At 36.3% G+C, this 63,632-nt stretch overlaps 2 protein-coding genes and 1 pseudogene across 2 annotated transcripts; 1 reads left to right on the top strand and 2 right to left on the bottom strand.

Moving 5' to 3' along the window:
* Positions 1-12,944: 12,944 nt before the first annotated feature.
* LOC149814231 (putative 2-carboxy-D-arabinitol-1-phosphatase) lies at positions 12,945-32,553 on the top strand. The gene is made up of 7 exons (XM_089988502.1): positions 12,945-13,115; positions 30,685-30,805; positions 30,964-31,063; positions 31,153-31,292; positions 31,402-31,481; positions 32,165-32,227; positions 32,326-32,553. Exons 1-7 carry the CDS (start codon positions 13,078-13,080, stop codon positions 32,447-32,449), a joined length of 666 nt encoding a protein of 221 aa, XP_089844628.1. The 5' UTR covers positions 12,945-13,077; the 3' UTR covers positions 32,450-32,553.
* Positions 32,554-33,807: 1,254 nt separating this feature from the next.
* On the bottom strand, positions 33,808-40,880 carry LOC149814230 (putative protein phosphatase 2C 5). The gene is made up of 11 exons (XM_089988501.1): positions 40,357-40,880; positions 38,913-39,041; positions 38,693-38,795; positions 38,426-38,536; positions 36,355-36,434; positions 36,199-36,252; positions 34,937-35,053; positions 34,800-34,854; positions 34,690-34,722; positions 34,537-34,583; positions 33,808-34,060 (listed from the first exon to the last, which is right to left on the bottom strand). Exons 1-11 carry the CDS (start codon positions 40,758-40,760, stop codon positions 33,919-33,921), a joined length of 1,275 nt encoding a protein of 424 aa, XP_089844627.1. The 5' UTR covers positions 40,761-40,880; the 3' UTR covers positions 33,808-33,918.
* Positions 40,881-57,527: 16,647 nt separating this feature from the next.
* Positions 57,528-58,259, bottom strand: LOC149814229 (fasciclin-like arabinogalactan protein 13 pseudogene; annotated as a pseudogene).
* Positions 58,260-63,632: the final 5,373 nt, after the last annotated feature.

Genomic DNA, 63,632 nt, shown 5'->3' with positions numbered 1-63,632 from the left:
TAAAAGTTCCATTTTTTTATATTAAAAACACATTTTTTGTCATTTTTTTGAAAGCGAGAGCACCTGATGCAAGAGCGAGGGTGACACATAACTGGGTCACCGGATCCAGTTAGATTCATTTTACGGTTTGAATTATTTATTTTGTATGAAAATATTAGATCCATATTTATTTAGGAAGCTTAATTATCAACTTTAAAGAACTTATCGTATTTAATGTTTATCAAATAGAAAAGCTAGACCTATTAAGATTCGAATTTCTCTTCTATAAATAGATGATAGATTTAGAGATTTGTCAGTTTAGACGGAATATTGAAATTGATTTTAATTTACTGTTATTTCTTTCATTTTCAAACATTTTCGTGCTATTTTCTTCAATTTCATTCATTTCATATTTAATTCTTAATTTCTAACTATTTTCGTGTCATTTTCTTTAATTTGTTGCTGCTTCTCACAGTTAATTATGAATTTGGGAAGCTTTTTCCTACAAATCCGGTTTTGGGGTTTACATCAGTTTCTCATAAAGTTTCAAAAGCATGAAATAAGCAAAGCCAAGCATTGGCTAGGTCTCTGTTCACGAGGGCAGTTTCTTCATGTAAATAAATAAATAAAAAATGGCCCAACCATGAAGATCGTAAAAGCTTCCACTGACTATGCTTCAACCAATTTTATGAAAAGCAGAAAAAGGATCAGGTGATCGGGTCGATCACCTGATGGGCTAATGTTTAACCGACCTCACCAATAATGTCCTTTGAACTGTAATATCTGATGAGGAATGGCATTCCTTTGTCCTTTGCCCAATCTGCAGCACTTTGGCAATATCTTTTTGTCATATGGTCACAAGAAGAGCTTTGACTTGGCTTAACGACAAGAGCATCCCTTGTCACCGATAACTTGTTTCAGTAAGATAAGAAACCGCGTGGTTGGTAGGAGCTGTCAGTGCAAGTCTTCCTGTGATGGGACGTTGTAGGTTCAAAACCCCAGTGATACTATTGAATAATCAGCTTGCCTTAAAAGAAAAAAGAAGATGGAGTTTACTGTTAGGCTCGGTGAACCTGTCAAGGGTGTTAATAGGGATTCTTTTCAGATGGGATCAGGTCAGAGCCAGCTCGTTTGGATGCCGTTGATCTCAAGATGAACGGCATCCAAACTAGTACGAATGAGATGCCCATCACTTTGATGGGGCCCAATTTCTTCCTGATGACGTTGGTGCTTTGAATGAACGGTATCAAAATGGTTTAAAATTAACGACTCACAATGAGCCGTTCATTTTTTAGATAAACGACATCAAAGATGCCACTAACAGTGTTACCGTCAAGGGTACAACTGACGTGATCCTCTCTCCATTTTTTTTCCCCTCATTTTCTTATGCGAAGAAATCTGAGATCAGAGAGACCTGGCCGTGCTAGTTTTAGCCTACCCTACCTGCAGTTGCCGACGCCTTGTAGCTCGCAAATAAAGGGTTTTGACTTAACTAAATCCACCAACTCTTACGCGGATCAATCATATAAGTTGCATCTCTTTTTTTTTTTGTCCGTTTTAATGGAAACCAAGATACATTAATTGTCGCTGAGTCTTTGGTCAAGGCCTTCTAAGATTCATTGACTTCACCACATCCACTAGTTATTGAACATGGACCATGGTTTGCCGAGTCAGGCCTTAATCGGACTGGACATCATATTAATTAGATTTCATAAATTCTTGTTTGAAATGGACAAACCGGGTTCCACTCATCCCCTAATGTCGTATTCCCTCATAATCTCATGATGCAAGTTGGTTTGATCCGATCTGACCTGTAGATGAATTCAACATGGTTGATTTAATAGAAATCAACTCTTGAATAATCTTTTCAAAAAAAAAAAAAACGTGTAAAAACAAAAACAAAAACAAAAACATGTGCATTTAAATTACAATATTTTTGCTTTTTCTCCATCCATTTTTTGAATTACCAAAAAAATCTACAAGCAGGTTGGATTCTGATGATTCTAAGTGTTGATCTTCACTATGAAGATCTATATTGCACTGGTTCAGCCTGCCATATATGTGGTCATCATGCCAGCAGCATAAAACTCTGAGATTATGACATATGCTGGGTGTCAGCTTGTGCAGGGAGGAGATACCAATGAGAATCAAACCTTCATCACCTGTCTAATGGCCAGGGTCCCACCCGACTGCACCCCACCCCCCTTGAGTTGAGTTTACCAAAAACTTGCATCATTGAGACATCAGTAAGGGGCATGATGATATGGATGACTTTGGGGATGATTAGAACCTAACTTTGATATGGGTTTGACTTCTCTTAACACCAAGTAGAGCTTGGAGTGCACAACTAGCTAAGCTAGCTCAAGCTCGGCTTGGCTCGAACTCGTTCGGGTAATTAAGTAGATGACCTGAGCTTGAAGAAAAGTTCAGGCTCATTAAACATAAACAAGCCAAGCTTTGAAACTCGATTAAGCTTGGTTAGTGCAGTTGTATAATGACAAGTTTTACCATATGTATAATTTTTGTTGCATAAAAAAAAAACTCAAAAGTTGACTTTACACAAGTCGTTAGGGCATCAGGCATTTGTGTGCGAGGAGTGGAGTTTAAATCCCTCCTTCGACACCAGTTAAAAATGTAAAAAAAAAATCAACTCAACTCAAGCCGAGCTTGAACATACACTTTTTTTAAAGAGCTGAGCTTTTTGAGCCCAAGCTAGGCTTGAGCCCGGCTCGTGTGCACCCCTAAATGAAGCCTTTGATAGGTGAAGGATGACAGATAAAATGATCTCGTTGGGACACATGTTGCATTCTATAATCAAATCACTAGTTTTCATTCTGACAGTTCCACGCGGATTGGCCAAAAATATCCCATAATTTTTTTTTTCAATGTGCTGTTTGGACGCACTCATTTATATTGAAATGTGGAATAAGTTGGAAATTTGCATTACAAATGAGAATGAAAATATCTCAGCTTATCTCACTTTTCTAGATAAGTGGGTGCATCCAAACATCCCCCAACTGGTAGACTTAACATTGTGCATGTGGCAACTAATTTGTTGCCTCATGTTGTATTTTGGAAAGAGGTCATTGTTTATGCAGTGGCTCTGCATGCTTATCATGTAGCTCCGCGGCTGATGACTACCAATGTCAAATATGTTCACTTTTGAAAATCAAATTTCTAAAAATGCCAAGATGGGTGGATGTCAGGCAGATAGCTGCATATAATATGTTGACTTTTGAAAATCAAATTTCTAAAACTGCCAAGATGGGTGGATGTCAGGCAGGTCGCTGCACATAATGTGTTCACTTATGAAAATCTATTAAATTGTTTACCCTTTTTTTTCCACTGGTACACATCAAGGGTAATTAGAGAAAAACTCTTCCCAAAAGGAAGCTAGATATAGTGAAGTCTCTTCAAGCATCGCTCTCTGAGTTACTTTATTATCTTTACCTCTCATTATTATTTTAAAATGGTATACCTTACCTTTTGGCTTAGGGTCCACACGGCATGAAAGTGATTCACATATATGATACTTATGGTCTTACTGGAGTGTTATCTTGGTCAAGTTCTCTTCGGAGGCACTGATATGAAGCCAACAAAGCATCTATCACAACAATTGGAGTGTGAAATGAAGAAAAGCTATGCAAAATGACAGAACGAATCCACTTTTCTTCAAGAATAAAACATAGCCCACGAATGGGTGATGTATAAGGACATTTATATCTAGGAGCCTGCTAATGAAGGGGCTGACTGGGCCAGCCTATTAGGAAAACCCCAGCCCACCCATTAGGCCCGCGTGCCTAAGCAGGTAGGGCAGAGCTGAATATATATATATATATATATATATATATATATATATATATATATATATATATATATATATGGAAAACTGGAATATGTAAACCAATATGAACTGAGATTTTCATAGTTTTTTTTTATAAATCTAACCCTGTTTTTTTTATAAATCTAACCCTGCAGATGCATTCAGTGTGGTCCATTTGCTTGGAATCGACTATTGGATCATCAGAATCAAATCAAGAACTGTACTGATTTCGTATGCTTGAATATTTACAAAAATTTTAAACTGTTGATTCTTAAGCCTTAAAAGATCATTCTTATACATCATAATTGAATGATCTAAGAATCTATTTCTACAAAACCAAACATCTAAATTGCATCTGTACAGTGAAAATTTAGAAAAAAAATACCTATAAAAATCTTGGTTCATACCAGTTTACATATTCTGAGTTACCCATGTATATATTATTTATTTATTTATATATATACATAAAAGTACACACACACACACATATATATAGGTGCCTCGCTTCTTCACTCAACCATGAAAAATATAAAGCCTTTGAAAATTTACATGCAGAGGACTAACATATGTTGAATTTGTGTTTAGGGGCCTCTATCTTCAAATATGTATGATAAACCACTACCTTTTTAATAAATTGCTTATATAAGAAGTTCCAAGTACCATTTTTTCCATCCAAGATTTATGATTCAAGTATTGATTTATAGTAAACCAATCATGCTGAACACGTCTATCCAGTTGAAATTTTGAAAAAAAAAATACTGAAAATCCAATAACATGTTTCATTTGGCACCATGCCCTTTAGCAGGTTACTATTTCTCTTTGGAAAGGTAGGCATTTGTATTAAATATTTAAAAACTGTGATAGCTATATATTATTTTGTTTTTTTATGACAGTTTCTTTTACGAAACAGGTAATCTCCATGTGGTATTTGAGGTTGTAAATCAGCAGTGAACATACTATCAAATGTGTGCATATATAAATCTTTCAAAATACTAAATTTTCTCCTTAAGGATGACTGCCTGAGTTACTTTTTATATCACCTTACTCTAATTAACTCTTTAAAATGACACTTTATTAAGTGTTTTTCTTTTTTCCAATTATTAAATGTTACATTTGTAGTTTCTCATTTTTCGCAACTATAATGAAGGGAAATAAGTAATTTAAGAGGGTAAAAGTAACACAGGCAGTCCAGTTGCAGATGAGGACAAAAGTAACCTAAGCCTGTCGCTGAATACTGAATACAAATTGATTTAAAAAATTTGTTCATTGTTTCTTTAAAAACAAAAATAGAAAATAAAAAATTTGTTTGTTGCACGAGAGATGTTTAACTATTAATTTATAACCGGGTTTGTATGAAATACCAGACTCGACCTCCGATACCTGAGTGTGAGCATAAAAATGATCTCGATTATTATTCCGGTTGATCTAATCTCGATCCTAATAATATGTAGGCTGGGTTTGGGTCATATTTTTATCAGATATTGAACCCAACTCAGATGGACCCAAGTAGAGGTTTGAGATTTGTTCTTTTGACCCAACAAATCTGAACCTAATAGTTAATTGGGTTTGGGTATATCTTGAGTCCGATAATCAACTCGTTGACAACACTAACTTTTATTTTCTCATGTGAAATGGAAAAACCACCTCCAAACTCGTTTGACAACACGATAATCAACTGCGTTGGACTTTTTTTTTTAAAAAAGTCCAGCTGGGGTTAGGCGGACCCCTACCAGAACAACAGCCGCCCCATGCGGCAGAGGGATTCGATCATGTGACTTCAGCTTATCACAGGATGCCGCTTACCACATGGTATACAACCTCGGTGGTGACTGCACTGGACTTATGCATGTGAACATACATTCACTTCTTTTTGTCTTTTTTGAAAGGCAAGCTGCGGTTAGGCAGACCCCTACCACTTATACAACCATACCATTTGGTTTTGAACATGCAACGCCCAAGCACAAGGTGACGTGCACTGTCAGCTCCTACCAGACAAGCAAAACCCAATGACGGTGTAAAACTACAGTATACCCCTCTCCTAGGGATGAACTTAAATGAAATTGGAAAATTTGTTATTATTATTTTTTTTGAAAGGCAAGCTAGGGTTAGGCAGACCCCACCAGTTATTATGCAAGGTACCACTGAGGTTTTGAACCTGCAACTTCCCACCACAGGGAGACGTGCACTGACAGCTCCTACCAACTACGTGGTTGGTAGACAAATTGTTATTTTTGTTAGTAGACAAACATACAAAACTTAAATTTTCAAAATCAATTCATGGAAATGTCATGACATGAAAGTTGTTTGGGAGCCAATATCAGTTAATGAAAATGTAAAAATCACTTGAAATCTAAGATGAGCTCTCAAACATCTTGTGGAATTGTTTTTGCAACACATGGAAACCTTGTCTCCATCCCAACACAAGGCTCCCAAACATAGCCTAAATTAAGAAAGAAGTTGAAGACACTTTCTTGCAAGTGATTAAACAAATTTGGTCGATTTTCTTGAGCATCACCGATCGAGTCAGGTTGATTTTCTTGATCAAAATGCTTTTGCGACTCTTTTCAGTTTTTCAAGTGAAGAATAAGTCCCACCAACAAATGTAAGCCATATATATGAGATTTGTGATGCAGTTCATATTACCGAGACCATATAGTAGGTGTAACATTTGGTACTATAATGAAGAAATTATTGAAATGGAAATCATATATAGATGTAAGCTACATCGAGTGAAATTTGATTACATAAATATATTCAACATGATTTGTTTGCTAGGAATAAGAACACCATTTTTTGAGTCATCAAGTTTTAATATATTGTGGGCCGGTAAATTTTTATGTATTTGAAAAATCTATTTACATGTTATAATCGCATGATTTAAATTCTATTTCCTACAACAAACCATATAGTTCACATCTGTAGGGTTGATTTACAAAAAGTCCAAAAATATTATATGAAAGGTGATTTCTAAGCTAACCATGCATGCAGATCATCACATTAATTTGTAAGGTTTGATCTACCAAAAGTTGAAAAAAAATGATTTCTACTTAATAGTTTCATACCTTCATTAATTTCAAATATTAACCAATATACTAGTGCTTAAATAAATATGGATTATAGGTCAAGTCCATGTCATTAATCTCATTTTTAAAAAATTCTAGGCAAAAGGAATATTTTGGAGTTTTAGGAAAATCTAAAGAAAATATCAATATAAAAGAAAAAATACATATAAAAGTGTACAAGATATTTTCTTGATATATAGGGGTTGACACCAGACCCGGTAGCCCACGGGCTGTCAGGTACCTGGTACTATACGGGTTGGGCTCGGGCTGCATTTTGCAGCCTAGGCCCGGCCCAATTATATTATAATCGGGCCTGATTAGAGCTGGACCCATGTACAAAATGCAGAAGCCCAACAGGCCCCACCTGTTAGGGTTGAGCTTAAAGAGCCCAGCCCGACCCCAACCTGAGCCCGATTATAACTAGGTTGGATTGGTTGGGTCCTAATCGACCTGGGCTGGCTGACACGATGTCCAACCCTATATTTATATTTTCATTTAAAAATAATGTTATTTTCAAAATATTAGCCATATTTATAACATAGGATCTAGGCATGGGCATCATGTGGGGGGCAGAATAAAAAAATTTATATATATATATATATATATATATATATATATATATATATATATATATATATATAGAGAGAGAGAGAGAGAGAGAGAGAGAGAGAGAGAGAGAGAGAGAGAGAGAGACTAATGAAGGTAAGGAACTAATGAGTAGAAATCACTTCTTGATAAAAAAATTCAAATTTTTGTAGATCAAATGTTAGGGATGTGATCTACATGGTTTGTTTAGTAGGAATCTTGTTTTGAATCACTATGACAAGTAATTAGTCTTTTAAAGGCGCCCAAAAATCAATGGCTCACAATGTAACAAAAATTTGAGTTAGCAAACAAACCATGTTGAAGACTTTTAGATTGAGTCTATACAACTTACACCTATGATTTCTAACTAATTAGTTTCTTACCTTCAGTAGTATCAAATATATATATATATATATAGTATTATTAAAGGCACAAAATTATTGAGCAGAAAATCATATATAGATTCAGGCTTTCATTGACTCAATCTGACCATATAGATGTATTCAACATAGTTTGTATCAAACGTTAATTTATCAGCAATCTATTATGAAAAAAAAAACTTTGTAAACCAAAGACCAGGGCCTGATTCTGCTCGACCAGACTCGCTTAGTGGTCAGAACCAGGCCTGACCTGATCTGAGCTGGCTGAGCAAAAGGCAAAATAGACGGATAGGGGCTGGCAACGGCTTGGCCTGTTTCCTGGACGGTCCAAATGACACATTAGTAGGTAGGACTGGTGAATGAGCTGAACGATTCAAGCTCGGCCTGTTCGGACTCAGCTCGTTAAGGGTGCACCCCTTCTCGGACTTAGCTCATGAGTTTGTTGCGAGCTGATCTGGCTCATTTTTTTTTTAAATATTTGTAAGAGTTTTTACATGTATAAGACCTATATAATATGTATAATATATAATATTATATAAAAATTATGTATAAAATATATAATATATAAAACGAACTCATACAAACCGAACCCAGCTGGGCAGAACTTCCCCTGTTCGTACTCGGCTTGTATAACTTGCAGTGCCAAGCCGAACCATGAGCTGCTCTTCTGATTTCCTAGCCCTATTAGTAGGTTGCAACCTGGACAAATCTGCCTGTTCAAAGGCTGGACATAGTTGAGGCTCCAAACCTCAGCTCGGACCTGGAGTTGGACAGGTGAAGCAGATCAAGACCTGGTTTTACGGGTTATTGTAAAACTGTCAGAGTAGTAGTTTTATGCATTAATCCCCAAGAAAAACAAATGCAAGTATTTTTAAAGAAATCTCATAACTAGGGTAAAAACGGGTTAGGTCTCTGGTGCGGTTTACATCACAAACCCCCATCAAAATGGAGTTGGAAAAAAGGTTCTTACAGAAGATCTTTATATGATCGGGATGTAAATTAGGAAAACGAACCTTGATCCAATCATGTAGATCCAAAGTCTCACCAAAATATGGAAAAGGCCGGGTTTCTTGGTTGATCTGTATCCCCAAAAATTTGTTGCGCCCGGTGGAAGGTTCAACTGGATCAGACCCACTTTCCTTACCATTTCTAGGTAGGACTGCAAACAGATCAGATACAGGTCGGATATTGTTATATCCACATTCAAATCCCAAATGTACAATGCAGTTTTGAATTCAAATCAGGATCTAAATCATATTTGATATGGTAGGATTGGTTCTAGATCCAAAATATATACAATAATACTGCATCCGGTAACCCATAAATTAAAAATTAAGCTCCTTGCATATAAATAATGAAAATGATTTAAATTTCAATCTAGATCTGAATTGGATCCGACTTACAATACTGATCTGAATCTGAAAGAAATACGACTGAACATTCTCAATCCGATTCAAATCTACATTCTGATCTTATTATAAGAATAATCCAAATCTATAAATAATTGTTTTGTGTTCAAATCATATATATATATATATGATCCATTTGCAGCCCCACTTCTATGTAGGGATGACAGTGGACCAGAGTGGGGGTGGGGGACAAGGTTTCCACCCTTACTCCGTCTCAAAATTCTGTCTTTTATCCCGAATTTCATCCTTGCATGGGTTTTGATTTTAACCTCCATCCCTGTTTCATGTCTTCTATCCCCGATCCAAATGGGGGCAAGGCGGGATCCCGTTTCCTCTTAGTACACTGTCATCCTTAAAAAAGAAAGAAAGAAAGGTTTACTAAGAGATGGGGGTAGGCGGAGCAAAGCAGGATTGGGAAAGCGTAAGTTCATCCCACACGGGTTTTGATTTTAACCTCCAATCCTCATTTCATGTCCTCCATTCTCTATCCAAACGGGATGAGGTGGGGCCTCATTTCCCCATCCCTCTTTCTATGTTAGGCATGCAAGACCTAATTCAGTCATAAAAGGAGAATCTCGTGTGTGCAGAATTAACAAGTGAGATGTGCAGTGGTGATGGAATATAAAGTCACCTAAAATAATATTATTCGAAGGTTGTCACATGATTTATAAGTCACATGGACGGAAGCAGATCAGGTCATGCTGAACATGGGCGTTTTTGCTCATGCTGAACATCGTGTCCATTCTATTTGCATTTTAAAAAGATCAAAAGTCAATAAAACCACGTGGCATTCATTCAAAATGCAAACAGGATGTCGGCACGAGCAAAAACGCTCATCTTCAGCATGACCTGATCTGTTTCCCACATGGACATGCTTAAAAGGACACAAGTTATGTTTTCTTTTTTTCGCAATTTTTTATTAATAATATATAAGGGTCATCTGCATCGGGTGAAATCACATGGCACTTTGTGATCAGGCCTTGGGCCCCACCCTGTCCCCGAGATGGTGGGTGATCAGGTGCTGAACGCACAAATATTTGTGAAATCATCTTTTCAAGGGATTCGGTGGTTTACGGATATTCTCACTGAGGGGGTGACAGGGCCCTTGTGACACGATGTAATCTGGACCTTTTTCTGCCTCGTACCCACATGAAGCACCCCAGGAATGATTCTTGATTTTTGTTTTTTGTTTTTTTTAAAAAAAAAAAAAAATCATTCCTGGTGCTTCATGGAATGATTTTGGTACACTCATTTTTACTTTGTTCAATCCGATGAGAACAAGAGAAAAACAAATCCCCCACTAAGCCTCCTTGTCTGTAGACTCAATGCTTTTCCTCCCAAACCTCCCCTTGTCAGTTAACTGTCTCTTCTAATCTCTAACCTCTCCTGCCATACTTTTGTTATACAAACGCAACACAGCCTCCCCTGCTCTTTCCTTCAAGTGGGGTGCAGGGATTTCCTCTTCAATCAATCTCAACCTCAAGCGTTTGAGGTTGTTGGTGTGCTTCTTTCTTGAAGTTTTGGTTTTCAGAATGGGTGGTCGGCTGCTGGTTCAAGTTGGGGCACCAGAGTTTAGGTGGTGGATTAATGACACGGCCCAACAGATCCCTCGTTGTATCCACAAGTATCGAAGATGGCCTTCCTCTCCTTCTTCGACCAAGCTTACATGCTATGCTCAGTACACCCCTCCTGCTTCATCTTCATCTTCTGCATCAGTTAAGGCTACATCAAAAGATGGTAATGTCCCTTCCTCTATCGCCCTTAGTGGGCGTGTTGATGAACCAACTTATCCAGAAAACTGTAGTGAATTTGAGATGTTGCACTGTGGATAGCAATTGCAATGTCTCGGTTTAAAACAGGTTTATGGATAAGTGGGTGCATTCTATAACACCCCCTAATAGATTTTTTTTTTTTCAGTTTACTTGTCGATTTTGTGGATTCATAGTGCATAGGCTTGAACTTAAATTGTACTTATAAATGTAAGCATACCAATCAACACATTGCCTGGTGTGGGGAAATTGGTTTTGTAACTGTCGCAAGATTTCGGAGTTCAGTAAGTTGTGGATGGAGTTGTCTTTGAGGGAACTAACTTGGGGTAACATTTGGTAATGGCGCCATTACGTACAAACGCCTCTGGATTTCCATGGTTCGGGTTGTTTTGATCCAATCTGACCTCATGGATGGATTCAGCATGTTCAAAATAGTGGGAACCGGCTTTTTGGATCATGTTTTTTCGATGAAAAAAACAGGATTTTATGACCAGGAAAGTATTGCACATTGTAGCCCGTTGATTTTTCAAGCCTTCATGATCTAAGACCCAATTCCCACTAAGAAAAACATGTAGATTACATCTGTAAGGTCAGTCTCATGAAAAACAACCAAAAAATTTTAAAAAAATTAATTGTTTGTAGTCATGTCGCCATTACCAAATGTTATCCCAACTAACTCTGCACCATTTATAAAATATAAGTTTTTTTCCGTTCTGGGAGGGAGTTGGGACTTGGGAGGGAGGGAGGGAGGGGAACTTGTTTACTCGCTATCATGATCATTATGATAGATGAAGATGCATATTAATGACGCTGTTAATGTAATGAGGATCTGTTACCATTTCTATTTGTAGGAATTGCTATTGTTAATCCGTCCTGCTATTCTAGCACCTGAGTGTGTCAGCTGTCGTTGCATCTTCATATATGATGTGAATTGGTCCTCTTAGAATCTCAACATCAATTGCTTATTCAATATCTGGCAGAAAGCAGCATTTCCTTTTCTCCACACATAATGTATCACCTAACTTCCTGTGCTATCTGGGGCAGAAAACAGCGGGGATGGTGCCATCCTGTGTTTATGGAACCACCCCATTGGTTTACAGAGTTGCTGGTGCTGAAATGGTGCACACCTTAACTCTGCATATAGTTGTATCATAGGATAATGTTTCAGAAATTTTCATATTTGCGTCATTTAGTGACTGTCAATAGGATGGAGAAATTGGTTGAACGCTACATCACACAGATTAGTGGACATATAACTTTCCTTCCAATTATTTCTTTTCCTAGATAAGTCTTTTACGTGTGAAGATTTTCCATTCTGACATAATTGAAGATCATCCATCTCTTGATTGATTGCCTCAATCCTTTGAGGATTTTTTTTATGGTGCCCTTCAACATCTTTAGTCATTATCTACAATCTTGTTCAGTAATACTTGGTATTGAAATGTGATATTTGTATAGTTCAATTGTTAAAAGGTAGGATCTTTCAAATAGATAGTTTAAGGGCATTAAACTAGTAGTGTTTAATGATCTGTTAATTTTGTTAACTCATATCACTACACTTTATATTCTATGGATTCCGACTACTGCCCTGGCACTCCAAAACATTTGGTACTTAAACTTGATAACCTTAACAAATATTTAGCACCTGTATGCGTAAGTTGGGATGATTTCTGAGTCTGTTTCTGCAGAAAGCTGTGAATAATTCGAATAGTTGTCTGGAATTTTAGATCTTGTTCCTTGAGATATACTCTCCATGAAACGATTTTTTATCTTCTGTTAATAGTCTAATATGGCTTATATCCATTGTCTTTTTGTCATATTCTTGGTGTATATATGAGCACATGCACTGTGCATACTGTAAACCTTTTCTAATCTTGTGACATCACATGACTTCTAACACAGGTGCTTTAAATGTTGTCATATCTCAAGACCCAGATGAACTTGCCAGTGCATCAGAAGCTGTTGATGAACATGTTTCAATCACTGGTAGTGCATATGATTTCAAAGGTGCAACAACATCACTTGTCTCTGGACCTTTGCCTACCTCAAAAAAGGTGACTCTTGTGAGGCATGGACTTAGCTCCTGGAATGCAGAAAGCAGATTTCAGGTGTGAGAGCAGTCACATCACCCAGAATCTTGTTTAACTAGATTAAGCCATGGCACATTAGTCATTGTTTTGTTCAATTTTCTGCATTCCCTGCCATAGTTTTTATCTGTTCTGTTTCTGCTTCTTGTGCTTTTATTTTGTCAAGTGATAAAGAAACATCTTCAGACTTTCTCTGTTACATTTTCTGTAAAAATGAATTAAATCTTATGTATGCATAAATGAACTTACAGAGAAGAAATACTGCAATATTAGAAAGAACAGAAAACATGAAAATCATATAGTATCTGCATAAAGTATAAACAGATAATGGGAATATTCTGCTATAGTCAAATTTGAATAAACTTGTTTCTTGACTTCCCACTAATTTGGACTCAGATGTTATTGATGAGAAACGTGAATGTTCTTTGATTTATTGTAGAGTTTGTGCCCTTGAATGGTTTAGAAAATATTGAACTGAATGCATAACAATGTGTTGAATAAAATGTGGTAGGCCACACTTCCAATTGTAAGTGTGAATCACACCTGAAAAGGTAGTTGTTTTTTCTTTGATATAATATTCATAAGATATTTCCATAGTATTTTTGTTTGTAAAAGGTGCCTATATAACTTGAATATATAAAAATGCACAACAAAGTAGGTCCTCTCTCTCTCTCTCAACAAAACAGGGTTTCTCTTTCTCTCTAGTCTGAGTGTGAAATCATTCTCCAATGTGCTTGTCTTGAGGTTATGAAATGGGCAAAGTAATACAAGGGAGTGTCTCTTATGAGCATACAAGAACACAATAGCAAATGACACAAGGACCTCTTATGGGCCAAAACAAGATTACAATCGCATAAACCACTTATGGGCCAAACACACATAAAGGATCTTATTAAGAGAATGCTTGAGAACAAGCTTAACATACAAGAGGGGTTACACCCCCTATTTATACACAAAAGGAAGCAAAAAAAGAGCCATTGTGAATTGCTCCAAACAACTAGAAATGTAGCTTTTGGGAGAACTTTCCAATGGCTCTTTTTTGCTTCCTTTTGTGTATAAATAAGGGGTGTAATTCCTCTTGTAAGAACTATAATGCCCTTGATAAAAAGAATAAATTACAAAAATAATAAAAACCTAAAGTGCCCCTAATGAACACAACTAATTACATAAGGAAAAATGACTAAAATACTCCTAATGGGTTTTACTTATTACGTCAATATATATATATATATATATATATATATATATAATCACCAAAAGTTTGTCAAGCAAAAAATAAAACTGGGGAGAAGGAAGAGCTTTCGTAAAGAAGTCGGTCAACTGAAATTCCGATGCTACATAGGGCAGGATGATGGTCTTCTTCAGATACTCTTCACGAACATAGTGACAGTCCATTTCAATATGTTTGGTGCGTTCATGAAACATGTGATTGCCGGTTATGTAGATGACGCTTTTATTATCACAACATAACCTTGAGGGTGAGTGCATATGCACTCCCATGTCTTCAAATAATCTTCTCAACCACACAATTTCAAATGTTATGGTGGCCATGGCACAATACTTAGTTTCAGTGGATGACGACACCTTCTGCTGCTTCTTGCATTTCCAAGACACCAATGAGTCACCTAAAAACACACAGAAACATGTAGTTGAGCGTCTATTATTAGGATTTCATCACCAATCAGAGTTAGTATAAACAATTAATTTGTCTGGGGAGGAGGAAGACAAAAAAATCTCTTTAGAAACAAAATTTTATAAATATCTAATGATACACATAACGACACTCATGTGCACAGTAGTAGGGGAGTGCTGGAATTGATTGGCAGTATGGACTGCGTGTGAGATATCAGGTCTGGTAATGGTTAGGTATGTGAGGGCCCCAATCATTTGGCAGTAAGGAGTAGGTTCATCTAGTGGTTTGCCATCATCTATCTTTATTTTTGCATTTATCACTTCAGGAGTGTCCACCTTTTTCTCATCTGTAATGTCAGACCTGTCTATGATGTCATAAGTAAATGTGGATTGAGTTATAAAATAGCTACGAGTTAAATATGCAACTTCAATCCTTAAAAAATATCTAAAAAAGCTTAAATTAGTCATTTCAAAGCTTTGTTTTAAAACATTTTTAATAAAACTAACTCTCTGTTTGTCTCCTCCGGTGATGATTATGTCGTCAAAATAGAGAAGGAGGATAACAATACCTGCATCAGTTCTCTTAATAAACATAATAGTGTCAGTATAATAGGAAGTAAAGCCAAATTTAACCATAAAAGAACTAAAACAATCATATCAGGCTTTAGACGCTTGCTTCAAACCATAAAGGGTTTTCTTTAAGTGAAGCACATTTCCAACATAAACCTTATATCCATGTGGTGGGTCCATATAAACTTCTTCATTCAATTCTCCATTTGATAAATGGGCCAACATCTAATGGCAACTACAATTATAAGAGTTGTAACGAAAGTCATCTTAGCTACTGGAGAAAAAGTTTCATCATAATCTATTCCATATTCCTGAGAGTAACCCTTGACCACTAATCTAGCCTTATGTCTCTCTAAAGTTCCATCACTCTTAGTTTTAATTTTAAACACCTATTTGCAACCTATTGTCTTCTTTTCATGAGAAAGACTCCTTATATCCCAGGTCTTTGGTCTTTGATTTTTCTAAGGCTTGTATTTCATTATTCATAGCACTCATCAATTCAGGATAAGTTTTGGTTAGACAAACTTTATATTGAGGGGCGAAGTTTTCATCGGATACAAATCTATTTGGAGGTCTATGTATTCTAGTTGATTTCCTAAGAGTGCTTGGTTATATGCTAGAATATTGTTCTAAGGCATTTGAAGGTCTATCACCCGTTCTTCTTTCATATTAGATAATTGAAGGTTCACCATTAATGTCAATAGACTCACCATACTCGATATTGGATTGAGGTTCATCATTAACAACATCATTGTTGTTTAATATATCACTGTTACTTTTAGGAAGTAATTCAAGAAAAAAGTAATCATTATTTTCTTTAATAGGCACATCTAAACCAAAGAAACTTTCTTGCTCTATAAAGGTAACATTCCTTGATATATAGAGTTTATTATTTTTAAAGTCACAATATCTAAATCCTTTTTGGGTTTCTCCATAACTAAGAAAAACACAAGAAATGACTCTTGGTGAAAGTTTGTCATTTCTATTTGTAAGGACAAAATATTTACATCCAAAAGTCCTTAGCCTGAAATAGTCAGTGGTAGTTTTATAGAGTTTCTTATAGAGAGAAATATTTTGAAGTTTGGTTGAAGGAAGTCTGTTTATGAGGTAAACTAAAGTGAGCGCAACTTCATCCCAAAAGTGTTTTGGAACATTTTTAGATATAAGCAGGGTTCTAGTGGTTTCCATTATATGCCTATGTTTTCTTTCGGCCAAACCATTTTGCTGAGGCATGTTTGCACAAGATCTTTGATGTAAAATGTTGTGATTCTCCAAATAATTTTTAAAATCTTTTGACATATACTCTCTCGCTGAATCAAACCGAAGTATACAAATATTGGTTTTAAAAAGATTCTTGACAAGGTTGTGAAATGTTTTGAAAGTTTCAAAAACTTCATATTTGTGCCTAAGAAAGAATATCTAAGTAAAATGTGAATATTCATCCACAAATATCACATAATAAGTAAATCCTCCTTTAGAGGCAATAGGAGCAAGACCCCAAACATCTGAGTGTATTAATTCAAGCAGTTTGTACATTGGATTTTTTTATTACAAAATTTTCTCAAATGAAATACATTGGACAATTTAGAAATGCTAGGATGACCTAGTCTTTGATGCCATAGAAAAATATCCAAATTTTATACATTGAAGCAAAAAAATTCTTTAGGAATGATCAACCGATCAATGTAGTAGAGATCTCCTTCTCTATGTCCTTCCCTAATCTGCTTATCAGACTGGAGATCCCATATAAAACATTGGTCAGATGTGAAGGATGTAAGGAAACGGCTTTGAATATATTAGGTTCAATAATGAACCAATACACATGCACATGAAGTGCGAATATACCGACTAAAGGGGAAAACACAAGCACATAATGTGCTAACACATAAACCCACGAAGGGCAAAAATGCCTATAAGGCATAAGTTGATATTATTGAAAAGAGAAAGGGTGTAACACCCATTACATGGAGCAAAAGCTCCTCCAAAGGAGTGCTTTAATTACAAGGGGGAGACCCCTATTTATAACAAGAGAGGAGTCACATAGAGGGCTCCCAAAGGAGTCGTTGGGAGCCCCCAACGGTCACATTTGTGACCGTTGGGGGCTCCCCAACGACTCTTTGGGGAGCCTCCCTAGGTGGCGCAAACCACAAAAATGAATAAAATAAAAAAATAAAAATAAAAATAAAATTACAAACATATTCCAAATGGAATATGCGTAAAAAGGGGAAATGACTAAACTACCCTTATGCCTAATAATAGAGAAATATATATTTTATATATATAATTAGGAAAATACATATGCATATATACCATATATGTATATGTATCATCCTTTATATATATAAAATATATATAAGATTACAAAGATTGAATGATACATTTTAACACCCCCCCCCTCAAACTTTGCGTGGGGGAACGAAAAGATTGAAGAATGCAAGAGGAAGAATCTCAAGGCTTCAAGAGCCTTCAGTCTAAATGCCATTGAAATTTGCAAATGTCTTCCTCCAAAGTCTTTAACGATGATCACCTTTCATGATCTATCCAAGGTACTTCTTTTCCTCTCATCTTCAAGATCTTGTGGAACAAAACAAGAAGAGGTCCAAGTAAAAGATATCTTTGCACTTAAATCAAGTGAAATATTCCAAATAAGATGAATTAACCAAACAAAAAAAAAACATATCATATAATTCATCCAAAAGTAATGGTGCAAAAAGATATTCTATGCATAATTCATCACAGGATTTGATGGAACAAGATAATTACTCATGTATGCAGAATGATTTTAGAAAACCATTTTTTCATAATCATATACCATGTTGAAGAGGAAGCGGAAACAAATTACAAGAATGCATAATGCATTCATAAAGTCCAACATTGGACAAACACAACCTCATAACGAGGAATAATATAATGGTCCACAAGGGACACCACAAGAAGCCTACGAAGAGGCATAAGTTGCACATAATTTATTGAATGAGGGCAAAAAGGCTATAATATGCATATAATATCATGAAATGAATCAACACCTAAAAGAGTCATTAATGATCATGCTCCAATCACACTTTAGTCAAGTAATATTATATGAACCGATAAGATAGAAAGACAAGTGTTATTGATTTTAGCAAGTCCTTTGAAAGCGATTTCAAGAGGGAAATGCTCAAAAGAGTGTATAAAACACAAGAGTTCAAAAGGTTTTAAGTTCACTTAAGAGGCAAAAAAATGAGAGTTATTTGAGTAGAGAACCTTACACATTTAGGAACATCTCACTCAAATGATTGCAATTACAAAAACTCATTTTGCATATCAAGTATAAAAGGTGACCAAAAAATCAATTTGATTTTAAAATTTACATATTAATGATATGATTCACTTGTATCTTTAAAAGACAAAATATGAATGAAATTTCACAAATTTCAACAATAATTCATCCATTACAAGCAACTACCTCATTAGTCCTCCAAAACCCACAAATCAAGTGTATAAGCTACTAGATCAAGAACATAAATATAATGCCATTAAAGGCAAAGGACACACACAACGGTGTGTAAAAGAACATCTTGTCTACATGTAATAATACTTGAAATGAGTGCATCAACGATAAAAACAAGAGAATACTTGCCAACATAGACCAAAAGCATCTCTTGTCTACGTAAAAATACACTCAAAACCAAGTATGTTCAGCTATTAGATCAAGAGTATCAAGCCAACCATGGGCTAAAACACAATACATCTCTTGTCTACATAAAATGACACTTGAAATGAGTGAAAAAAGCCAACCATGGGCATACATCTCAACGACTAGAACAAGGACACAAATGCCAACATGGACTAAAATCACACACCATGGTGTGAATCAACGTGCCTTGTCTACATATAATAACACTCAAAACAAATGTGTTCAGCTACTAGACCAAGAGAATAAAGCCAACAAAGGGCTACCAACACACAATGGTGTAATAATATGTCTTGTCTACATATGATGACACTTAAATAAGAGGTATAAGAGGAGAAAACTTTTGAGGCAATAAAACTTATAAGTAAAACTTTGAACAATATTTTGAAAATAAATATATGCACAAAAGCATGTAAAAGTATCTTTAACAAGATACTATAATCGATGAAACAATATAAATGTAAGAACATACACACACCAAGAACACTTGGAACACTTGTGCACAAAAGCACAAGACATGAAATCACAAATGTGTAAATGCACTCATAAGATTTATAAGAAATAAAAGGTTGGGCAATCATCCCCAACACCCTTGAATTAAATATACCTTAAAACATTTAAGGTTCTAAGACACCATATATCCATCACATTTATATATAAATAAGAGCATCCATAAGATCAATGGTCAAAAGAAAACGAGTGACACACTCATAATTAGAGATCATATAACAAATCATTCTAGAGTCCCAAGGTGCCCATAACTCACCTCAACAACCATCTTTAATATGGTAATTGGACAATCTAAAATGACATAACACAAGGTGCCCTTAACTCACCTCAACAACCATCTCTAATATATCAATAAGGCCATACAAAAAGGATTGATGCATCATATAACTTGTGATGGATAAAAATAAATGTCATAAAAAGGCAATGAGCACTTAGGGAAATCATTTTCCAAATATGTGATTTTACAAAGAGGGCCGATTCAAAGGTCCAACATAATTAATCACAACAATATGCCTTATAATAATTTTGCATAAATACGAAATTATGTTCAATCATGATCATTATCAAAAGACTTAATAAACACAACATGAAATATTTAAGCAATGTCATGTGTGAGAACGGATTTGGAATAATCCAAGAATCAAATCAAGCTTTTATAAATTGCAATTATATGCATACCAAGATGTAGAATGACAATAATCTTAAATGGGCAAATTTAGGACAACATGTAACAAGATATCGCGGAAGCATTTATAATGATCAAAGAAACAATCTCACAAGTCCACTAAGGGACAAAACAAGCCCTAAGAAAGACAATATATATCATCTCTTTATTGAAAAGAGAGTACCATGTGAAAATGTCAATGAATAGACAATACGCATACAAGCATGAATACTTTATAAAAGAAGTGTACGAAGACACTCTCACAACACTTGAATAAAATACGCAAAAAACATAATAATAGCAAACATGCAATAATGCATGTATTTTATAAAAGGAGCAAATGCTTGAGACTCTCAAGCTTTTACAAAGATGGTAATATTAAAAAATCTCATAAAAAAACAATATTAAAAAGAAGCTTATAACAATCATGAAATCTTCTCAAAGAGAATATATTCATAAGAAGATTCACAAGGATCAAAAGGCCTTTCAAAGAGAGATCCAACAAACAAAATTCTCAAATGAGGGTACATACGAAAGGAAGAGAGAAAACTATTAAAGTGGAGAAAATCCCCAAAGAGAATACTAGGATTGCGTTATGGCATAAATCTATAAACAAAAATTCATAATATTATATGACTTAATAGATTATAATCAATGGCATGAATAGGTTTTAAATAAACACAACATGAAATATTTAAAACATATGTAATAAGTATACAACATTAATGAGGACCATAAATCTTATAATAAAACATATTCTTGAAATTGAATTGAAGAATGAAAAGAGAATAACCATATTTTATGAGATCATTTTTAAAACATAATTCAACCGATATAAAAATGCCTTCTTAATCAAACATTGCTCGTATGAAAAAGAACTCATTAGGTAGGAAAATAAAACATCATTTTTCAAAGACATGTTATTATGAAAAAACCTCATATAGGACATTTTAGAGGGTAAACACATACCTTTAATATGAGAGTATGTGAGCAATGCTACATCTCTCACAAACATTTTACTTCTAACATAACTTTCTTTAAAAAACTTATTTTTTAAGAAAAGACATACGAAAGAGAATAATATAAAAAGTTCAATGGAATTGTTAAGAATCCAAGCTCATAATGACATGAAGAACACATATGCAAAAACATATCTAATTCTTTATAATGCTCAATATTTAAAGAAATATAATGCATACCAAATATTTTAAGAAGCAAAAGAGAGAAACATATATGCAAAAACATATTTAATTCTTCATAATGCATAATACTTAAAGAAATATAATGCATACCAAATAATTTTAAGAAGCAAAAGAGAGAAACGAGAACTTCACCATTCTTCTTTAAATTTTTTGAATAGCACGCTTCCCAATGCAACAAAGAGCAACTCGATCCCAACCTTGCTTTGATACCATGTAAGGAAACGGCTTTGAATATATTAGGTTCAATAATGAACCAATACACATGCACATGAAGTGCGAATATACCGACTAAAGGGGAAAACACAAGCACATAATGTGCTAACACATAAACCCACAAAGGGGCAAAAATGCCTATAAGGCATAAGTTGATATTATTGAAAAGAGAAAGGGTGTAACACCCATTACATGGAGCAAAAGCTCCTCCAAAGGAGTGCTTTAATTACAAGGGGGAGACCCCTATTTATAACAAGAGAGGAGTCACATAGAGGGCTCCCAAAGGAGTCGTTGGGAGCCCCCAACGGTCACATTTGTGACCGTTGGGGGCTCCCCAACGACTCTTTGGGGAGCCTCCCTAGGTGGCGCAAACCACAAAAATGAATAAAATAAAAAAATAAAAATAAAAATAAAATTACAAACATATTCCAAATGGAATATGCGTAAAAAGGGGAAATGACTAAACTACCCTTATGCCTAATAATAGAGAAATATATATTTTATATATATAATTAGGAAAATACATATGCATATATACCATATATGTATATGTATCATCCTTTATATATCTAAAATATATATAAGATTACAAAGATTGAATGATACATTTTAACAAAGGAGACCTTACAATCATGGTCGATTATTTGGAAAACTGAAGGAAGATTTAAGTTTGGAACAATTCGGATTTTTGGAATAGAAAATTTTGAAGAATTTAAATTTTTTTCAATTCCTTTAATTTTAAGAGAGGATCCATCCGCGGTAAAAACATTAGATCCACTTGAATTAAAAACACAATAAGAGAGCATAGTACTATAAGGGTCATATGAAATGAGGCACCAAAATCTAGGAGCCAAGAAATCTTACCGAGAGGTGAGGAAGAGGAGACCATGACACCAGTTAAGGAGGATGGGCCTTTGAAAAGTGGTTGTAGAGCTTCTGCAAGTTGAGACAAGGACATGCCTTGGTAATCAGAGTTAGAGGCTTTCTTGTTTTCCTAAAAAACTTCTAGGGTAACTAGTCTTTTCTTATATTTTTTGAATTCAGAGCAAAAAAGGTTTGATGTGCCTCAGTTTTCCACAGTTATGACAAGTATTTTTTTTCTTTGGTATCATACAGAGATGCCAGTCGAGAAAGCGGGAGCGAGAAGCGATTCGGGAAGCGGAAGTGGGAAGCGAGGCACTTCTAACATTTTAGGAAGCGGGAAGCGCAAGACGCTATGTCACAGGGACTCTTCAACAAGGTGCCGCACCCGCACCCGATGCGGTCAACTAGACCCTGGGTGCAGTTAACGTACCCAGGGTCATTTATGCCCAACTTTTGGACTATATATATATATATATATATATATATATATATATATATTTTTTTTTTTATATTTTTGCCGCACCCCCGCACCCAAGTTTTTTGAAAGTGCCGCACCCCCGCACCTGCACCCATGTGACATAGGCAGGACGACTTAGAAGTGAACCGGGAATCGTATCGGAAACGAGAAGGAAAGCGAACCGGGAATCGTCTCGAAAGCAACCTAAGAAGTGAACCGAAAGCGACCTAGTATTCGAGTGGGAAGCGAATATGAATCGATTTTCCCGATATTGGGCAAAAAGAAATTTGTTAAAGGCTCCGAGCCCCTCGCCCTCCAAAAACAAAATTCACTTCCTGATATTGGGAAGCAAGCGAGAAGCGAGTGGGAAGCGAAATGGGAAGTGTTCTTTCCATTTAGGAAGCGATGAGTTTCGCGCTTTAGAAACGCGTTTTGGAAAAGCGCGCTTCCCCGAGTCCTATAGCATTTCTGGTAACCCTGGTATCATATCTCCGATCATTGCTCCTTGACTTCCAAGAATTATTCTTGTAGAAATGATGAGGCTTATAAGAATGAGTATTGGCACCGGGTCTAAAAACCGCCAATATATTGTCTTTGGTCGATCATGGATTTTAACCTTGTTTCTTCTATACAAACTTGGGTTAAAATCTCATGTAAAGGTATAAGCTCCTATTGATTTTTTCTCCAGTGGATGATAGAAACACGAACATGTTCAAATTCGGGCCTAAAAACTCTTATGAATTGAAAATTTATCTCGCCATGGATTTGATTTTTCCTACGGCGAGCATCATCAAGGGTAACCCAAATAGGCTCCATTTTAGTAATTTGGTCCAAGTCTTTTGAGAGTACCATAGTACTCTCTAACACTTCTATTACCTTGCTTACAATTGTGAATCTTATCTTGTAATTCTCATTTATGGACACTATCATGTTGGGTATAGGTTTGTTTGATATAAACCCATGCTTCATCGGCCCTCTCAATTTCCAATATATTCTCGCAATCATCTTCACACATATTTCTCATAAATAAGGATAAAACCTTGGCATGTCTCACATCCCATGCCTTAATGGTCTTTTTGTAATCTAAGAAAGCCTTTTTTCTCTTTTTGTCTTTAAGAGGTTCCTCTTTTGTAACACAATCTTCCCCACAAATGAATTTTGTGAGAGGTTGAGGTTCCAATATGGATCCATCAACATAGTCCCACAAATCTTTGCTCACCAAAATTCTTTTCATAGTGGTGACCCACATGTTATAGTTTTTTCTATCAAATTTGATGAGAATAACCGTAACTACTTTTTCGGTCATTGTTCCAAGAAAAGAAAGAGTAGGAGAAGAGAATATGTAGAGATAAAAGAAGAGAAGAAGATTGCAAGAAATATGTTGAAGAAGTTTGATGGTGCGCTTCCCAAGGCAACGAACAACGAACTAATGCTGCACTAATCTCATGATCCTCCTCTTGATCGTCACGTACATGTTACAACTCAAAAGCACCAATGCTCTGATACCATGTAATGAAATGGGCAAAGTAATCTAATGAAACATTAGTATAAAGAACAATGTCACAAAGTTACTACACGAGATGTACAAGTATACAAACAAGAAGTCACTAATGGGCAAAATACAATAAGCCACAAAGTGGCAAGTGACAAACACACACAATATGAGAGAGAGAGAGAGCTTAAAAATATAAAGAATCTATTATTGAAAATGCTTTAACAAGCATTTCCTACCGGTGGGGCAAGACCCCTTATTTATACAACAAAATGGAAGCAAAGGGGCTCCCATAGAGTCGTTGGGAGCCCCTCTAACGATCACATTTGTGACTGTTAGAGAGGACCCCAACGGCTCTTATGAGGGCCGATTTCAAAAGCTAAATAAAAAATAAAAGAAAAACAAGAAAACAAAAAATAATAATAAACAAAAAAAAGGTCCCTAATGGACATGCGTATTTACAAGTGAAAAGACTAATTTGCCCCTAGTGGGCATTACAAAAGTGTATATATATAACATCCATATATTTTAACGCCCCCTTCAATCTCACGGTGAGATCACTGAGAGTTTGCTTAGGAGAAAGTAGAAACAGGGTAATGGAAAGGCTTTGATGAAGAAATCCGCTAGTTGCTAATCTGAAGTAACATATGGTAGTTAAACGGTGCCCCGTAAAAATTCATCTCGAACATAATAACAGTCCATCTTGATGTGCTTTTTTCGTTCATGAAAGATGTGATTGCTAGCAATGTAGATGACACTCTTATTGTCGCAACACAACTTCGAAGGAGTAGAGATAATGACTCTCATATCTTTGAGCAGACTTCTCAACCAGACAAGTTTAGCGGTAGTTATGGCCATTGCCCTATACTTAGCCTCCGTGGAAGATAGACACCTTTTGTTGTTTCTTACATCTCCAAGAGATTAATGATTCTTCAAGAAAAATGCAATAACCTGTTGTAGAAATACGATCATTGGGGTTATCACCTCAAGTAGAGTCAGTATAAACAATTAAATTACCATATGTTACTTCAGATTAGAATAGTTCTTTGGTGATGGTTTCCTTCAAATATGTGATAATTCTCATAATGGCAGCCATGTGAATGGTAGTAGGAGCATTTTGAAATTGACTTGCACTGTGAACAACATGAGCAATATCTGACCTAGTAATAGATAAATATGTTAGTGATCCAATCAGTTGACGATAAGGAGTAGAATATTCTAAAGGAGTTCCATAATTGGCTCTCATCTTAGGGTTGATTACTTATGGAGTCTCCACTTTCTTTCCGTCAGTTAAGCCAGACTTAGTAATAATATTTGATACAAGCTTCATGTGAGACAGAACATATCTCCGAGGAGAATATACAACTTCGATCCCTAAAAAATACCTTAGAAATCCAAAGTCAGACATATCAAAATTGTTTTTAAGAATATTTTTAATAAGCTCAATGCCCTTTTTATCATTCTCAATGATGATCATGTCATCAACATATAATAATAAAATAGTTACATGATCACCTGCATACTTAACAAAAAGAGCAGCATGGTCTACTATTCTTAGAAGATCGCCTAGGTAGGGATTCTTCAACTTAATCTTCTAAAGAAATGTCTTGAGAGTATATATCGAAAGCATTTTGATGTTCATTGCCCTCTCGTCGAGTATACACATGTATATCATTGGGATTTTCATTGTGAGAATCATTATTTTGATGCAACAAAGCATCATTTTGATAAGAATTGTCATCACAAATAGTATTATTAAAATCTTTAGACTTATTTCTAGGCAATAAGTCAAAGAGGAAAGAATAGTCAATTTCTTTCTTAGATTTTTGAAACTCAAATCCATTTTGTTCTTAAAGAAAGATCACATTTCTTGAAACATAAAGTTTGTTAATTTTAATATCATAACATCTATACTCCTTTTGATTTTCACCATAGCCAATAAAAGCGCATTCAAGAGCTTTTGGTGAAAGTTTATCTTGTCCTTGAAAAAGAACAAAGCATCTACAATAAATTTTTTTCAATCTTTTAAAATCCAGAGACATTTTGAACAATTTTTCAAAAGGAGAAACATTTTTTAAGAATGAGAAAGGCATCCGATTTATAAAATAAGTTGCGGAAAGAGCGGCTTCGACCCAAAAGTTATTTGGAACATTTTTAGAGACAAGAAGAGTTCTTGTTGTTTCAATGAAATGCCTATGTTTTATTTCGACAAGACTATTTTTTTGAGGAGTTTTAGGACAAGATCTTTGATGAATAATGTCATTGTGTTTAAGATAGTTTTGAAATTCATTTGACATGTATTTCACCTCTGGAATCAGATCTAAAAATGGCTATGTTGTTTTGAAATTGATTTTGAGTAAGGATATGAAATTCTTTAAAGATAGAGAAAACATTAGATCTGTTCTTAATAAAATAAACCCATGTGTATCTAGTAAAATCATCAATAAAAACAACATAATATGAATATACTCCTTTAGACATAACAGGTGCCGGTCCCCATACATCCGAATGCACTTAATTCAAATGGTCTCTTGAAAATAAAATTGCTATGTGGATAATGAAGAGAATGCATCTTTCCAAGGATACAATCATTGCATGTAAATTCTTTTTCATTACAAGTTTTTTTCAAAAAAGAAAAAAAATACAATTTAGAAATACTAAGGTGACTAAGCCTCTTGTGCCAAGTACCAATATCTTTAGATTAGACATGATTATAAAATGATTTGGATGGCAAAGACAAAAAGTCCATGTAATATAGGTCTTCTCTTCTATGGCCTTTCCCAATCCACTTCTCGAGCCGGAGATCCTGCACATAGCAATTGGTTGGTGAAAAAGATACACTACATTCAAAATCGGTTATTTAAGAAACGAAAAAGAGATTTAAGTTAAGTTTTGGAAAATTCCTAATTTTTGAAACATGAAATTCTTTGCCTTGACTAAAAACTTTTTCAAGGTTTCTCATCCCTTCAACATCTAATGATGTTCCATCAGTTGTGGAAACGAATGATTTAAAAGAATTAAGACTTGGTTTTGATAAAAGAGATGCATTTGAAGTCATATAAAAGAAGACACCTGAATCAAGGATCTAAGAGGACATACCGAGAGTTGGTGAGATCGCGGCACCGGAGGTAGAAGGTATGGAAGAGTTGATTCTCATGAATTGTTGAAGAGTTTTCGTAATTTGAGCATTGGAGTCCTTTATGTCTCCATTTCTCTTTGATTCTTCACTTGAATTGCTTGGACTATCTCAAACGGAAGCCACATTCTTTTTAAGCTTAGGACAATCCGGTCTAAGATGACCTGGTTTATTACAATGGTGACAAATAATTTTTCTTCCTCCACCATTGTTATTTTTTCAAAAATGAAGAGGTTTATATGTCCTCATGTTATTTTTCGGTCTAATATCACATGAACCTCATCAAAATCCTTTTTAAAAGCCAAGCGAGTTTCTTCTTAGCATAAGTCGGCAAGGATTTCACTAAGAGGAGTAGAAGCCTTATGAAGAAGGGATCCTCTTAGTTGTTCAAATTCGGGACGAAGCCCATGAATAAATTAAAAAAATCTTTCTCTCTATTTGCTCTTGCCTCATAGCAATAGCGTTTCATTCCCATTGTAGTTCGAGGAGAGCAAGTTCATCCCATAGAGGGGATAAAGAACCATAATAGTCTCTACTACTCAGTTACCCTTGCTTGGTTCCACTTATTTTTTCTTGTAAAAAGAAGTGCCTAGCAAGGCCCTTTTGAGTGTACATACTTTTAATGAAAAACCATGCTTCATTTGCTTTTTTGAATTTGGCTAGATTAACACAAATCTTAAGTTCCACGTTATTCATAAACCATGGTAATATTTTGGCATGCTCACTTTTCCAATCTTCAATTTTAGATTGATATTCTTTAATAACTTTGACCTTTTCTTCATCACTCAAGGCTTTTTCTTCATTCTCCTCCTTGGTGAGCTTTAATTGTGGTTCTGGAATGGTTCCACGCACATATCCCCAAAGTTTCTTACCTTTGAGGTTGTTTTCCATAGTGGTCGCCTACATTCTATAGTTGGTTCCATTTAATTTGAATGAAAGGTCGATCTTTGCATCTTTGTCGGGCATTGTGGAAGGAGTTGAAGAAGAACAAGGGTATGAATCTCAATACCACTCAAACATAAGAGAGAGTAGTCCCAAGAGTGCTTCCAATACCTAGTGACTCTAATACCATGTAATGAAACATTAGTGCAAAGAACAATGTCACAAAGTGACTACAAGAGATGTACAAGTATACAAACAAGAAGCCACTAATGGGCAAAATACAATAAGCCACAAAGTGGCAAGTGACAAACACACACAATATGAGAGAGAGCTTAAAAATATAAATAATCTATTATTGAAAATGCTTTAACAAGCATTTCCTAATGGTGGGGCAAGACCCCTTATTTATACAACAAAATGGAAGCAAAGGGGCTCCCATAGAATCCTTGGGAGCTCTTATGAGGGCCCATTTCAAAAGCTAAATAAAAAATAAAAGAAAAACAAGAAAACAAAAAATAATAAAAAATAAAAAAAAGGTCCCTAATGGACATGCGTATTTATAAGTGAAAAGACTAATTTGCCCCTAGTGGCCATTACAATAAATAAATATATATATATATATATATATATATATATATATATATATATATATATATATAACAATAGCAAATGGCATAAGGACATTTTATGGGTCAATACAAGATTATAATCATACAAGCTACTTATGGGCCAAACACAAACATAAAAAATATAGAAAGCTTGAGAACAAGCTTAACATATAAGAGGGGTTACATCCCCTATTTATACACAAAAGGAAGCAAAAAAGAGTCAATGGGAAGTGCTCCCAACAATTAGAAATATAGTTGTGAGCACTTTCCAACAACTAGAAATATAGTTGTTGGGAGCACTCCCAACAACTCTATTTCAATAACATTATAAGGGCTATAATGCCCTTAATAAAAAGAATAAATTACAAAAATAATAAAGACCTAAAGTGCCCATAATGAACACAACTAATTACATAAGAAAAAATGACTAAAATACCCCTAATGAGTTTTACTTATTACATCAAGAATATATATATATATATATATATATATATATATATATATATATATATACACACACACACTTTGACAGGCTGTGCATATTTGGATGACTTATGTGCATATTCAGTAAACACATGCAAATATAAGCTTCTGTGATGATTTAAAGTTCTCTATAAAGGGAAACTGGACTCCAGTTAAGGATGTCAATTGGCGGTCATTCGATTTGGATATCCAACTGACCCAGTTTCATATAGTTGGATATCATAAGTTACACTATTATCTAACTACATCTAATTTTGGGGTTCTAAGTATGAATGTGTTAAATATATAAAATATAACTAGATAAAATTAAAGGTCCAATCTGATTAGGATCTCTTTTACATGTAAAATTGGATCTGAAAAGGCTGTGGGTCTAACCAGATTAATAATCTGGTTAGGGGTTGCCCAACCCAACCTAAACTCTAGCAACATTACTTTTAATTAAGTCGGATATGGTAGACTGATATCTGAATCATCTATTTCCATGCTTATAGTTCACTCGTTTTATAGCTTGTGAGAGAGTAACATCCAATTTTCTCTTGTTAAGAGATTACAAGCTTTCATGAGCATGTAAATGCAGATTTACAGCCTTATAGGATTTATGATGTCAAATGCATTATGCTCTGTATTAGTTGATTAGAACTGGTTTTGAGAGCGCAATGTTTAGCACTTCGGGAATGTTATCCAAGTTTGAAACATGCATTCATATGATTGAGAGCACGGTTCAGGTGAAAAACAGACCGAGTCATCACACCAAGTCTAGGAGCAAAATTGTCCCTGAATGGAAAAGTACAGTCTACATATACTATTAATTTCCCAGTCGGTTTTATCCTTTTATTCAGTCTTTCTTATTTAAACATGACACATTAATGTTTTAATAATTAAATTCTGTTAGCCTGTAGATGAAAATTTTTGATACCTCTGCGGATGATGAATAGTTTCATATTTATAGGTTTTGATAGATCTCTCTCTCCCTCCTTTTGTTGAGTCTTATTTAAACATGCCTGCATTAATGATTTAGTAATTATATTCTACTAGCTGAATATGAAAAGTTTCACATTGTTAGATTTTGCCAGTGATTCTGATGATAAATAGTTATAAGTGTTTATAAATGTTTTGTTTCTAAAATTTTCTTGTAGAATGAGATCATGTTTCTATCAACTTCCAACAGATTAATTAACTAAACCTGCCAAACCATCCGCTTCAGGGAAGGTTCAAATCTGTCCATTCTAACAGATGCTGGAGAAAAGCAGGCTGAGATGTGCTGCAGGGCATTATCCAATTTAAGTTTTGACTGTTGTTTCTCTAGTCCAATCTCACGTGCTAAGGTTTGGAAACTGCTTTTTGATTGGAAGCCTGAAAAAGTTGGTTGTTGATTATTCTTGGTTTTGAACACTACCATGGATCCTTTTTTTTTCCTTTTTCCTTCTCAAATGCATACCAGTTGGGTTTATTTACGTTCCTCAATGCTAGGTGTGTAATACAGCGGAGTGCTGAGCTTGTATGGCAAGGAAGGGAACCACCACTTATTTTCCTTGAATCACTGAAAGAGGAAAATCTATATTTTCTTGAGGGAATGAAAAATGGTCTGTATGCTGTCCTATTGGATACAAATGGTTTATCTTTTTCATATTCTTATACACCGTTAAATGATTCATTTTATGTTTGGAGGCAGTTGACGCTCAGAAAGAATACCCTGATTTATATACTGCATGGAGGGAGGATCCTGCTAATTTTCAGGTGAATGGGATCTATCCTGTTCGAAATCTGTGGGGGACTGCTAAAGAAGCATGGAAGGAAATTTTGATGACACCTGTAAGCTGCTTGTGGACGACTTTTTCTTGAACAAATATGCATCTTTTTCTTGCTATACCATTCCAATCTTATTGTATGGATTCAGTGCATCTATTTCCATTTTCATCAGGGAGAAAACTTTTTGGTTGTCACACACAAATCAATTTTGCGGGCCTTGATTTGTACAGCACTTGGGTTGGATCCTGAGAGGTAAATTATCTGTTGTTTAATTTGTATGCTATCGTTAACTATGAAAGAATGTTTTCATGCTGTCATTTCTCTTATGCGTCTGGTGACTCTGGTCTGTTAGCAAGAATTTGTGAAAGGATCTGGATAGGATCAAAGTTTTTAAAAATGGGGCATCTTACATGTTTATCTTGATGTGGCGATATTCTTTCTGGCTTAAACTTTCATGTCACCCAACAACCAAAATTCCCATCTATATGCCCCCCTTCACTGAACCCATGCTGTTTTGGAAACAGATACTTGGATCCACCTGAAAGTTTTGAATTTTTTTGGGACTGCTTATAATTAAAAAATATGTAGATTCCCAGTTTACTGGGGTCTTGAGGAACCTGCAGCATGTGACCCATGACCTGGAGAAACGGAGATTTACTATCGCAATGCACCTTTTGCCATGATTGGGTTGTAATATTGGTTGAAGATGCATGCCCCCTTTCTGCAGTCTAAGTTTGCACTATCAGTTGATTCAAGTTATAATTATAACACAATTTCGAGTTTATGATTTGCTGATGGATTAGCTTCAAAATGTTGATTACTCTGCTTGGAATTGAGGTTATGTTTGGTGATATGCTTACCTATCTGTTATTTGTTCCCATCCATCCTCCTTTAACTTACTGAAGATTGGTAATTTACGTATGTACATTTAATAGGCTAAAATATTTTCTTCAGCCTATCAGAAAACGAAAAAGACCCTTCAGAGTAATGTCAACTGGGTATGTAGTTCTTTTTTCTTCTTGCCCTCTGGACTGCACTCAGAATTTCTAGAGACAATGCTAACTTATCATATGCTTCTGTTTGTTTGGTGATGTAGGTCTCGTGCAATAGACATAAATAATGGTGGAATCTCGACCATAGTCTTCAACAAGCGAGGGGAAGCCATGCTTCAGAGCTTAAATCTGACTTCTCATATCTACAGTGAACATGTATACTATTGAAATAGAACATTGTTTTCTTGATATTGCTAAGAGCAACAAGCACAGAAGATTATACAAAGACAGTTATGCATCTATGCTATTAAGTTGAATCTTTCATGTCTTGATATGATTGGAATAATATCTTTCACCCTTCCTATGAAAAGAAAAAGAATCTTTCATCCTTTTTTGGCTTGATGTTGCGGAGACCATCCCAGATATTGGAAACGGTTGGACGTTGCCTTGATTTTGGCGTGCTCAATGGTTGGCTGGGAAGCAAACTCCTAGATCATCTTTTTCTTGACATAATTCTAGATTATCCTACCAAGGTGCTCAAGCTTGCCAATGCCGTGTTAATCAACTCTCTTATTCAGAACCACTAATGGTCATGCTGGACTCAGCAGACATCATAAGAACTAGCCCCAAATTTTATTATATGTGCTTCGACATGAGAGAGCACCTATCAAAAACGCATGAGAGAGAGAGAGAGAGATGCTTCAATATACAAGATCAAAAGAGATCTTGAGTTGTGGTTAAACAAGCAAATTGGTTAATGATACAGGATCAAGAGCTTGACTAATAGCGATACAAGCAAATTTATTAACAACCAAGAGCTATTACTACCCGAGGCAAGTTTGATAATCTTGAGCCATGAGAGTCTGTTTGGGAAGAGAAAAGATCATGTGTTTGTCAAGTTTCAAAGAACAAATACAATCTTATCATTGTCTTCCTGACTTTTTACATGCCCAAAGTTGTTGTCCAAGGAATAGAAACAATTTCGTAAGCTGTCACCGAAGTTGTAATACAGTCTTTATCCAATCCTTGTATAAGCCAGTGCTTGAAACACAATAGGCCTTCTCTTCATGGAGGGAATGCCTCTGCGCAGGCATGGCAATGGTCTATACTATATTCCCAGGCTGTAAGAAATGCCTGAGTTTTTTTCCTACTTGAACACCCAGTGGTTTTTTGATATATATCATGGTAAGAGAGACAGATTGGCAGCAATTGCCTTTTTCTCCCAATAAGCTAATAGATTACTATTAGAAAACAACAATTACTGTCAAGTTGCAAAATGCCAACAAGAAAAACAAACGGAGATATTTTTACTGGTAGGTAATAGAAAAAAATGAGGAAAGCAAAATACTACTAAAAGCTTGAACCCTTGTTCCCTCAAATTTTCTGCCTCTCACTTCAAATAACATATTATGCTCGAGTAATCTGAAATTGTCTATGAACTTGGCTGTAAACTATTCTGCATTCTACTATTCTCGATCATAAATCATGACTGGTAGTAATTTAGCACCTTTGCTCCTGGCTGGATATGACTAGGATGACAGCACTGTTCACCATATAGCAGATTGGTTCTCTCAAATAACAAAGTATGATTCTGAAGGAAATATAGATTGCTTATCATATTTTCAATATCTTTATGAAAATCATGATTTACAAAGGCAAACAAAATGGACTTCTTTGCATGTTATCTACATCTATATTCAGAAGGCTGCAACTTCATGCAACATATACGACAACCAAATTCCCAATGATACTATGCTTATGGTTGCAAAAGCTTGGCCAAGTTCAATGAAAAAGTTTTGTTGGTCTTGCTCAGGAGGCATGGCCTGCCAATTGGTTCTCCTGCAAACAAATCGAAGCATCATACTTCAGCGACAACATGGTCTCAAAAGCAGTAGTAGCATAGTAGCTTAACATAATTGGTGAAGAAGGATGCAACGATCTGGATGTCCTAAGCATGCTAATGAAAAAGGTTCAGCATAATCCATCAGAGGACCAGGATTATGTTACTCATGTATTAAAGAAATGCAGTATGCACATGTAGCTGTAAATTGAAGGCTTTATGATGTCCTGGAAACTACTTTCCGATTAAACACTTATGAAAAATAAACCACGATCCACTTCGTTCATAAGTAGCAAAATGTAAAAGAAAGAAAAAAGGTTCATTTTCAAACCGAATGACTCATTTTTTAGATGGATGTCTATTTGTTTCTCTGTAGTGAATAATAAACATACATTAACATCTGGATGACCTGCCATTCAAATGGGCCCAGCCAAAAGTTATCATTGCAGTAAAGAACAACGAATAAATCACATACCCTAAATCAGCTAGAACAATGCTTATGTTGTCCTGAGAGTTTTGTTCCTGCAAAATATGACTGGTCTTTAAAAACTGCTAATTTATAAGAGCTAGAAAAATTCTTAAAGCATATGAATTCAGGATCAGTATCACAAGATATATGATTAAGTACCAAGGCAGCAAGAGCCAGCGCTTCACAAGCAGACTGCAAGAGAAATGAGGCATGAGTCAGTATGGGCATATTATTCAGAATGAAATGGAAACCATGAAGACAACACTTGCCTGAACATCACCATGCTGACGAAGTTGATTTCTGACAAAACGTACAGCGTCTGAACTGAAAACAATAACATGAAACAGCTTAGTGGTCAAGCACTCATGTGACTACAAGATACTTCAACACGTTTGACTTGGCAAACCTGCTCATGTAATCCCACAGGCCATCAGATGCCAGCAACAAAAATTCTGCATCTGTACCAAGAGATACTTGGTATATGTCTGGAGAAGCAGTAACCCAGTCACCCTTCATTTGCACCCTGGAAACAACACAAAATACATATAAATCAACCAGAAAACTTTACCTTAGACTAAAGAGATTATTCCTTTTGGGGATTGAACAAAACATACAATTTTGAGAAATACAGAGATATCCAATCTTACCGACAGGATTAACAATCATCGAGCTTCAATTACTCTTGCTACAAGCTAATGAATTTTTGAAAATATTTGCATATCATTCATCTCCTATCAAACTAATCAAAGAAAAATTATTGGTCCCATAATAACTAGTAATTTTCTGTATGGAAAAACTGATGGATGTTGATGATAAATTTCCTTGCAGATTGCAATCATTGACTTCCCTTTCGTGCTACCAAGTCTATTTACAACAGTGCATCAGCAGGTACTCATGATAAAACCAACAATTTCATTTAAGAGATGAGGTACGTAGCATGTGAAGACGAACTTGTGACCATAGGACAGTAAACTTATACTTGCAAGGTAGCATCATTTTAGGAATCGAATATGAGATTTTCACAGCAATCTCATATTTTCCAATAAAAGTATAGTAGCCAGGAGCATCTCTGGCAAAGGGATCACAGAGTGCCCCAAAAGTTTTGCAGAGTGGAAGAGTGACTGGCATAACATGGCCACACGATTGGCATAACATCACCACTCAAAAATATAGAGAACATTTGATTCACTAAAAATATTCTCAAAATATCATCTCAAACACATGAATTATCATAAGCTTCTAGAAAACAAGATAAAACATGAAAGAAATAATGCAAGAATACATTTTCATCTTTTGATTTGTACACTGAGGGCATCTAGTTTTAGGCAACTTATATCTTTATATTGTATCTGTTAACTGTGATAATGAAAATCTATTGTGAAACTTTGGTTTTAATTTATGTTTCACATGTGCACATACACATTTTGGGATGAAGGCGTTGTTGTTGTTGTTGTTGTATGTGCACATACACAAATAACTGCTTTTACACAGAATAAGCACTTCCTTTGAAAGATATGGCGATTCCATTTTCCTCATACATAAGTTTTCATGTATAATAGTTTATCCTAGGGAAGGACCTCGCTAAATAACTTTCATAACAAATGAGATTTTGGAACTGCTGCAATTGTATGAGAAAGCAAAGTCAGTAAAAAATGTAAACACAATTACCGGGAAATAAATTTCCTTGTCCATCTCCCTTCTTCAACTCCTTTCTCCAACATCCTTTTGAGGGAAGAAAGAGAACGATCAGAAGTAGCATATCTTATAAACTGATACAACCACATTGATAGTTTGTTTGTCTCATCAAGCTTTTAAGAAACATACTCATTTTTCTTTGTCTTGAAACGCATATCCCCAAATGCACGAGATACAGAGATGTCACCGCAAATCCGCCCATCCGCAATCTGGAAGCCAATGATTAGTGTTTATATGAGCAACATAAGCTATCAAGAAACAACAGGTTCCACATTACAAAGAAATATCACTGCTGTTCACTTCTTATCCAAATCTATATAGCCAGTCAGTGTCATGTTCCCATCTCAAGCATATTATGCTTATTATCTGATCCAAATAATATACTGACAATATTTAGGGATAGGGTGAAACACTACAAAATTCAATGTCTACCAATTGATTAATAGCCTTAACATTATAAATACATGTGGATTTCAGCAACACAAACTATTAAAAGACAATGGGAGCCACACTACAAAGAAAAATCAATGGTGTCCACTTCTTATCTAAATCCCCATAGCCAATCAGTATCATGGTCCCATCTCAGGCATATTATGCTTATCATCATATTTAATAACGTATTCACATTGTTTAGGGTGAAAAGCTGATGAAATTCAATGTCTTAGGAGCCTTAACACTATAAAACATGTGAATTTCAATGATTTATTAAAAAAAGAAAGCAGGAAGATAAATGAATAGAAATAACAGGTACTCAAAATCAACTGATGCCCCAAATGATCTCTTAAATGTTTAATGAAAATAAAATTAAGTGGAGAGGTTTCCTAAAAGATAAAACATGAAAAATATTCCATGTTCATTTCTGGTTTACACAGTGCTAAAAGCATAGAACATCATTTACAAAGAAACGTCAAATACCATACCTTTGTATATCTAGACCAAGAAGGAACAATTGGCTCTGAACTAAACTAGCTGACTATATGTTCCTTTCTAATGCCACTATGCTGATATACAATTCTACTACAAATAGAAAGCATGGATGAAGCCGTCGCTAGGACACTTCTATTTAAGAATCCTGTTTCTGCACTTATTAGTTAATCTATTGCCCGTGGTGAATCCCTTGACTAGCTGGAGAACCAAATTCTAGTTCATGAGATGACAAAACCCGAAATAAGGCAGCTGAATCACAAACAAATTGTGATACCAGGATCTCAGAAAGTTAATCACTGTCCACGAGTTCCATAACAAAGAAATCAAATTAGAAACAGAAAAAGGCTAGCCGTAAGGCACATAGGCCTAACTACAACCCACAAGGGCTCCACACACCTGGCTATATGGGTTGGCTTAAGGCTTTCAAGTTGAACGAGGTCAAGAGCTCGATACCTGGAGACTGCGTCCTTTGCTGCAATGCCCAAGCCAAATAGGAAACTACCCCCAGTGGGAAGGGGGGAGTAATCATGAAGTTTTACATTGTGGACACTGACTCAATTCCATGGTCAATGTGACACCTCTCAGCCCATAACGGGATGTCAAAACCATAGCAGTGGTTTCTCCACATCAAAGAAAAAACATGGGCCTAAGTACAAGGCATTATTCCTGGAAACTTTGGGCCCAATATGGATCATGTAAGCATTTGTTTTCTCCTTGAGGCAAGTCTAAATACAAGTCTAGTTAACGTCTCACATATACTTCTTTCTAAAATAGAGCTTCTGAGATACTTACATCAGGAGTATTGACTATGACAGAAGTAAACATGGATGACTGTGCATTATTCCAACCTATGGTGGCGAATTACCATGATGAAAATTTCACAACATAGCTTTTAAACATGAACATATAGCATAAGAAAACCTAAGTGCATCATGTGTCCTGGTTTATCTCTGGATATCTTCATCAGAAAAAAAGAGAAAGAGAGCTGCTTTATGTAAAGGAACTTAAAGAAGATATTTCTGACTGGCACACTGGATAACTATTTCATACAAAATAAAAAATAGGATCACTGCTTGGGCTTGGAGTCCTAAAACTGGCATATCAGTATCAGTAATTTTAGGTTAGCTGCCACCACTCCAGATAAAGAAACTACAAAACATGCAAATAATTTTTGCTAATACATTGCAGTTCATGAGAAAGCAGCAAGCAGAAATGATGATGAAGAGACATCATCACATAAATGGGTAAATGAAAACAAAGACAGGAACCATACCCATCCACCAGCTTCTTTGATTCTCTTGATCTCTTGCAAAGAAACTCTGTTATTACCATAAGGACGGTGAGGACTAGTTAAAACTTCAGCTTTTCCAGAACGAGATAGAGCCTGCAACATGTGAAGCATTAGCCGAGAAAAAACTGTTCCAAATTATAGATGTTCATTATGTAGAGGGTTCTTTTTATGATGAATTCAAATGGCAAAAGAAGTTTCAAATGAATTATTGGTGATATAATATGTAAAAAATCATAGTCGGATAAATACCACACATGAATCACCAACATGTGAAATGATCAGCATATCACCTCCTACAAACATAACTGTAGCTGTTGAACCAGAATCAATATCTGTCCCCACTTGTTCTAGCCTGTGGAAAATATAAAAAATATCTATGGCTTTCAGACAAGCACTAAACATAATGATTAAAAAGCAGCTAATATCGAACATAACATGTCTTGATTTAAATGGCAAACTGAGTCTTCACCAATTAAGTAATTTTGAATCAACGTTTGCAAAAGCTATCTGTATTGCCTCTCTTATGGCAGTGAAATCTCTCTGTTTCAGAAGCAATCCTCCTTGCAAAGCTGCAGCACACTCCTTGTACAATTCATCCCTGAACAAAATAACAATTTCAAGCCAGCAGACGAGGTTAAGAGCATCATACTTCTAGTATGAAGGTGCAAAAATTTCTAAATGACAGGCATAAGTATCCTTATTAATACTCATGCAGATCAAATGAGAAATTAGGAAGGTACATATGTATGTAACAATGTATTTGGGTATGTCTAATGCATGTTAGAATGTGCATATGAATGCTTGTATGCCATGGCTGTTGAATCTCAAGCTGAGATATTTGGTGAAAAAATTAACTCTTTTTATGCTTTCTCAAGTGGAGTAAAACAAGTAGTTAAATTCTATTTTTTTCAGATAAAATTATAAACAAGCTTGAATGAGCTTATCAAGCTCTTAATAAGCCTGGCCAGTTTATTAAATGAACAAGCTAAAGCTGAGAGACTGTACCCTAGATTTTAAATGAGCTCGAGTTTTTTTCACAACCTTAATTATTAGTTATTATTTATTTATGTAATTAAATGTATTGTATATGTTCTTTCCAAATGGTTCCTAGTAAGAATACACGTGAATAGTAACTAATTTTTGGGTTTATCTTGTTCCTATAATAGAATGAAAGTTCAAAGCTTGAGAATCAATGTGACCTTATGTTCTACTTTGTTCTGAGCATAGTTGAAAGTTTTGCTTATAAGCTTGCACGCTACTTGTTCTTTTATGGTTGACTTAAAATTGGTGATTCACGAAGTCATAAAGAAATTGTATTTTTCTGGAAATGGACAAATTGTTTGTGGTGTAATTTTCATTGTATTTTCATGCGCTGCCCTGACCAATGAATTACGTAACTCTTGATGAACTAAACCAAATTGAACAGAGTTTCAATTTCGTTCTGGTGATTTGAATCAGCAACCACCACTAAAAATAAAAGAAACTCTACCTAAACATGAACTGGAAGACCAGCACATCAAAGCAGAAAGAAAGCAAGAAACAAGAAGATTGGTGGTGATGAAATCTAATGAGGACCCCCAAATTATCTCTCTATGAACTATACCAAATTGAACACAGCTTCAATTTCGTTCCGAGAATTCCAATCACCAAGCAAAACCAAAGAAACGGTATCCAGACATGAATTGACAGACCACCATATCAAAAGCATCAGAAAAGAGAGAAACCAAAAGATGGGTGGTGATGAAAGAAGAGGGAAACCTCAAATTGGGACCGAAATAAAAGAAACTGTATCTTCTCATGAAACCACCAGTGAGTTTCAAGAAAAACAAAAAAGACAACCATATAGAAAACAGCAAGAAAACAATAAACAACAAGGTGGGTGGTGATGAAATCCAATGAAAGAAGAGGGAAACCTCAAGAATTGGGCCGAGGAGAAACCGGCATGCCCGTCAAAGACAGCGGCGTAGTCGAAGCCGTCCAGAGAGTCGGAATGAACGACCACATCGTCCTCCATCTCGGACCTTGGGCCCTGCAAGCAGCTCCATCCCCACCTAATGTCCCCAGCTATTCCCTCTTCAGGAGTGCCACTGGTGCTCACTGTCATGCCAGCAGAGGCTGCTGCTGCTGCTGTTGCTCCTGCAGTTCCCATTGATGCTGCAAGGGAGGAGGGAAAAGATTGAGGGGAAGTTAGAGGGATTCTCAGTTCCCTCATCATCTTCATCCTTTTCTCCTCCTTGGTGTGATTGCTGTTGCTATCATGGCTGTGGTTATGGTGGTGGCAACTTCCCAATATGAATTGTTGCCTAAGAAGGGCCATCTCTCTCTCTCTCTCTCTCGCTCTCTCTCTCTCTCTGAGGGGGAGGGGAGGAGGTGTGAGAGATAAGAGAGGATTGGTTCCAACGGTAGGAAATCTTCCTCCCTCCAAAATGGTTCTCCTTTTAACGTTTTCCAAGTACACGAGACGTATCAAATTTGGAAGTACAGGAGCTGGTGGCATGGAATCCGCAGCGTTCTAAGCCACACAGAATCTGAAGCTTTGGCCCAGACCATGTGTTTTTTAACGGTCAAGGCGACCAATGAGTTGCCGACCCTTCTGCACAAGCGGAAGTGGAACCATCAACTCCTGACTGTCACAAACCTTGGGATAAGGTGCTGACCCTTTCATCTCGGGTTCCACTCCTATCGAGCGAGCGGGTGCCTTTAACTGGTGTGTGCTCAGAAGGGCTTGGGCAATGTTGTTAAAATCGGTCTGAATCGGCGTGGGGCCACTGACACCCAAGCCCTTGCGGAGCCCATCAGTGAACCTGCACACACCCGGTGGGGGTCGAACCTAGGACGAAGGGGTCAGCACCTTCTCCCCAACCCCACCTTAACGGTTAAACATGTGTTCTGTCTTTTTCTTACTTTTCTTCTGATGTTTTTGTATTTTTCTGATTTTTTCTTATATTCCGGTTCAGACCGATTCTATTCGATTCAGTGTTTTTTAAAAAGCCCGATTCACCTACTGAATTAATTTTGACAACATTGAGCTTGGGTGTTGATGACCCAACCCAGTGTTTATCTCGCAGGAGGGTGAACCCATTAAGTGACTCCAGTTCTCAATAAGGGTTTCTCATCATAAAAGAAAGGCTCTTGGCTGTCACAAAAATACCGAGGTGATAAACAGGGATATTAACCGCAGTTTACTTAAAAAAAAGTCCGGCAATGTTTTCAAAATATCTTCCAATTTGCTATTAATGTGTTTTTATCTCAAATTGTTGCAGTATTTTTATATCGTTTCTATATTTATTTATTTTTATAGATACTTTATATTCTTTATGTTTTATATATAGAAATACTTTTCTTAAGATTAAAAAAAAAACATAATTTTCAGGATATCAATATATATATTTCCCACTCAAACGTCACTTAGAATGAGAGATTCATTTTTCAAGTCCAAGTAAATCCCATATGAAAATGGTTTCTTCAGAATCTTACTTATGTTGGTGTCCATTTTATAAACTAGGACTGCCTTCAAAAATTATCATGTAATTTGTCATATATAGCTCTAAATCTTCCACAACCTAGACTAAGTTTTACATTCAAACCAAAATAGATTGATCTCACTTCTCGGTATGACTGATATTTCAATATTACATCTTAATCTAAGTGCATCATATCCAAATCCTAAGGTGTTTAGGTGTGTGATACTTTATACAAAACATAATCCAAATCCTGGCTTAAATTAACGTGACTCGATTAAGTTGATTTCGGTTATACCAGGATCTTAACCCAGTTTCGTTTGATCAATATAAAAATATGAGAGGGAGAGAGGAAGAGAGAGAGACACGATATCATCTCACATCTCGTTCTCTGTCAACACTACTTGGACTCACATCATCAAACCGATTCAGGTCAATCCCATGAAAGTCAATATGGTTCCCTTGAAGCTCCACTGCCCATGATCACTGGAAGTTGCTGAACCTGCTGGAGAACTAGTACTGATTGAAGCTGGAGATGGTGTACTAAAGGGTTCCCGATCAATGGTCTTTGGTGATGAAGATGGTGTCAGTGTCGCATTGCCTGTGAACTTGTCCACGGGTAACAATACCTTTTCAACCCGATACAGTGCCAATGGTTTTATCAATTAAAGGGCATTAGTGAACGTTGTCTCCACTCCACCAAACCAGTAGAAATATACGTGAAAGTAAGCTCATATGGGCCATTAGGTCCTGAAGCCATTGTGGGCCGAGGGTTGAGAACAGTTTGGAACATGTCCCATGTGTAGAACTTGGAAAGCACATGGAGTTTAACCTGCAGCTCCTGTGTGAGACTGTTAAGGAAGCTTGTTGGAAGGTTGCTGAAAGCTTGTCTGATGGCACAAAGATAGTGAGGCCGTCGCTCGAATCGTTAAGCTGGTTGGCGAGCTGAATTTCAGCTTCTGTGATGTTTAGTAGATGGATCAAGACCTTGTATTGGCCGGATTTGTCGAGGATTTCGGTAAGGTTCAACGCTGGCAATTGAGCTGCAGTGGTGGCGAAGAAGAATGCAGCAGATAGGCAGAGGGAGAGAATGAAGAGAGAGGAAGTGTGTGATGGCTTCATTCTCTCTGTTCTTTTGGTTCCGCATAGTGGAGATTTGAGAAGGGGATGACTTTTATGGGATCGGATGGATCGTGGGGTATATAAACTTCCTGGCATCAACTGTGTCTGTAGTTGGACTGTGGAAGAGAGGTGAGTCTGTGTTTGACATAGAGAGGTGAGTCTGATGTTTGACATTTTTAGGTAATCACACCATGTCGGTTGCAGGGAAGTGTAGGTCATGCACTAATAATATATTACAGAAAGTCATGCACTATCTCCTTTTTTTTATAAAGAAAAAATTCGGTCATTGAGTTTAAAATGTTAAATGCAGCCCCTTACAATAGAGATGATGATTCCAAGGACATTTTAATACCATTGACATTTCTACCCCCTTCCGAGGTGCACCACGTAAGAAAGGTTGGTCAGTTTTTTCTCTCTTCGGGGCGAGGGATCCTTAGCATAAATTTTTTTTCTACCCATTCCTGTGGTGAGACCTAATACCAGACCCACCCAACTCTAAGGAAAGGTCCAATCCGTTGACACACCCAATCATAACGAAAAGGTGAATAACTTTTTTCTTTTGATTTTTTTTCAAAAAAACACACCTACCTATTTGGCAATAACAAAAGTAGGACAATTTTTAGAAATTTTAGAAGGCGCCAAAACTTCACGACCTTGTGTGGAACCTGGTGGATGAAGGATGTTGCGATTAGGATAAGATCTAGATCTGTACCTTACCTTATCCGATCAAGTCTCCTTAACTTAAGAAAATTGTGATTGTTGAGTATTGAGATTTTGTTGTAAATGTTTATCATTATCTCTCCTTTAACTGTTTATCGTCATCTCTCCTTAGCTTCTGTAGTCTATAAATACAGTGTAATATTGATAAATGATACACAGAAAATTTTTTCATTTACGTGTTTTTATAAACTCTCACATGGTATCAGAGCTTACAAGCATTCACCGTTGTTAGTCGTCTTCCTGCCGACCAGCACTCCTGTCTGTCACCCAGAGCATGCCCATTCCCACTGCACCCAATACTCATTCCTGCTACACCTTCCTAATTACCCCTTCTCACTGATCAACACTGTTGCTCTCCTTCACAAGGTGTAATCAGATTCGTCATCTCTGCCCCCATCTTCTCCATCCTTGTCTTCTAGATTTACAGCTGGACGTCGGCAATTCACCGTAGGTTGCAGTGAAACTGAGGCCAATTCCCTTTCCTTTTCTGGTTGCTGTAAATCAACCATTTTTTTTCTGATAGTGCTCATATTTGCTCGACTCAACACGCCCTCCCTCTGATTATCTTTCTGGTTCAATTTTTGTATTGTTGCAAGATCCTTAGTAGTCGGCTCTTGGTTCCGTCCTATGCGATAAGCTAAGTATCTTGCAATTGTTTCATTATTTTCTTGGGTTACATAGCTGGAACTAGTTCTGCAACTTTTAACCTATCTGATGAGTTTGTAAGTTCGTTATACCTACATCATTCTGACAGTTCAGAAACTGCCCTCGTGTCTCAACCCATTGATGAAGACAATTATGCCACTTGGAGTAGAGCTATGATAATGGCCCTTAGTGCCAAAAATAAAATCGGCTTCATAGATGGTTTGGTTTCAAAACTGAAAACTGATTCACCGAATTATCCGAAGTGGTTCCAATGTAATAACATGATTCTATCATGGCTGTTAAACTCAATTTCTCAAAATTTGGCCAATAGTGTTATTTATGCCACCACCCCTCAAGAAGTTTGGGCAGAGTTACATGAGCACTTCTCACAAAGTATTGCACCTAGGATTTATTAAATCCAATGCATAATAGTTCATCTTTGGCAAGATTCTATGTCAATAGCTACATACTTCTCTAAACTCAAAGGCTTTTGGGAAACATTGTCTTCGTATAATCCTTTACCCTTGTGTAAATGTGGTGTTCTCAAACAATTGAAAAAATAACAGGAACGTGAAAGAGTTTTTTAGTTTTTTATGGGTCTTAATGACTCTTATGATAAAGTAAGGGGGGCAAATTCTCCTTAAAGACCCATTATCATTAGTTGCCAAAATATATGCCTAGGTTATTCAAGATGAACGAAGTAGGGAAGATCGAGTTAACCCTATAACTGCAATAAATAAATTGGCCTTATATTCAAGTTCTCCTCATAATGAGCATCGTGAACCATCAATTAGTGTCATCCAATTTAGCTCCAAAGAATGAACGAAAGATACACGACATTGTAGACCTAGCTGTTCACATTGCGGTATCATTGAACATGTTAAAGAAAAATGGTTCAAGCTTAATGGATATCCTTCTGAACATAGATTTTATAAGTCAAGCAAATCAACTCCTATATTGTCGATTAATGCATCAATATTACATGGGGGTGAGGCAAAAGGAGGTACAGATGAGACTATTGCACTCATACGGAGTGAGTACAACAACTCATGGCTTTCATCAAACGCAAGTCATCTACAACTAATTTCGTAGGTTTGTCCTCTTATTCTCATTCAAATACATCTTGGATCATTGAATCAGGAGCCAGTGATCATATTGTTTCTTTCTCTCTTTTTTTTTGATAAATATGAAAAATCCACTATTCATGTCAAACTTTCAAATGGGTCGTCTGTGGGTTCATTAGATCAAGGTTTGGTAAAAATTTCAGATTCAATCTCCTTGCAAAATACCCTATGTATTCATTTGTTTAACTTCAATTGGATTTTTGTTACCCAGTTAACCAAATCCTTGAATTGTTCAATCACTTTTTTTCCTAACTCGTGTGTCATTCACGACCTAGCATCAAAGACGAAGATTGGTGCGAGTAAAGAGCGAGATGGCTTGTACATGTTGAATTACTCACCACCTCTTATTGCATCATTATCAAATCCCATGAATAACCCAGGTATTTGGCATCAATGACTTGGACATCTCTCGACTAGTCGCATGAAATTTTTTCTTAAATATGATTCTAAATTTTTTTCAAATATTTCATGTCATTGTGATGTGTGTCATTGTGCTAAACAGACAAGGTTGTGTTTTGGTTTAAGTGAAATATCTACAAAAATTGTTTTTGAGTTGGTGCATGTTGATATTTGGGGTCCCTACTCTCAAAGCTCCTTAAGTGGGGCCCATTACTTTCTCACTTTGGTAGATGATTTTCTTGATGTGTTTGGGTGTACTTAATGTGTCATAAAAGTGAAACAAAACATCTACTTCAGAACTTTGTTTATATGGTTCAAAATCATTTTCAACATCCTATTAAATCTACTTGATCTGATAACGGGTCAACTTTTTTTTTCTCATGAGGTTTAAAGTTTTTTTGAAAACAATGGAATTAACCATCAACACAACTGTGTATCCACACCGCAACAATTGAACGTAAACATCAACATTTGTTAGAAGTAGCAAGAGCTCTAATGTTTCAAGCTAGTTTACTATTCAAGTTTTGGGGTGAATGTGTCTTAACCGCTGCTTACTTGATCAATCACACCCCTACTCTTTGTTTAGGAGAAATATCACCTTACGAGGTTTTGTTTAATAAAAAACCGACTTTCAATCATGTCAAAGTTTATGGATGTTTGTGTTATGCTACTAACACAGATCAAAATAAATCCAAGTTTGATCCCAGAGCTAAAAAATGAGTTTTCATTGGTTATCCTTTTGAACAAAAAGCTTACAAAGTATACGATTTGGAATCCCACTCAATATTTTTTAGTCGTGATGTTATTTTTTGTGAATCAACATTTTCATATCATACAATTAAAGAGGGTGATAATAACATAATGTTGCCAATTCCTGCCTCCATGGGTGAACTCTCTACAAATTATGATAAACTTGAAAAGCATTTTGCGTCAACATCCACCTATGAAAACACCATTTCTTCAAGTAACCATAATACCCAATTACCTGATGTTGAACCAAAAATTCGAAGAACAGTTCAAGAAAAATGTCTTTCTGTCATGTTAAGAGACTTCTATTGTACAATCACTCAATCAGATCCTAATCCAATCGAAACTTCGACAAATAGACCAAGAGGTACATATTTTTCCTTAGTCAATTGTGTCTCCTTCCAAAAGTTTTCTGCATCACATCAAAAATTTCTTCTAGCCATCTCCGTTATAGATAAACCCACTTCATTTCATCAAGTTGTTAAAGATAACTACTGGTGTGATGCTATGAGTAAGGAAATACAAACTTTGGAGGAGAACAACATCTGATCTGTCACTTCTCTCCCAAACAGAGTAAAACCTGTTGGGTGTAAATAGGTATTCAAGGTAAAACATAACTCTGATGCTTCTGTTGAGCGATACAAAGTATGACTTGTGGCAAAAGGATACTCCCAACAAGAAGGGCTAGATTACCATAAAACATTTGCTCTAATGGCAAAATTAGTTTTAGTTTGCTGTCTTCTTGCTATCGCAGCCATCAAAAATTGGTTCCTTCATCAAATGAATGTTCACAATGCCTTCTTACATGGGGATCTTAATGAAGATGTTTACATGGAATTACCTTCAGGGATTGGCAAATAGAGAGATAATTTGGTATGCAAACTCAACAAATCATTATATAGCCTCAAACAAGTGCCCAAAAATTGGTTTTCAAAACTTTTCATCACTTGACTCAATATGGTTTTTCTCAGTCTAAAGTTGACTACTCTTTATTCACATTTTGCAAGAACAATGTGTTTATAACTCTTTTGGTTTATGTGGATGATCTGGTAATAGCAAGAAATGATGATGCAACTATTACTGAGCTAAAATAATATCTAAATAAGAACTTTCATATGAAGGATTTGGATCGGTTAAAATATTTTTTGAGAATAGAAGTATTCAGATCCAAGTCTAGAATATATTTGACTCAAAGAAAATATGCCTTGGATATCTTAGATGAAGCAGGTATGCTGAGAGCCAAGCCAGTTGATTTTCCAATGGATCAAAAGTTATCTCTAACATCCTATGATGGTGAAGAGTTGAAAGATCCTTTTATATATAGAAAATTGGTCGAACGTTTAATATATTTAACCATTACATGCCCCGATATCATGTATGCAGTTCATAATCTGAGCAAGTTTATGCAGATGCCAAGAAAACCTCATCTAGAGGCTGCACTTCATGTGATACATTATTTTAAAAAAGGGTTCATGCCAAGGAATTCTACTATCAACCATGTTCGATCTTTATGTCGGAGCTTATTGTGACTCTGATTGGGCTAGATTTCTAGAGTTCAAAAAATCAATAACTGGGTAACTGTATTTTTTTGGAAAAAAGCCTAATTTCATGAAAAAATAAGAAGCAAAGCACAATTTTTCGATCATCTGCAGAAGCTGAGTATCGGGCCATGGCAAATGCAACTTGTGAAATAACATGGCTGATGTTTCTCTTTAAAGACCTTCAAGTGAAGCTGATGCAACCTGCTAATCTGATGTACGATAATCAGGCAACTATCCACATTGATTCCAACCCTGTTTTTCATGAGAGAACTAAGCACATAGATATTGACTGTCATCTCATTCAAGAGAAACTCATCAATGGTGTCATCCAAACAAGATATGTGTAGTCAAAAGATCAGGTTGCAGATCTTTTTACCAAAGCTTTGAGAAAAGAATAATTCTTGTGTCTTATAAACAAACGGGGAGTTTTGAATATGCACTCTCCATATTGAAGGGGAGTGTTGAGATTAAGATAAGATCTAGATCTATACCTTACTTTATCCAATCAAGTCTTCTTAACTTAAGGAAACTTTAATTGTTGAGTATTGAGATTTTGTTGTTACTATTTATCATTATCTCTCATTTAACTGTTTATCCTCGTCTTCTTAGCTTCTTCCGTCTATATATACAATGTAATGTTGATAAATGACACATAATTTTTTTTCCATTTACGTGTTTTTATAAACTCTCACAAAGGAAACTTGAGATTGTCAATGAACATGTAAGTGGGGTTATGAATTTATCCCATTTTTTTTAAAAAAAATCCTTCTCTCTCTCTCTCTCTCTCTCTCTCTCCAAATAGAAGCGCACACATTGCACTTTTAATACAAACAATACTATTGCTAAAGACAAGGCAGGGTTCTCATTTTTTTGCAAAAGAAAAGGCAAGTAGAAAAACAACACATGCATACATTAGCCTGCCATTTGCCCAATTGAAGATAGGCAGCTACTTTCAAATATATATATATATATATATATATATATATATATATATATATATATATATGCTGCTAATCACCTTTCGAGCTAATTGCAAGGTTTTTTTCACGTTTTCCTTAAATGTGACTGTAAAGATTTAAAAATCGATAGTTTAAGATTTTCTTAAATATTGAAGACTTAAAAATTATATTTTTATCGAAAAAACATATCCAAGTGTTGTTTCCTAGTAAATTGACCATGTAGAATACATTTGTATGGTTAGATTTAAGAAACACATGAAAAAAAAAATCCTTCAAAAAACCTGGTTAGCTCTCTGTTAGCTAAAAAAGTGTTTAGCAGCTAGACACCTTCGCAGAGAAGGTGGTAGCTGACAGGTTTGTTTTAATGTTTTACTTAAATCTGATCATACAAATGTGTTCTACAAGCTTGATTTTATATAGGAATGAATTCTTGGATCATCATGTAGGTAAGTTTTTATAATATTTTCTATGGTTTAAATTTTCATAAATATTGAAAGCTTAAAAAATTATGTAAAAAAACATGATCAAATTGTCGTTTTCTAGTAAATTAACAATGTAGTACACATCAATATGAACATAGAAAAAACCCTTCAAAAAATCTGGTTATCTAGAAAAGTGATTAACAGCTACCACCTCTCTCTCTCTCTCTCTCTCTCTCTCTCTATATATATATATATATATATATATATATATATATATATAGGTGCTTGATGCTTTTTGTACCTATCGTCAAAGGCGTACAGCCCAGTCCTGCCTCCCGAAACAGTTAAAAAATTTATTTTATTTTTTTAAAGCCCAGTCCTAGCCCAGCCCTGATTCCATATGAAATAGATTTTTATCCATTTTTGTAGCCCAGCCCAGTCCTAGCCCAGCCCTGACTGCAGCAAATAGTTTGATTCGTCCATATGAAATAGATTTTTATTAATAATTGTAGCCATTTTTTATTTTATCTCAAAAAAAAATTTTCCGGGGGCGCTGCCCCCAAACCCCCGACTACCACACAAACATTTTTTGTTCTTCGCCCCTGTTTGCCCCCCCCCCCCCCCCCCCCCCTCCTCACATGAAGCCTAGCTACTTCCTTGCCCATCGTGTGGTTACCACAAGTGGATAGGAGGTTTTCAGGTTGTTTTTTAAAAATCTGACCCCCATGATCGATTTGCTAGGAAATTACACTTGGATCAGTTTTTTTTGAGAAAAAAAATTGTTTTTTAAGCATTAACTATTTTTTAAAATTGTAGATGGCTGATTTTTGAATCTTATAAAAACCTAACTTGCTGTTGGAATCAGACAATCCAAAAATAAATTCTCATAAAATCAAGAACATGGTCAGATTTTAGAAAAAATAGAAACAATCTTTCCAAAGCTCGGTAGGCATGCGATAGGCACAAAAAGCAACAGGCACCTACCCATTACTCTCTCTCTCTCTTTCTCTCTCTCTCTCTCTCTCTCTATATATATATATATATATATATATATAGGGGTAGTTGCCTACCTGATCCGTGCCCATTGCCAGCCTACTAGGCTTCTGAAGAGTTTTTTTTTTTGTCTCAAGTCTGATTATACCGATGTGTTTCAACATGTTTTATTCTATAGGAATAAACTCTTGGATTGTCTACCTGGGTAGATTTTTATAAGGTTTGAAAATTGAAAATTTCATGTTTTTAATCGGAAAAACACAATCCAAGTACTTTTTTTTTTAGAGAGGAAGAAAGATAGGCTAATAAGGCATTGGTCCTCAGTTGGTAGAACAGGTCCATGAATTCAGAAAAAAAGTGAGCGAAGCCAAGTAAGATCACCACGGCCCTACTTGATGGCAGGCATATGAAAGATTTCAGTAAGCACATGTCTAAGGATTGGCTGAGACGAGTTTCTCGAGCCTCTAAATATTCTTGCATTCCGCTCCTTCCAGATTAACCACCAGGCTAGTAACTCCAAATGAAAGCCCATCGTTTAGAGACATTTTTAGATGAAAACCAAGTGTCATTTTCTAGCAAATCGATTATCTCAACCAACCACAGATCTTAACCAATATGATTATGGGGATTGCAAATATGGAAACAGGGGATGACACCGTCCCCAGATTTGTTCTGAATTGAAGTTCTATTCAATTATGCAACTCCTTGTTGAGCATCATCCTCCATGGATGCGCCACCTGAAACAAGGTAGAACATATGTTATGTATGACGGGCTCACAATAGTTGATGCATGGGCTGTAAGTCCTAAACAGCTATCCTGCACATTTTTGTAAAGAGAACTAATCATACTGAAGAATAAGAAGGCCATAATGAAAAGGCGTCTAAGTGTGCTCTGGTTATATTAATGTTTTCACATCCTAAGTTTATGATTCTTTCCTTCATGCCATGTCATAGTAAGCATTAATGATTCACAAAACAACTCTAGTTAAACATTTTGGTGCAACAAAACAAAATGTTTTAGAAATCTACTCAGACGCTCTTAAAAGAGATTCTTATAGAACTGCAGGATCACATCCCTGATCAACAGCTGGAAAACCATCACATGATGTTCTGAAGTTGATATTTGCCTGAAATCTCTTTCAGATTAAGGTGTATATTCCTGTCCACTGCTCTCCCTGGTACTCTTTTTAGTTATTTTTCAAACTGTAGCTGGTTTTCCCCCTTGTGTGTGAGTGTGTGTGTGTTGGGGTTTAGGGGGTGAGGGGGTTATATGATACACTCTTTGCATATCATTTTATCTTGCAATGCATGCCAATATTCTTGAATCTTTGTATGGACTATGAAGAGATTACTTCACTGCTTTCTGAGTTATTGCTGATCTGATTCTTGTTGAAAATTTTTATGCCATAAAAAATGTGAATTATAAGTTATTGTTCCAAGGGCATGAAAAAAACTAATCATCCTCCATTTTAATTCCTTTTTCTTTCCAATATAATTTTGTGCTTCATCTTATCTATTTGATTCTCTTGGCATCTTTAGATCCCAACTTGGCATATTCACATTTTAGCTGTTTTCGTTTTGTTGGCTTAAACATATGAGGCTAAGATAATTGATCCTGTAATTAAAGGCATTCTTCCATTAGAAGTGACATTATCTATGGCTGCTGTTGTCTTTGGTCGACGAGCACGTACATCTCAACAAGGAGTTGCATAATTGAGCTACCAGACTTTTGGTGAATTGCCACGCATCAATAGATCTAACAAAACTTCAATTCAGGACAAATCTGGGGACAGTGCAATACCCATAATCATATTGGTTAGGATCGGTGGTTGGTTGAGATAGGTTAATAGAATAACACAACAAAATAATACCAACTTAATTATATCCTTGTCTTTTATTAGTTTGTTAGCTTTCTAAAAAATAAATGCTCATCTCAGTAGCTGGCTTTTATTTTTTTATTCCTTTTTGCCTACCAACTTAATTATCATTTCTAGGTACATGTTGCAGATTATATTCTTTGTAAAAGTAAAAATTATTATTATTGATGGTGTGATTTTTATATGTTTGAACTAGAATGTATATTTGCTTATGCCAATTGAATGAACGCTTTTAGGAACGTAAAAATAGTTTTAGAGGTGTTCAGTACTCATATCTAATCAACTTTTCTTATGCTAATGTCTTGTGTGCAAGAGCTATAAAAGTTCCGTTGATGCAATTAAGAGTTGAGTTTGATCCTCAAAATTTGTAGGATCATGTTTCTTACTATGTGCAGCATGATGGTTGCCCCGTGGCCATCAGGGTGGTTGTGAGAGGTGCTGAGATGAAGACACGGGATCAAACCCCGTTGGTGAAGGGGTGTATCCGTAGCTTTCAGATGTGGCCACGTAAGGCAGGTTGGTCGCGGGGCCCCACCTGGGGTATCTGGATATTCATTGGATTCGGTAGCAAAAAATCAAAATCATATCTGCATCTGATTGCAATGGTTTTGGCTTACGAAATGCAACTAAAGGGAATTAAATTCGGATATCGGATAAAAACCGATTGATTGACATCCCTAACATCTCTCAAGTGCTTCGCTCGTCCACCAAATTAAGGAGCTCTCTACGAATTAAACCGAATGGAACAAAATCTTAGCTTGGCTATGGAAATTCCAATAAAGCAATATAGCAAAAACAGAAGTGCTTTTAATATAAGAACCTCTTTGCATTAACGTCAGATATGGCAGGGATTGTTTTGTAAATTGGGATAAAGCAGGGATGATTTTGCAAATCCCTCACAAAACAAGGACTAATTTGCAAAAATAAAAACCTTTTCGAATAAAAAATTATGATATTTTTATAGCCATTATTTTTTAATTGCCCAAAAAAATCCTGCACACAGGCCCCATTTTGGCGATTCAAATGCCAATATTCATTGGAAAAGAACTATGTAGGTCACATCTAAGGGATCTGATTTGATTAAAACAACTTGGGACAATGAGAACCCAAGATGCATAGGATGATAGGGATGAGTGATATCGAAGTGCCAAAAAAACTTAATGTACAAGGTCTTCTTTTTAATTTATTATTAAAAAATCTTTAAAAGGAAGAAATTATGCCTACTTACTAAAAACAAATGGGGAATGGTGCACATTGAAGATGGGGATGAGTGAAATCGAATTGCCAAAAAAACTTAAGGTACAAGGTCTTTTTTTTTAATTTATTATTAAAAAATCTTTAAAAGGAGGAAGTTACGCCTACTTACTAAAAACAAATGGAGAATGGTGCACATTGAAGATGGTGATAAAACTTCATAAAGAAGTAACTACCAGTGGGTGAGAAACGGGTAGCAGTTTACTATATAGTTCTTATCTCCTGCCTTAATAAGTGGGTATGGTAGGTAAACCAATGGGCAGGGCAGGTAGCTGCTGCCCTCAGAAACCCCATGGATGGGTCATCTTTTTTTTTTTTAAACAGGGGCGATTACTTTATGCCCTTTCTTGTAAAAGAGGACCTCTTCTTCTCCTATGTCATATTGGACAATGAGACACGTGATGGGGTTTTCACTCGTAAGACTGATTTTTTTTTTTTTGAAAAATAGGACAAGAAGAAACGGAAATTTTAATTATTTAATCAATAAAAAATATTTTGATATTTTATTAATAAGAATAGAATTTTTATTAAAATAATATTAAAAATACTAACATAAAATCCAAACGTGTCAGTGTCCATGTCAGCGTGTCTGCTCGTGTCACCAGAGGCACACACCCAAAACGGTGAGTCCCTATGACATGGCTCTTTTCTAGTGAAGGGTAACAAACATCTCCTCCATGAGAAATGTCATGGTAGAGCCCACACCAAGCTCAACTAAATCAATGGTTAAAGTCATCCACAAAACCAAAATGGTAACCTAAACTGAAATTGTAGTCTTTTTCTTTTTACAGCCATTCCCCGCTTGGGATTCTTTGGCAATAAAAAAAAGATCTCTTAACGAATTAGAGTATTTACTAATCTTGTTTAATCTATAATAAGAAAACATAAACATAAGAAAATTAAATATGAATAAACACAAATAATTATCATTATTAAATTCTGCACTAATTTATCAAAGATTTTTTGCAGCCTATGATTGTTTGCAACTGTGACTAATGATAATTACAACTAGAAAAAAGGCTTTTGGAGTATGATGTGGGACCGGGGGGCGCCCAACGTGAAAGAATAACACTAAACCCCCAAATTATAGGGCATTTTAAGATCCTGTCTTGTGGTTGCATAGCATGGGCCCTTAGTTCTGCTTTGTGCTTGCAAGAAGCCAAGTGTGCCAACTGTGCCACCATGGTGCCACATTAAGCAAAAGCTGCCCTTCTGCCAAGTCACCTTTTTCTGCACATTATGAGGGTTGTGAAAGGATCAGGTGCAATATGATTGCACAAATATTTGTGCATTAAGCACCTGATCACCCTCCATCTTGTGGACAGGGCTTGTCATTTGTGGGGCTCAAGGCCTGATGGAGGGCAATGAAGGGATTAATGCACAAATATTTGTGCAATCATATTGCACCCGATTCGGACTCATGAGAGTTTTGCATTAGCCACTATGGATTGATGTCTGGCAATCAAATCAGTTTCATTCATCCCCTGTCATCCCTATCTTCATACCCCTCCTTAGGATTTTAAAGATGCAAGTTGTTTTTTATCAAATCAGACATAATAGATGCTGTCTATCATTCATTCATTTAGTGAAGATCAACATTTAAATCACAGCAATACCACTTGTGCGCAAGATTTTTTGGCAGTTGACAAAATACCAAATTTTGTGATTTAAAAAATCATGTTCATTTGTTGAAAAAACATGACCCAAGTGTTGATTCTTATTAAGTCGATCATGCTGAATTCATTTATAAGGTCAGATTTGATCAAACCAACTTGAATGAAGGGGAATAACATAAGGGATGAGTGAAACTGAACTCATCTGACAATAATAATGGAGGGAGATCTCTAAATAAAGCCAAGGAAGTCTCTTGAGAAAAAGAAACACCAATGTATAGTAATCCATCCTAAGACTCTCAAGATCCAAAGATGAGATCATGAGAGATTGAGGCAATCAATTTAGACTTTTGGCACAACTACTAGGGATTGTAACAAAACAAAGAGAGATGAAAACCATGAGCATGACCAATGTGCCAAACTGGAACAGTGACCTCGAGCAAATGCCATAATGCCAAAGTGGAAAGCCTGGTCCGCGCACATGCTGACCCAGACAATCCTGCAACAGTTGACGTTTGTGGCTCCAATGCCATCATCAAAACAATGATATTTTGGCCCGCACAATGGCAGATATGTCCATACTTTACATCTAAGGGCATGGTTGAAGCCACCACCATCCAACCTATTTTTTTGAATCCACATCACCCAATTTCGATCTTATCCACCCACTATGCCACATGAACCTAGAGGATAATTGGCCACAGGGGCTCTACCTTCCTGGCTAAGGGTGACTATGGTTTGTCACATGACATGGGATGATCAAAGCTTGAAACCCAGCGAGGGCTTTCCCTGCCGCAAGGTTGAAGCAGTATACAGTCGCCAGGATGTGGTTTTTGCACTTAGCCTATAGGAAAAAAAGAGGGAAAGGACAATCTTACATTCACAATTAGAGAAATTAAATGGCTGGTTGCATTTGAAAAAGAGACTTGAGAAGTCATCTGTGATATTTAAACGTGAGAGATTCTATCCCATGTGAAAGGTGACAAAGATAAGTTAACGTTTCCTCATTTCCACCCTGTAGATCTTGACCTCATGAGCAATTATTTTTTATTGAGAAATTAAAAGCACCATGATATCACGCATGCCAAAGGTCCATTTTTTGGTGCTGACTTGCATGTGATTAGGTTCATGCAGTTAACAGTCTGGCGTGGATCCCGCACCCATGAGTGGCCCTGCTCCTTGAGATTTTCATTTCTCAATTATATCTTTGCTACTTCACATGCCATTCATGTTCATCCATTACATGGAAAAAGGAAACCCTTTTCTTTCGTCAATCTATATGATCTAACTTAGAAGAGAACGGCCCTCAAGGACAACTAATCTGTTAGGGGAGACTTGTGAATGTTACCAAGATGATGGGATGTCACAAGTTCGAAACCCACAGGTGGCGTCCCTTGCCGCACGGTTAAAGTTGGGTCTTTTCTCCGGTGGGCAAGAGAGACCTCAAGGGTTTTACCAATAGGATACCAGCCAATTTGCGATCAGTGATGGGGTGTTTTCCTTTGAACTATAAAAAAAAAAAAACTAAAAAAGAAAACCACTTTACAGGGATGTAGGTTTAAGACCAGTTTTCATCCCGCATCATTGCTGATATCATGCCATTAAACAGTAAAGTATTTTTTATTTGTCAAAATTTATGGCAGGCCTCTGGTTGGTAAGACCTTTGAGGTTCCCTGCCTACTAGAGTACAACCAGCTTCGGCCTTGTGCAATAGATGCACTCCATGAGGTGTATATATATATATATATATATATATATATATATATATATAGAGAGAGAGAGAGAGAGAGAGAGAGAGAGAGAGAGAGAGAGAGAGACTGAAGGAATGAAAAAAAGCGTGAAAGAATGTAACTGAGAATGAATGAATCTCGAAAAACCACATTAGGACAAGAGCGACAGAGCTAATGAAGGAATTCAAAAAGCATGAAAGAATGTAACTGCAAATGAATGAATCTCCAAAAACCACATTAAACTCAAGAGGGCAAGAGCGAGAGAGAGAGCTAATGAAGGAATTCAAAAAGCATGCAAGAACGCCAACCGCAAATGAATGAATCTCCAAAAACCACATTAAACCCAAGAGGGCAACACAAAGAGAAAATGAATCAATGCCCAAACTACACATCAAATAAAAGAGAGGGAAATACAAAAATCCACAGAGCATACAAAACATCATCCCCACACCCTTCTCCCTCAACATAACTCTGCACTCAAATGAACAAACCAATGCATGCCAATCCCAAGACAGTCAACAGGCTCCCCTTGAGACTCCAGTGCCCTTGAACACTGGTAGCTGCTGAACCTGCTGGAGAACTGGTTGAACCTGCAGATGATGTGTTAGATTTTGGCTCACTTGTAGGTGCAACACTCTTTGGTGATGCAGATGTTGTTGGTGAGGGAGCGGGATTGAACTTATCTGCGGGCACCAACACCTTGTCAATCTGATACACTGCTAATGACTTTGTCAAGTTGAGGGCAATCGAGAACGTCGTTTGGACCGAACCAGAGCTGACATTCACTTGTTGGTTAGCAATGTAAGTGAAATTGAGGCCATATGGGCCATTGGGTCCGGATGCCTGTGTGATCACAGGGTTGCTGGCAGTCCGGAAATCGTCCCAACTGTAGGACTTGGAAACCACATGGAAGAGAACAAGCTTAACCTGCAGCTCCTGTGAGAGACCGTTGAGGAAGCCCGGCGGAAGGCTGTTGAAGGCGGCGTCCGATGGTGCCAAGAAAGTGAGGCTATTGTATGAACTGTTGAGCTCATTGTTTAGCTGACTTCCCACCTGTGTGGTGCCAAGTAGTTTGATCAGCACCGAGAATTGGCCGGCCTTGTCGAGGATTCCGGTCACGTTCAAGGCGGCATCAGTGGTTGTGAAGAAAAACGCAGCTGATAGGCAGAGAGAGAGAATGAGCAGAGGTGAGGTGTGTGATGGCTCCATTCTCTCTGTTTCTTTGGTTTGATATTGTGGAGATTGGAGAAGGGGAGGGCTTTTATGGGAGATCAGATGGAGTGTGGGGTCAAGAGAAATGCTGGCACTAGCTGTCCTTGATTGGACCAAGGCAGAGAGGTGAGTGTGCATGTTATGCATCTTAGGATGGTGTGATTGGTTGCAGGAAAAAATATTTCTTGCATTAATATATGAGGGCAAATTTTATGCACTGCATCGCTGACAGCCACTCATCTCAACATTTCTCAAGATGGATACCACGCCCATCTCAAGAAAATACCAAGATAGGCTGTCGGCCGCGCTGCATAATGCATCATGCAGCGCAACTGCATATAATGTGAACACTTAATATACTAGTTAATGAAAAAATGGGTCCTCGATTTTATAAATGCATAGATACAGCCCCTTAGACTAGACCTGCAAATATCAGGGACATGTTAATTTACTGGGGAAGTTTTAATAGTTTCAAAACTTTCAGCCATGCCCATATTCCTTCCTCTTTTTTTTTTTCTTTCTTTATTTCTGTCCTTTTTCTTTTTCTTTTTTCCTTTACCTTTTTTGACAGTCTGGTAATTGGCAATTGGGAGCATTTCTTTTCGTTTTTTTTTTCTGAGAATATCCCTCTTCACGACCAGAAGTGAAACAACCTATTTGGTACGCATAAAAAATGAAAAGGAAGTCTGTATCTTTATTTTCCAAAGGGAGGGTGGGGGTGCGGAGAATGAGCAGCATACACATGCATAAATGCTACACACATACAATCACACGCCAGCGCGCTCGAACACACACAAGTGGTCTTTGTTGTTTTGTGCGAGATAGGCTTGAATCAAACTTGGTAGATCCAACAAACGAGTTATGAATTCAACATGTACCTCAATTTTCATAGGCGGCGGAGCTTAGGCGATGAGCCTCTAAAAAGGCTTATGCGCAATACCCTCAAATAATTATATTTTTTTAAAACATAATAAGAAACATATGTATACAATATAAAATCAGCAATAATAAGCAATAGTCAAATAATATATTGTTGAACATTGTAAGATAATTATATTAAGTAACCTTAACTTGTTCTTAAGAATAAATTAATAATTGAATAAACAAACTATACAACTAACAACGTGAATAAACAATATACCAAAATAAAATCATGTATACAAAAAAATTAACATTAATAAACATAATACAAGCAATAGATAAATGTCTTTTTCTTCTTAACAATAGATATAATACAAACAATAGACAAATAGTATCTTTTTCTTCTTCTCAACAATAGACACTACAAGAAAAACGTGGATTAGAGATAGACATTTGCGATGAATTTTTTCCGTCACAAATGTGCGACGGATTAGCGAAAGAAAACTATCCATCGCTAACATTCAAAATATTTGCAAAATTAGCGAAGAAAACAACTCTCTCGTAATTTCGTCGCTAATAAGCGATGAATTAATGACATAATTTTTCCGTCACCAAACACTACAAGAAAAATGATAATTAACGATGAAAATAATGAGAGAATTATTTCGTAGCTAATCTGTCGCTAATTAGCGACGGAATTAGCGAGAAAATTGTTCCCTTGCTAATTTTGTCGCTAATTTTCGTTTTAAACAGTCTCATCTAAGATGCAAAATTTTTCCTCTCTACCCATTCGAAATTTAAACCGATGACTTCTCGAACAATGACGACTTCGTGGCGGAGGAACGCGAGGAAGAAGAGGAGTCGGAGTCGCCCATCGGCGCTGGAGGACCAAGCCGACCCGACCTCTTCGGTCCGGTAAGTCATTTTCTTTTCTGAGTGTGGCTTTTCGTTCCTGGCCTAACGATTATGTTGGGGGTTATGGTTTCAGGTCGACGGACAAGCGAGGGAACCAGGTCGCACCAGAGAGTGCACTGATTCAGAGGTGCAACCACTGCGTTGTGCAGAATGTAAAAACCCGATGTTCATTGTGGTTTTCTTTATTTTTATTATGAATTTAATTGTCAATATTAAGTTCTTATGTACATTGTTTAGCAGAGGCGTAATCGTTACGACGAGATGTTGAGAGGATAGTTAAGGCATGGAGCTAGACCTTGACTTGGTGAGCTTATATCTCAATTAAGTTAATTATATTAATAAGGAAGTTTTATCAGCAAGAGTGGATGCAACCATTTGGTGGACCACCGAGACAAGCAAAGGTGAGGCTCGGAGTTCGAATCTCGATAGAGGTAAAACTCACATAAACCATATTAGGAATTTTCATATGTATATATATTTATATATATATATATATTTTTTTACATGGATCGACCATTGGGGGGGTAAAATCATCTTTAAGGTTTATGGGTGTAATAAATATACCTATATATATATATGTATAATGATAATAATTCTAGCCTGTATGATTGGAATAGTAAATTCCTTTCCTTCCTTGTTTGATCCATTAAAAATAAGTAATTAAATCTGGATTTGGTTAGTGATTGAATGAAACCTAATTTAAGGAGGTGAATATAGAAGGTTGAATTTTAAGGAGGTAAGTAGCACACGTTTTGAAAAAAATACATTTAGGAAGGGAGCTATTGTAGTTAAGAACAAGAGAAATTTTATATTCTTTACAACAATAAATTTTATGAAATAAGATTTTATTGATGGCTAGCATAAGGAAAGGAGGTGGCTGGAAGATGGGGTTGACTCATAGAATTAACAAAGTAAAGGAAAGGTGATCATAAAGGAAGAGAGAGAAAGTGGTGAAAAGGATGTAACGTGGAAACAGAAAAAAAAGGAGAGAAGGGAAATAAATTTCATCCTCAATCAAGCTTTTAAAGAAAGGAGAGAGGAAAAAAAAAAGAAAAAAAAAGAATCTGAGATCAACAGAGGAGCTGGTGCAACGAAACAGGTTGTGCGCCATCTTCTTGCATAGGGAATCGAAGAACCGGAGCTCGATCTGGAAAAAAAAAAATAAGGTACGGCAGTTTAGATTGAGGCTTATGATTATGTGTAGCATGTATACGAACAAGAGTTCTCTTTTTTGAGAAAATTTAAATCTTCATTTAAAACATTTGGTTTTCAAAAGAATGAAAAATAGAAATCTGAACTTACACGTTAATGGATACTGGACCATACGTTAAGGTGTGTTTTCAATATGATGGTGACTTTGTACACATATGTCTAAGTTGGTACAGATGTCACTAAACATAGAAAAAAAGATAATAAGAACATAAGACCTTGGTTTGACGTTAGGTGCAGTTAGACTACCTTGTTTAAAGTCATGTAGGTATTCTAATAATAAAGATCTGTACAAAGTTGTGGTTGCAAACATGTATTAGATATAGATATTATTATTATTATTACATTAGTGAAGGCAAGCATTTTATTAACTTGGTGGGATGGCTTAGTACTGTATTAATAACATATGATGGTGGATGGTTAACACTACAGAGATTTGATTTTATGATTTTGGACCAGATTCAGGTTATATATATAGTTTTTAATGAAAACTTGAATATGAAACTAAGGAAAGAATGAAATTTCTAAATTTCAGATAACACAAAAAAATTGTATATAGTCTTTTTTTTAGAGGTTATCAAGAGATATCTTGTTTAGACAGATTATGACATAACTGTTTTGATGAGTATAGATTTCCTGTGTAGCTGTGAGTTATAAGTATCACTAGTACATTAGTGAATACACGTACTTTGTATTACCTTAATTAGATGGCTGGGTATTATATCAATAGCATATGATGGTAGATGATTTAGCATGGCAGGAACGTTGATAGCATGCTTACAGACCGGATTGGGTCATGTATGGTTTTAAGGACATCCTGGTTTTCTGTCAGACTGTAGGAACATGAATACAACTTAGGTCACCTTGCTACATGCAAATCTCAACGATCCGATGAAATTTATGGCATGCCTTGGCCCATTGAAAACATCAAGATAATCCTTAATTGTTCCTTGAGTGATGTTGGATGGGTTTGAGTTCTAACTTTCGGCAAACATAGTCTTTCTAAAGGTTTCTCAAGAGACTCTGTTTTGGACAGATTTAATCTGTTAAAGGTTTTTGAAAGGTGCAGTTTTTTTTCAATTATGACCGTTTGACTGGGTTTTTATGAGTCTATGTTAAAATGACCAAAGTTATTGTTTTCAAATCTCTGGTAAAGGTTTTGTATATTTGAAAGCGATTCATTCTGGTTCAGATATAAAGTAGGAAATTTGAAACAAAACCCCAATGACAATTTATATGGGGGTGTTTGGATAATGTGCACGAAAAAAAAAATGTGTCTTTGTTTTTGTGCTATACTTTTGTTTCTCTATTATAAATCTCTTGTGTTTGTGAAAACACCTTATCCCTTGTACCCTGGACCAAGTTGTACATATGTCGTGTACCCTAAATGGGGAATTGGAACTCCTCCTGAGGGAGTATAATAAGTCAGGATTTCTGTTTGCCTACGGAGAGGGTAGGTGGTACCAGGCTCCGGGATTTTTGTTGTATTTTTGGGAGAGCAAGGCGTCTCCTCGATCCACCCAGCCCGGTAGTCCTAGGGGGACCTGGATAGTTACACGGGGAAGCCCGGTGACTAGCCCTACTGATTGAGCTCAATTTGAAAGCTCACTATGGGACCTCCCGATCATTGGATCGCCCTAGTGGGAGCAACGGCCGTGGGTACCGCGGTCCTCTGTATGTGACTATTGGAATTGATGGCTTGACTTTTGACTAATGGTTAACCTTAACTTTTGTGGACCAGGGACAACATGGAAAAAAAATGAATTTATAATTGAACATATTTATATACGTACAAATGATTTCTCTAAGGCCATGTTTTCATATGCTTTGATCTTTACTATCGTACTTTGAGAGGCTAACCTCTCCGTTGAAAATGTTACAGGTTTTGATTGATGGCGAGGCGTTGGACAAGGCTCGACGAGTGTGTTGCTCTAGGTATTTGGTTTTGGGGCTGTTTTGTTATGTTTTGAGACTTATTCTACTGATTCCTAAATTATGAACTTGAATTTTCAATATGATGGTTTGTTCAGTTATTTGTTTGTAACGAGCCCAAATCTATCGTGTGTTTCGAAAAAAAAAATGGTTCAAAATTTTGTGTTAAATTTGGGACGTTACACAGAACATCCTGCAGTGGCGGGCCGGGCCGGAGGTCGAGAGAGCGCCGGAGAGCGCGCATGAGAGTGCACCAGTTCGGAGGTGCACTCTTCTGCATTGTGCAAAAGACCCCGCAATGGCGAGCCAGGACGGAAAGCAGAGAACCAGGTCGGGAGGGCACTGGAGAGCACACCGGAGAGTGCGTTGGAGAGCATGTTAGTTCTGTGCAAAAGACCCCACAGTGGTGGGCCGGGCCGCTCGGATGCAACACATGTGTGGTGTGGTACAAGT

Source organism: Nuphar pumila, chromosome 15 (genome assembly GCF_984573655.1).
Source record: "Nuphar pumila chromosome 15, dmNupPumi1.hap1.1, whole genome shotgun sequence".
NCBI lineage: Eukaryota > Viridiplantae > Streptophyta > Magnoliopsida > Nymphaeales > Nymphaeaceae > Nuphar > Nuphar pumila.
The sequence above is the reverse complement of the archived record's forward strand: the minus strand, read 5'-3'. Positions and strand labels throughout refer to the sequence as shown.

What these genes read in the sequence shown, in the direction of transcription:
- LOC149814231 (XM_089988502.1), top strand. Translation starts at nt 13,078, where the DNA reads ATGGACTTAGCTCCTGGAATGCAGAAAGCAGATTTCAG. An exon ending in TCTTGAGGGAATGAAAAATG is followed by an intron (nt 31,064 to 31,152) that starts GTCTGTATGCTG and finishes GTTTGGAGGCAG; the next exon opens with TTGACGCTCAGAAAGAATAC. An exon ending in CTTGGGTTGGATCCTGAGAG is followed by an intron (nt 31,482 to 32,164) that starts GTAAATTATCTG and finishes TACATTTAATAG; the next exon opens with GCTAAAATATTTTCTTCAGC.
- LOC149814230 (XM_089988501.1), bottom strand. Translation starts at nt 40,760, where the DNA reads ATGGCCCTTCTTAGGCAACAATTCATATTGGGAAGTTGCCACCACCAT. An exon ending in GATTCAAAATTACTTAATTG is followed by an intron (nt 38,796 to 38,912) that starts GTGAAGACTCAG and finishes TATTTTCCACAG; the next exon opens with GCTAGAACAAGTGGGGACAG. An exon ending in TTCAAGACAAAGAAAAATGA is followed by an intron (nt 36,253 to 36,354) that starts GTATGTTTCTTA and finishes TTCCCTCAAAAG; the next exon opens with GATGTTGGAGAAAGGAGTTG.